Below are 72,089 nucleotides of genomic sequence, written 5' to 3' on the forward strand. Positions count from 1 at the left end.
ACTTACCAATACGTTGACCAGGTTGGTGTGAAGCACAAAACTGCTGAAGTACAATCCAAGACAGCAAATGTTATCTTTGTTGATGCAAACAAGAACCAGGTTAAAGTTTTACCAAGTAATTTTGCAAATTCATACTCATGCTTCATATTTCTTTAAATTTCATTTTTCATTGATTAGGTGAAATCATCATCATTACCACATTTGCCCCAACACAAAGAATTATTTACAGCTTTAAGTCCATATCACTCCCAGCTTGTGGGAGAAAGTTATCTAGGGAAAAGAAGACAGGTTTATGATTGCTCTCAGGTGCAGGTATAGTCTTAATATTATCAGATGTAGATAATTTCTATATATTATCAGAAAATAGAATCTTACATGATTGTTATGGACACAGGTTGAAGCTGCAAAGGGATTTCTCAGAGTAATAAGATCTTACCTAGATTCTCTTTGCTCTAACCTACGTTCTCACACGATCACAAATGTTCAATCGAATGATGATAAGGTTTTTCTTTTCTTTTTTTAATATAAATTTAAGTTTATTAGTATTATTTATCTAACAGACTTTTAACTGATGCCCACTATCTAGGTATCTTTGTTGTTGAAAGAAAGTTTCATTGATTCCTTCCTGAGCCGTGATCGACCTTTTATGAAGGTGTGTTGGTCGATTCTTCTAAATTATTTGATAGATTCCAGTTCTATGAAATTCTTTAAAAACTAAACCTAACATTTTCAACTTACTAACATGTTTTATTCTGTTTGACAGCTTTTTGTAGAGACACAACTCTTCTCTGTACATACAGATCTGGTCTTATCTTATTTCCAGAAGGATTAGCACAACCATGTAAGCTTGGTAATGCAATCAATGTATAACTATTTAAAAATCATATACAAGCTATGTAACTTGTTGTTTAAACATTATAGTATATTATATGCATTTTGTATTCATATTCCTATTAAATGGTTAGAACCCACACCTGAAAAATTAGATGAAGGGTAGTGCTGTACTTGGTTAAATTTGAGATGGCTGATGATGTCAGTTATGTAGAAATGGAAACCAGAAATTGGGCCCTGTTAATGTGATTAAAAACAATGTACCAAAATAGTTTGGGAGGTAATGAACTTTAATGGGAGACCACAAAAATGAGTTGTCAGTGGAGTGATGAAACTGAATTTACTTTTGGCTGTGTGCTCATAGAAATAATTGAGGTGAGCCTTATCTGCTACATAAACTTTAGTAAGCTTTTAAACTATCACCATTTACCAATAAGGCAGTCGGCATTTTTGAATAATGAGTGTTTTTCTGAGGTGTCATCGGACTAGACGTGTCTTTTAACGATGAATATTTTTCTAATGTGCTAGCTGACTATACGTGGTTTTTTTTTTTTAATTTTATTTTTAGGTAATTTATTTCATTTAATGCATCTACTGAGATACCCAGAGCAATAGTTGTTGAGAATCTGAGTCTTCATTCATGGATTAGGTTGATGTATTAGGTATGTGGTCACTTGTGTATCTGGTGAATTTTTGTTTATGTGGGGTACTGTTTCACTGCACAAGTACAAGTTACTATAGAATATTATTTGGTCATTGAGTTTTGTGGTCCGAATAAGAAATGGGAAGAAGACAAAAAAGTTTTACCTAGAGTATTAGGATGAGATTATTATCATGAAGTACAGTTTTCTGAGCATTACTAAAGTAGTATGGTGGGCAAGTTTTGGTATGGTAATGGTTATTCATACACCCTTTTTGGTCATTCATACACCCTCTTAACACACACCCTATTTATATATACACCCTATAAAGGGTGTATGAATAACACATCCCGGTGGTATTGAGAAAAGGTATATTAACCTGTGCAATGTAAAATGTTATTAGCATCGGCTTAGAAAGGTGTAATTAGAATTAAACTAGTCTATGTTGAAAAGAAAATATTATGTAATGTACTAATGTTATGCAACTTTCATATCTCCTAGGAGATGTTATCTTATACTAAACTTTTGTTATAGTTATTGTAATCATTTTATGATGCATTCTTATTGTGTATATATATTGATTTCATATCTTGTATACTAGAAAGTTCATTGTTTTGAGTTGATCAACCATTGACCGTTAATTCTATTCAAGCAATAAAGGCAAATCCTAAAAGGATATGAAACATGTAGAGAACAAACATTTAAGTTTTAACATTAGATATTTAGAGAAAAAATATTTTTATGATTTTTTTCTTCTTTAATTGATAGAAAGAAATAAAGCTGACAAGGAGTGGGGTGTGTAGTGGTGATTTTGACACGGGGTGACAGAAATAGCACTTTAATCAATGATGACAACAGTTTCTTAATCTTTATATCTTCCATTACAATAAAAAAGTAGATGCTCAAGCTTCTCTTTCTGCATCTCTTATGTCTTGTGATTTTGTTTCAAAAGTTTAAACATATGGATCAAAGTTTTAGATATCATAAGTAAGTTATATTCTTAAGTCATGATTTTAAAACCAGAGAGCCTATTGGACTGTGATTACATACTAGTTGGGAGTGTTGGACCAGTCCCAAAAGTTATAAGGTGTCATCATACTTTAAAAAGTTTATATTAAAAGTATATATATAAGAACACTGAAAAGAAAATATAATAAAGAAAAAAAAAGTCACAACTTAAATACAATCGGGACTTGTGGTTAAGTTGAAACTTAAAAGTTTAAACATTAATCATCCGAAGATTAACTTTGAAGTTCTAGAAGAATTATTCAAACATAAACTTTTATTTTTATGGCGCCTTGACTCTATGGTAAGCCATTAAGCCTACCGATCACCAATACCTGAGTTCGAACCATGAGATGAAATTTCAAGTACTCAACCGTCAATTAGTGGTTTGACGTCTCAGAGTTCTGAACACAAGACCACCCCAATAAGAAACCCCTAAGGGAAAACCCCCTAACCACAAGAGACCAGAGATATGATGACATTCAAACATAAATAACCCAAATGATTTACTTAAAATGGAAAAACACAAGGATTTATTTAATTGGTTTATGGTTTAGTTTTGTCCTAGTTTTCACTTGTGATATTAAGATAGGGTTTGCTTGATATCTTTAGAGGCGTAAAATAGATTCTAAACCCATGACTCTTTTTACAAAAGAATATTTCTTAAAACCTTGAGAATATGAAGACACATTTTTTTTGTATACAATTTATAAAAGCCGCAACATAACACAATTTCAACAGAAAATTCGAGAGATTGAGAGCTAGGTATGTTGTGATCAAAGCGGAGGATTTGAATGCGAATCAAACATAGTTAAACCAAAAAAAAAACTACGCTGTTTTTAACAAGCAGTCTAGCTAATTATACAAAAAGTAAAAATATTGGCTTTACAGCTTCCGGTTTTCAAAAACCATGAGGACATTTAAAAATAAGTGTAGTGTCTCATAAACTGAAACAAGAAACAAATGTTGTGACAAAGGTGGAACACAGCCCTTTTGATAAAGAAGATGCAGTGATGTAGTGTAATGTATAAGTCACAAAGCATAAAGAAGAAGAAGAAATGGGACCAATTTGGGTGATTGGAGTAACCCCAGAACAAGAAAGAAAGGTCAAAAATGTAAGTGGATTCGATTATTATTATTATTATTTACTGTCAAAAGTAAAAGAGAGAGATAGCCGTACGATGCTTCTTCTCTTCTCTGGGAACTTCCACTTTTTTTCACTGCCACCTTCTGATGAACAGATTTTTTATTTTTGGCAAATCTTTAGACCATATGCAAACCAACGGTACCTTATATTATTATTATGCCTAGGTTATTATGGATCAGATGCCAAAATCAGAATATTGTGTTACACGCTTTAAACACTAACACACATAATCTCAAAATTTTATAACCTTTTTATTTTTATTTGTATAATATATAACAAAAATAAATATATAAAAGTTTTTTTGTTTTTAATTATATTATACTAGCTTTTATTCCTGTATTACGGAGCTGTTTTATATTATTCGTTTCGAATATTTATATATATTGTTAGAATTTTAATTTTATTTTATTGTAAGGATGTTAATAATATACTTAGGATTAGATGATGAAAGGTTTTACAAATAAATGAGATGTTATAACACAGATTAAAAGCTATATGGGTTTGGTGAGACCCATGATCCGCTTTTATTAATATAAGATTTTAATATCAAATATTTGATGAGATAAAATTTTAATATAATGAGATGTTATAACCCGTTTAAGTGTAATCTGGGTTTGGTGAGACACATACCCATGGATTCGGGTCAAAGCATGAGAAACCTTCATTTACAAATAAATCAATCTGGTAGCTTAAGAGAATTTAGGGAGATTTCGTTTATATATATTTAAGGTTTTATTGTAAGATTTGAAAGGAAATTCTCAAAATGTCTATTTTGAAAAGAGAGATTTTTGTTTTATCCTCTCAAAAATATAGTTCCAGTTTTGTTTCCTCCTAACATGTTGCCAACGATGTGTCATTTAGTCGATACAACGAGTTTTTACGTTCAATAAGAAGATGACACATGTCACGAAAAGTAGGATGGCCCAAATAAAATACCACACGTCTGGACCAGAAATTTGTAAAATCTATGCATCACACGAAATTTGAAAAATCTATGTGTTGCTACCAAAAAGTTAAAAAATCTATGCATCCCTATCAAATATGGAAACAACATTTTATGCGTCCCCGACCAAATATTTGGCAAACACGTCGAGCTGACTTCTTTGATGACAGTTCTAGTTAATATGGAAACAACATTTTATGCGTCCCCGACCAAATATTTGGCAAACACGTCGAGCTGACTTCTTTGATGACAGTTCTAGTTGGACAAACTCGTTGCCCGAGACATTTTTTGGAAGTTTTGGAACTCATGAAAATTTTCTTGAATTTCTCTTTTCAAACGACATTTTAGGAATTTTCCCCAATAAAAACTGGTCAGATGTCCATACTTGATTATACAATTTTTTTTCCTGCTGAAATTAATATTTCATCTTTAATAGTACAATTATTTAAACAATCCACTTCCAATTAATTAAAAAAAGAATTTTTTTTCTTTCAAACTATAAACTTTAACAAACAACCAACACCAACCAAGAACACAACACCCATGAGCTGTCTCCACAACCTGGAGAGCAGCCTCAAAAGAAATAAATTACATGAAAATGAAGTTACACCAATTTGACCATTCTAACGAGCTATGCTTTGACATATGCTTTAACCAAAGAAAGCTATAAATTGACATATGCTTTAACCAAAGAAAACCAAAGGCTTTAATGTCTCAAATTATCTCTTCCACTTTAACCTCCTCACCTTAAAACACCTTTTCATTTCTTACTTTCCAAATTCTCCAACAAACAATAATAATTATCCCATGAAACGCCTCTTTTACAATAACTCCAAGTTTGAAAGTCTTGTGGAGCTCAAGAAGGCCTCTAACCGAAAATCCAAAAATAGAGGGAACTTTACACCAATGACTAATGGGAAACTTTACACCAACGACTAAAAAGGAATACATGATCAGATTGTATAATTGGTAAATTAGCATATTATTATCTTTTGGAGTTATTTATGAAGCAATGATTTTATTAAAGAGGCTTTTAATAGCTTTTTTTATAATGCAAAAGCATGCCGTTTAGATTTTCTTCGGCACAATTGCCTACGCCCCACTCTACAGTCTACACTAAAGCATAAAGCATTATATTTCTGAAAGACAACAAATCAAGAATGCTCTAAAAACATGATAAGGGAGAAACATAATATAATATTTATAAGTTTTAAGAGAAGCTCATATAAATTGTCTTATTTTATTTTATCATAAAATAATTAGGGTTATTGAATTTAAATAAACGTGTTAATATAATCAGTGTATAAACACCGTTCAAACCGGCTGGTTGAACCAGTTAAACCAGATTTCGCACCGTAGATCGGTATTTTAAGCCCGGTATTTTTGGCCGTTTGCTTGAACATCGTACCATCGTTTTTTTTTCTAGAATACCGGTTTTTACCGGTAAACCAGTTTTAAGTACGGGAAATTTTTTATATTTGCGGCCCATATTTTTTCAAAATTACTTTTGACCCAACACTTAACATTTAAACGTGTAAGCTTTATTACTATCTTTTAAAAATTGAGTGCTTTTGTATTATTTTTTTAATATCGATTAACTTTTGGATTATTTTTGTTATGGAATCGTTTACTTTTGGGTTATTTTTGGAGTTGAAGTTGCATTTATAAGAAATTATAAGATAAACTATTCAACCGTTCAACCTCCCGGTATAACCCGGTTCAACCGGTTGTACAATTTTTTAGCCCAATCTGATACAACTGAAGTATCGGTTTTTAAAACATTGAATATAATGCATTGCCAAACATATTAAGAGAATTAGACTATGTGTAGTGGGGCGTGGGGCGCACCCAGGAACATTGTCCCCCGGGGCACTTTTGACGCTTTGGAGGGGGTGCATTTCCCAGAAAGCACCGGAAGAGGTAGAAGAGGTGGAAGATGAGTGGTGGTTTCTTTAATTAAAAATAATAAAAACATAATAATGAATAAAACGCCATCATAAAAGTTTCATTCACTATACATGGTCTTTAAGTTCATGTATGATGATCACACACCAATAGTTCAATACACCATAGCGTCCCCCTCCCTCTCATTCTCTCATTAGCTGGAACAAATTCAACCCACATTTGTGCATTACACACATCATGCCGAGGGGAAAAAAATCCATGGCTCTTTGAATTTCTGGGGACAACTTAAAAAATCCGATCTATACACGGGAAAAAGTACGAAAACAAACCGTAAATAGGGTTTTTTCGATACCCGATAATAAGGTATTCAAATACCCGGTTTTAGAATACTCGGTTCTATACTCGACCCAGACCCGATGCATAGGGTATGGTTTTTACAGACAACACCCAGACCCGAACCCGACCCGGGTAGTGCTAATACCCGATTTTCCAATACCCGGTCATACCCGAACCCGGTTTTATACTCGAAACCGGGTATTTGACAAACCCGATTTGTACACCTTTAAATACGGGCACTATAGTGGCGAGGGTGCCCCCCACTACATCTGGACTACCCCCTCAAAGCCTCAACCGATTGTTCATTGAGTATTTTTTTATATTATTTTTTTGAATGACCAATGAATAAACTCTGATTATCTAGGGCAATCTAATATTCCAATGGTAAAAGACAACCCAAACGCCTGTGGTCGCAGACAACACTGGGTAAGCTCAAGACCACAATCTCCTGTTCCAAGTAAAACCCAACGTCCAAAGACCCACTACATTAAAACTTGGTTAAGATCTGATTTAAACTTGAGACTTTATAGTCTTCGGTTCAAACCTTTCAATACTAGTTGATCTATAAAGCTCATTGACATGTGTTTTATTTTTTTATTTAGCCTTTTGGGCGCATGCTTAGCTTTTGTTTTATTGAAAACCACAAATAAACTTACATAAATTTATTTGAAAATATATATATTTTCCCATGGTAAAGAGATTTCTATTATTGTAATAAACATTTTAACAACTTATACATCAATAGGACGAGAGGGGAAAAAACCCTAAAGTGGAACGAAATTCTGAATCCTAGAATTTGAGTATAAGGATGGATATGAGGGAAGTTACAAATTTTTGGATGATATAGTATTAGGTAGTACGCCTTCGATACCAAAAGCTGCTTACTTGAATCGAAACTAAATGTATTATATAGTGTAATATGATTTTTAAATTTAATAAATGGTATGTTGAATTGCACAATACTTGAAAGTATTTGGAATTATAAAATCATTAGAAACGCAGTTGATTATTTAATATTTTTTTAGTTGATTTTTAAGATAGTTTTAGATCAGTTTTGGGTAATAAACACCCCAAAGCCCTCGAACGTGCATGAGATCATATACTAAGACATGGCTTTATAAATCAACACTCACAGCAAGTATAGATAATTTTCCAAATATTTATGCTATAAACAATATTAACATGCATCTAAGATTCTAACATGCAACTTAGAATACATGACACTATTTTAAATAAACGAATATGAAAAATAACACAATTTACATCATGTTTAAAGCAATAGTCAAGTCTACGAAAATGATAGCATTCAAAAACATTAAATAAACCACTTAAAAATCTCATTTTGACGTATCCCTTGATAACCCCTGCTAACAAATTTAATTTGGTATGGGATCAAACCTAAAGCTTATCACACAAGGTAAGCTTATGTTGTAAACTTTTTCAATCTTGTATCTACGTATAAACTTGACTTAAAACTGTCAATGTAACATCTTAGACAAATTTCACATCAGACATGTACAATAGAGATGTTTTGTTATAAGAAACATCCCGTCTCAAGTATCACAAACAATTTTGAACATAATGGTAGCGGATGAAAAAAGACCTCCGCTGTTAAGCATATGCTCAAATAAGAATAATAATAATAATAATAGGATGAGTGAGTCAATCAAGACCATTAAGAAAAACAAATTTGTATTGATGATAGGAGGTAGCAAATGTTAACTAAACATCAAATATGAATAGAATGTTATAATAATTGAACATAATAGGCCCAATTTTATAATGTACGCTTTTAAAAAGAAAAATTAAACTTAATACATATAGCATAGAGTTAGTTTAATATAGTGAATGTTTGTTTATTTGTGAATAACACATAGATGAAGAAGTATCACTCTCAAAGTTAAATATGGTTGTCTTAACAAAAAGTATTAAGTCTGTTAAAAGTTAAACATTGAATAAATAGAATAGAACTTTTACAACAAGATAAGTCTAGTACTAATCGTCTACAATATTGCAATAGTCATATGTGATCAAAATAGACAATATTATTTTATCTGTACGTAATGCATCATCATGGTCTAATTAAGCAAACGTTTTGAAGGTAATTCAAAGAGTTTAGATCATAAAGACATACGGAATGAAACATTATAGCAGTGGATAAAACCTCTACATCATCCCAAGGACATTATAAAGCGTTCTAAGGGAGTAATTTAAAAAAAACTGCTAATGATGATATGACGAAAATACCACTTAAATGACATCAATCATTACGCTTCATCTAAAGCAAACTTTGAAAAGTTAACTGTTGTGAAATCTAACAAGCATTTTTAAACATAAATATCATTTCTATAAGGATAAATTCCTAAATGTCTATATTACTAACTTAAGTCAAGACTTTGTCTATTTAACCAAAAACTTCTTAAAATGTCCATTGTATATGTGGTTGACTCCTCCCTTAAATCAAGTCAGACGTCGGTTTTCTCTTTTAAAATAATGGCCGACGATATAAAAGTAAGCCCAGCGATATAAAAGTATGGCCGATGGTATAAAAAGGTGGACCAATTTCAATAAAATTAATTGAATTTAATTTTTATTTTTAGTATTATACAATAAAATCTTATTAAATTTTACTTTATAGCTTTTAATACATAAGATTTTAATTCTCGAATTTACTGTTGTGAACCACTTACTTTTAATTATGTGTGGGCGTAAAATTTAATCAAAATCGAGCCGTGTCAAATTTAAATCGAACGCTTAGACATAATATTGATCCGATTCGACTTTGAGTAAAGTTTATGTCGTCCGGTGGTGATGACCGGGTGGTAGCATGCCTCGACGTCTGTTCTTTTATCATCTCTTTTTTTACTATTCTCTTTCATCTGTTATCAACTCCGGCGTCGACGATATTTTATATATATGGTCAGACGATCTCCTTCTTCCTCCTTTTGTTGACAAACGGCACCTCTCTCTGGTAATTGTTTGAAACTCTAGAAAAAAAAGATTATATTGTCTAGGGGAAACATTATTTTTTATATGTCTTCAAGTACATGCTGTTTGAGTGTTTCATCTTTTAATATTAGTTTTTTTTATCTTAATTTCTTATGTGTTATGTTTTAAGTGGTTAAGAAAAAAGTAGTCTGACAACACAAATAAGTTTAGTATCCGAACTTATTTACAATGAACATTTAGAGAATTATAAAAACTTATGGACAAAACTTTGAACTTGAAGATGAAAATAAACATATTGGTAATTTTTCCTTTATAGAAAGAGGTACTGAAATACAAGAAGTAGAAAGATTCGGATAAGCAAATTATAACCATATTCAAAACCGTTTTGTATACGTATGTGACCATATATATTTTTTTATTTTATAGGTTTCTGTATAATGTTTGTCAGGACAAGTGCTGCCATAAAGGCAGCATAGTAAGCAACAGAAGTGTTACAGATCTCTCTCTCTCACTCTGCCATATATACACAGTTACTGCTGCTGCTTCTGCATAAAATATCAATCTGAAACATTAACCATTAGTTTACTTTCATTTCACTTACTATATTATTCATTCATCCATTTCTCCATTTCACATCTAAAAAATGGAAATCATGAGTTCTTCTTCTCGGTTTCCATTCACATCAAGCCAATGGCAAGAGTTGGAACACCAAGCACTTGTCTACAAATACATGATCTCAGGCATGCCCATACCCCCTGATCTCCTCTTCTCCATTCAAAGAAGCTTGGATTCTTCCACTAGACTCATCATGCATCACCACTCTCCCAGTCTCCCAAGTATCTTCTTCTTCTTCTATTATTATTATTATTATTATTCAATCTTAAAAGGGTGTTTTTAACTGTTTATTCTTATGTTAAGGGGGTGTTTGGCCTAGCTTTTTTAGCAAAGCTTATAGTTTTTTTAGTATTTTTTTTAAAATAAGCTTCATTTGGTGTTTGGTTTAGCTTTTTTAGCTTAGGCTTATAAGCTTATATAAGCTAATTTGTAGAAGCTTATTTGAAGATGGTTTTTTAGCTTATTTTATTTGTTTAAAGGAGTAAATTACTAATTTGCCCTCAAATGGTGATGGATTAATAATATTGAAGTATCTTATTACTATAACAAATTAAAAATGATGGATTTAACAACTTATTAAGATGTATAATCAACTTGTAGAATATAAGCTAATCCAAAAGCTTATCAAATGATATAAAATAAGCTAAACACCCCCTAAATCTACACTCACCAAGTCTTTTAAGCTAAAATTCAAATCATTTTAAAGAAAGATGAAAAGGGTGTTTTTTTTTTATAACTTTTAATAGTTACATGAAATTTGCAGTTGGAAGAGAGTATTTCCAGATGGGATTTGGTAGAAAGATTGATCCAGAACCAGGAAGGTGCAGAAGAACAGATGGTAAAAAATGGAGGTGTTCTAAAGGAGTCTACCCTGATTCAAAATACTGTGAAAGGCACATGCACAGAGGCAGAAATCGTTCAAGAAAGCCTGTGGAACCTACAACTTCTTCAACACCATTAACATCAATCTCTGCTAAATCTTCTTCAACTTATCATCCTTCACCCTTTGCTTATCCACAACTATCTAGATCTCCTGGTATTAATAATGTTTTGTCTTCTCAAGATCGGTTTTTGTTGGAATCTAGCCCCTACTCTCATTCAGAAAAAGATCACAGGTTTGTTCGTGTTGATATTAATATATTTTAGCATTAAGCTTTTGTCATGATTGTACACATGCAGATGCAGACACCACATGCTATTGTCCAGTGTCGTATAAATGATTCTTTCTCTGAGCATACATATTGATATCAACTTAGACTGTAGAATATTTAAAAAACCTGTAACATATTGTGTGGTGTTATTAACTATTTATAGTAGGATAGATAAGAATAATTACAAAAAGAAATATTTATAATATAATCAGGGATATCTTTTAACCGTGACAATTATTTGAATAAACCTTAACTAAGTTATGTAGTTTAATACTGACAACTTGTACTTTTTCATGCTAATTACTAGTTACTTAATATTTCAAGATGTAAACATTAACCTTGACTCTTGTCATTATTTATTAGGATGGTTTTGCACCATTTTTCAGTGAGAATATCATGAAAGTAGTATTTATTAGGATGGTTACACAACACCATTTTTCTGTATCTATTCTTAACTCATGTATCATATTTTCACACGAGTTGACCCTCGCAGTGGATATTTAAGACGGGGAGGGTTCAACGCAGAAGACGTTTTGCTGTGAGAGCACCTAAATCATTTTTTTTCAGTTTTGTAAGATTTAAATACAAGAAAATGGTTGAAATGGGATATTTATTGATCTCTTCTAACATTCTAAAAAATATATAAACAAAATTTGTTTATATACAGAACCTGCACATGTGTAAATCATGTGTGGGTACACCAAAATCATGTATAGTTCTAATTTCCAACACATAACCTACACATGTGTATGTAAACATTTGAAAATGAAATAAATATATGAACAAATTAATTTAATGGTTTTTTTAGGTACACATTTGTATGTAAAAAGTAAAAGTTTTATAAAATATGAACCATTGATAGTAAACGTTAAACGATTTAGTTTTGTTTTTTTTGTTCTCGCAATAGTTTAGTCTTGCAAAATTCAAAGAATAATATAAAACTCAGTGCTTCATATTTTAAAGTTGATTTTGCCTAAATTTTGGTAGCTATGTGATGAAAGAGGATGTAGATGAGCATCATCCATATTTGTCAGAAAGTGGCACCATGAGTGATTCTTGGCACTTGGAACCACTGGCTATGAAAAGCTCACCACTGGCCCAGTCACAGTCCAAACAGCTGTCTAATTTCTCAGATTATCAAAATGAAAGTTACTCATATCAGAACACCTCAGCACTAAAACAGGATCATGGAGGCTGTTATGACCAATTAGCTCTCAAAGTTGAAATGAAAGATGAACCCCAAAAGGTAATGCATCATTTCTTTGATGAAGCACCACATGATGGTGGAGATCATAACAAAGATAAAGACTCCTCCACGACGCAACTATCAATCTCCATCCCCGACTGTGCTCATGACTTCTTCCTTGCTCATAACGGTAATTTCACTATTTTGGTTTGGTTTTATATTGAAGAAATAGTTTTTCTTAGTTACTTGTATTTATTCTTGTTGTTGCAGATAAATGAGGTGTTTGGTTTGGCTTTAGGTAGTGACGATTGTGTGACCGTGGGAGGGGTTGGTATGTTTTTACGGACTTAGGTTTATATGTGTTTATTCTGTAACGGTATGTTTTCACGAGGTTTCTCATATCTTTGTCTTGGAACTTATGCTGATTAAATGGCTTCAGATGTTACTTTTCAGTCCGTTTTGTTTTCATAATGCAATCGTATAAATCTTTGAACACAATTAGATCTTAGTGAGGGTAACAACATACATCGTGTTATTGAGCCTTGGACGGGCCACGGTGTAATATTATCATTAGAAAGTAAAGCTAAAATGAGGTACAACTAAAATGCTTGGATGAGCATGGTTCGGTGCGATTATGAGTTGGTACCAACCTATAATTGACGTTTTGGTATTTAGAGTTGTAAATGGTTGGTTAATTTGTTTATTGAAAAACTTGGTTTGGTTTATTCGGTTGACTGTAACTTTGGATGTAGACGGATTTAAGCTCCTTCTAACTAGTAAATCTAGTTATCTCTTGGATCAGATAAAGTGTGAGCAATTCTTTTAATTTATAAACGGGAATAAAGCGACAACTTATATGTTTTCTTAAAAAATTATTACAAGTTTTTAACATATTATTTACATAAAAAGTTAGTTTCAATGTCAGATCGATTCAGATAATTCCGTTATTTATACAAAAAACTAACCACACATAAAGTCTGTTATAAAAAAAATCCTGACTGTACATGTGTTTTAAATAATCTAAGTGAACACTTTACTTCAAAAACACATTGTTTTTATTCAGGGGTGTGCAAATTAACCGTCATTACCGCAAACTGAACCATAAACGACATAATCGAACCGATTTTAACCAATGGGTCGGCGCAATGAATTTTTGAAAACGTCAAATGTGGGTCGGTTTTGGTTAATGTTAATTCCAAACCCGCCATAACCGAACTGCCCAATTTATGTAACTTTTACACTTATTGCCAATAGTCCGTTACAGAAAAAAGTTCTCCACACCTACTAGGATTTAGGCCAATAATAATAAATAATAATAATAATATTGGTGATATTGGTTACCATATTCATTCTTAAGTTCCATAATTGTCGATCTAAATTTCCATTTTAATTATTTAATATGTCAATTAGATATGTATATTTCATAAATTGCAGTAAAAAAGGAAAATATATTTGAATTCCACAATACAATTAGCGGCTATTCGGTGTTCACAATCATATTGAAGGATTGTTTATTTTAATCACGGCTAACTGACCCATAACCGACTCGTTATAACCGTTAAAACTGATTAACCGAAACCGCCATGACGGATCGGTTATGGTTATTGTTATCTATTACTCACTATGTCGGTTATGGTGATGGGTTTGGCCAAAAACCGCCCTAAACCAACCCATGCACACCCCTAGTTCTATATATATTAGCTAAATACATAAAACAGTCATTGGTGGTATTATTTATACACCTCGTGCTTGGGCTCGTATATAACTTGGGTGGGCCTATAAATCAAAAGCCCATTAGAGGCAATTCTTGAGTTGAATAAACAGTCCAAAATCTAAATCTTCTCCTAGCCCAACTCGCCGAATCATCTTTTGAGAATTCGAGGTTCCAGACTTCCATCTACCTTTACTATGATGTTTCGATTTCGAATAAGCCAAGAACACTCCTCTAGAACCTATGTTTGGTTTTGGGTAACTTAAAACAGTCTACGACGCATTGACAGAAGTCAACAATAGATTAGATCACATTCGGTGAGCAAAAACAAATTCACGAGTTTCCGGTGACAAAACTGACAATATTGGTTGGAATGAGTGTCTTATAGTATCTAAATTGGTTGTTTTTAACATGTGTTAGAATTTGAATGTGGATTGAGGTACAAATTGGAAATTACATATAATGAATTTAAAATAGTTTAATATATAGATTAAAGTTCATAAACAATATACCAACCAACTCTCTTGAACACTACATTTTCTGGTCCTCCTTCCACCATAAATAGAAATGTTTTATTCCTACATTTCTATAAAAAATGGAAATCAAAAAGACTAGCTATCTCTTTGAACTTAATAGTCACTTGTAACACCAGCAACAACATTCAACACTTTGTTGAAGCCAACTTCATAAATAATATTTTGTTGCTCACAAGAATTGCTTATGAATCCTCGGTCGGTTTTCTTCCCACCATAGTCTCGCATGCACCTTTCCGAATTTCTCTTTGCTGCAGGCCAATTAAAACATCAGCTAGCCACTACATTATAAACATGTAACGAATACTTTTATTATTGAATTATAATGATTTATGCTAACCTGAATCTAACACGTTTAAGTTCCCTTGACCCGCCCGGAAGTGCTTTGGTAGTAATGTAGACTCCTGGCTCAACTTGTTCCACCCACTCATTCTCCACATCACTTACATAGCTCATTGATAGCTCTCCTGACTGCTCAGCCTCGCGTGATGAGCTAGTCCATCTAGAAGCATCCATGGATGATGTTTCTGTCTTTGCTCCATTAATACTTGACACTTTTGAAGTAACAGTGATACCTGATATGTCTTGGTTGGACCGAACCACTGTCGGGTGGGTTAAGGTTCCAGGTAGCCTTTCTTGACTCAAGGCTGGTGTTATTGGACTGTCCTCAATACATTCAAATTTAGAATTACTCTGTTACACAATTACCTTAATTAACCTCAAATGAATGTAACTAAATAACTAATAATAAGATTTCCGTTAAAACACTTAATAATATTTTCCCACCTCATCTTCGGATCTTGGAGGCGTTGGAACGGGAAATGCATGTCGGTTTAATCTTTGGACATTGTAAAGTTCCGTCAGTTTGTCGTAGTTCTCTTGCCACCATTTTTGAGCTTGCCACTTATTAAACGTCTCTCGGCTAACGAAAAACAAAAATAATAAGTCTAGCTATTTTCTGGGATAACAAAAATAATGGTTTTTAATTTTGAGTAAAATATGGGTAAAAGTGAGTTGTAAAGTTGTGTGTGTGTTGGTACAAAAGGACTAAGTGGTCTGCATGACTACACTACCATAAAGGGTACCTTCAAGAGTAAGGCTAAATTAGGCCACAGGTTATCTTTATGCATAATAGGGTTGTTGTTAAGGCCATATTTTATGTGGAATTGTGGATCATGTATTCCACTTAAATAGAATAATAAGATCCTAACCACTAGTGTTTATCTAGAGGGACATTGCTTCTTTTTCTTTTTGCAGTGCAGAATTGAATATGTATTGATTTGATCTAGGAGATCTGATGTCTTTACTCTTCACACACACACAGGGGAAGGTTTTACACATAAGACAGTTTTTGCGAGAAAAGAAAGAACAAAATAAATTGTTCATTTTTTCAATTTTAAAAATACAAGAAAATGATTAAAATGCAATGTTTATTCATATTTTTCAACATTCTAATAAAGTACAAAAACAAAATTTGTTTATATATAGAACCTACATGTGTAGGTAGATTTTCTAACACATACCTGCTCATGTGTAGGTAAATATTAAAAAATGAACAAAAACAATGAACATATTAGTTCCATAGTTTTTTTTTAATGTATATAACATAGACATTGTATGTAAGAAGTAAATTTAAAAAATAAAAATAAAATGAATCATTGATAAAAAAGAAATATATAAGGATATGATATAGGCTTGTTGTTTTTGTTCTCATATAATAGTTTAAAACAGCAACAAAAAAGAGCAAGATTAGTGAGAAAATGATACCAGTAAAGTAATGCAAATCAATTGAGTGTGTTAAAAAAAGCAAGAAATAATCCATCATCTAATGATGAAAAAGGAAATTGTTGGTCAAAGTTTTACCCATGACCCAAGTGAATTCTAAGACAAAAGCACAAGTGAATATGTAGTTTTTAAACCATCAATCATGCCCATTTAAAAAAGTTCATGTCCACCCTTAACACGGTCACATTGTAAACTCCAGTTTACAGTGTAAAGCTAAACTGTAATTTATCTTTGTATGAATGTATAACAAACTCCTTTAGAAACTGTATTTTACATAATTTGTAAAATACAATTTGATAACTTATTTACAAATTTATTTTCAGAATCGTTATAAGAGAGTCTCATATTATTATGTATATTTATATATTTTAAAGTTACATAACTATTTATATATTTTAAACTAACATAACTTTTTAAAAATATATATCTTAATTCAAAGTTTATATTTAAATTCAGTCTTTAAGTTTTCATTTTTAATAAAAATTATTATTTTGATTATTATAATTCGGTGTACTCTATATAATTAATTTGTTATTAAATGAAATAAATTAATCTTTTATTTTTGTTCGAAATGGTTTAATGAAAGAATAAATGTTAATATTGATAATATCAAATACAAAGTAGTCATTAGAAACTAGTCGTTATACAATTATAATACTTTAATTGTTAAACATAATAATAAATACTAAGTTATGCTAGTTTTAAAACATATGAATATATAAATATGTTAATAAATTGCAGTTACTATATGAGTAAACCACCGCTTACAAAGAAATATTTTGTTAACTGCAATCTGCCATTTTATTGTAAACCGTAGCTTACAGTTTCACATGATGTTAAATGACTAGTTGTGTGTGTATGAACCTAGACCCCTTTAATAATAATCAACCCTGGCCGTGCAAGCTTTGACATCCAAGTTACATAATGTAAAGTGATCTCTTGATAGATTATTTCATATTTGTGTACGTTCCCGGCAAAAGTTATGAAACCATGTGTATGGTTAAGTAGGACCATGTTTGGTTTGATGTTGTGCCCCAGCGCATTGACATTTGACATATGAGAATGGTACTATGTTATTATACGTTAAACTTAAAATTAGATCACTATTTCTGGTTTAAAAGTGGCAAAGCATGTTGTTCATTCTTGTCAACCTGTCCATCACTAAAAAACAAACTAGATACACGTAGGTTGGACAAAGTAATAAAAAAGCTTGAGAACAGACCATTTCTCCGACAAGGTAACCGCATTTTGGAGAAAAAGCATACCTAAAGAAAACACAAAATTTTAACAGGCCTCCTAAAGAACTGCTAATAGGGGGATCCCTCATCATGATGCTTGCAGTAAGATCGGGACAATTTTTAAGGATATTTTCCATACATAAGAGGCACGGCATGTTTGTATGAAGATGCATGCTTCATTAAACAAGAATTCATAATTTAATAAATACTCTAATATATTTTATGTCTTTGATATGGTTTTTAGTTCGAGTGTATCTACAAGAAGCCTCTCTATTTTCTGTGATAGAGATATAGTTTATCTACGTCTTACGATATCTATACTTTACCAATATCATGCTATATTTGGTAGGATTTTATTGTGTGTTATTACTATTGTTGTTAGTAATATTATATAAAATAAAATATTATAATCAATGCATACTGGTAAATTAAATAAAGAATTTTGGTTGGTGTTGATAAAATCTATCACGCTAACGGGTATCAATTCGTAATATATTGTGTAATGCCAACTTGAGCTTAGAAGTTTTCCTTTGTGTAGACGAAAAAAAAAATTAAATGAGTTTCACGATTTAATATAAAATCAACTTTACGTAGAAAACAACAAGACGTGCATAATTCACTTGTACATGTTTTATGTAAGATAATAAGTAGAGACTAATACACAAATGCTTTTGTGTGTTACATTCAAAGCAATATATACATATGTTTTTACACTTCTCATGATTATTGTAGTTTTCTATTTAAAAGTAATACAAGTAACGATTCTGATGACTCTGTCACCTGCCAGAGAAACATTCACTTGTACATGTAGAATAACAACCAAAAGAAAATAAACAAAATAGCAATTGACATGAGAAATTTGGAATTCAAGGCTCTTAAATCACAAGCCTTTTCATAACAGAAAGTAACAAACCATGGTAGTGCCAACGAACGCCATCTCCTTTAAAGACCGATAGCGACAAGCTAAATAGTTTATAGTTGAAGGAGTTAAAAACTATATGCTAGTTTATACATATGAGTGTGTGTATATATAAAACTTATTGTTGTTTAATTTAATACAAATTTTTCAATAAAAGTTTCGTAATATATTTCATCTAACAAATCTTTTCCGGTTAACAAGTTGGTCAATCCATTTAATTTTACTTATATGGCATTGTATATTTATATTTTTTTTCTATGTTTGTTAATAAAGATCCGCCTATGTCTCAAAAGGAAGTAACACTGGAAAACACCGTTGTGACTGAAGGGGAGATTGTTGTATGTAACTGATGATTCTGTTTAACTCTTTAACTCTGGTTTAACATGGATTGTTTTCTGGGATTGTTTTTACGTATTATTACTTACAAATTTTAAGAAGTGAAAAACATGAATGGTTACTAAGGTTGTTCAAAAGCTCAAATGAGAGCACAATATATTTATTTCACTTCCAGCTCTCTTCTCTTCAAAATAAAACTTGAGAACACAAGGTTTGATAATTCAACTATCATTAATATATTGATGTTGAACTTAAGATATAATGTATTCTAATATGGATACTATATATAACCAACTAAATACAAATTTATTTGGGTAGGAACTGAAATAGTCTTGATAGGGAAGACTAAATGAAGCTTACAATATCTACCTTCATATATATTTTAAGAATGTTTAATTTAGCATAAAGCAACATAACAACCTCACAAGCAACATCCATAAAATAAATATATTAGAGGGACCTCATGAAGAAAACTATAATTAATCGATTCATAAAATCATAACTGATTGACACGTAAATTGTTGTTTTAAATCTGAAAACCTCATGAGAAGTAAGCGGTGTGCTTCTTTTTATAGTATGCTTGATATTTGTGGCTTGTGAGTAATCCCTCTCTTTTTTTATCTTCATATATAGCATTTGAAAAAAAAAACTATTATCATATGTCATTCTAATACTAAAATTTTACTATGTTTATTATTATAACATTAGTCATTTAAAAAAATAGTTTATATAATTTGTTAGTTTACTCTAAGGACCTTTTCTTCAGCTCGTATAGGACTTTCAAATCTTCTGCACAGGTAAGATTCTTTTATTTAGCATAAAGCAGCATATCAACCTCACAAGCAAGTGAGCAACCATAAAATAAAAATATTTATATATACAGTTAGTTAAACTAAACCGTCATATAATAATTATATGGGACCCCATGACGAAACCTATAACTAATAACTAAAAAAAAACATATATAAAAAAAATTCAGAGTATGAGTATGAGAATGAGAAATTACCTGAACCGGATTCGTTTAAGATGGTTACCGCCACGTGGCAAAGACACAAAAGTAATAAGCACGCCCGGTTCCACCTGAGCAACCCACTCTTTCGGTTCCTTCTCCTCCTCCACCACCACCGGCCACTGCTGGACACCGACACGTCACCTCTTCCACCACACCGACATTCCTTTCAACCTCGCCTCCATCTCCTTCCCCCACACCCTACCACTACCTGACCTCGATCCTTTACTCCCGTTCCGCCGGTACGACCACCTGCTGCTGCGGAGACACCGATCGTGAACACGGATTGCAATTCACCGCCATGTCCTTGATCTGTAACGGATTTTGTTAGCATCTAACCGATTCGTAACTAATTGATAACTGATTGACACGTCACACGTAAAATGTTGTTAGAATTTAGAAATTTTAAAACCTAGCTCGTTACGTACCTGAGAAGTAAGCGTTTTGACGGAGTGCTTATTATTGCCGGTTGATTCGAACGAGTGATGCATGGAAGCATTTTTGATCGATTGATGAGCGAATTCGGTTATTGATGAAGATGAATGTGAAGATGAAGATGATGATGAAGGAAAATGATAATCATGTGTTTTGTTGATGGACTTTTATTAACGCCTCTTAATTTTAGAGATTCCTTGTCTATTTAAGTTTGATTTGGTGATTAAAGGATATTTAATACAAAATATATTATGCCTATTATTATATATTTGTGTTGTTACTTAATTGGGTTTTGTAATTAACTTCAACCTTCTATGAATACAACTAATATCCAACTCAAGCTAGTTTCTATCTTTTTAAGATAATTAAGAGGGTTAATGACTTATATAGGAATTTGTTTTTATTAACTTCATTAAATACACACCCAGTGTTATATTTACGTTGTATAAATTCAAACGATTTGAGTACTGATAACATTTCGATATTTACATGGTATTATGTATCGCTTTGGACAAAGGTTGTTGACTGTTTGTTTTTCAGTTGTTCATTCCCGTTTCATATTTGGAGTTGGTTGTGCTTGTGATGTGGCTTAACTGGCTTGTTCGCTTCTTCATCAGATATGGTGGATTTTATCAGTAATTCAGTATTCTCAATTGTCAATTACGGACGAAGACATGTAACAAGTTATACGTGACACTAATTTAAAGGGTTTGACAGATTTGGAATTGCTGATGAAATCACGCTTATTTCGTTAATCAGATTCGTTATTGAGATAGATTATGTAACAATTATTGAAATAAAGCAATCGTATATTTTATAGCGTTCTAACTCTACTAACACAAGGACTTACTTCGCTTAAAACACGGGAAACTTATTTTGTATGATTTTATAAATTTCAGCAATTAGATTATCACCTACTAGAGTGTCAGGTATATAATACCCGACCTTTTATACTTGTAACCATCGGAATCAAATTCATACATGACACTCCAGGTATTTGTTTAAGTAAAGACACAGTGGACGTTGGATGTAGGCGGTATCAATCGATACCAACAGCTACACCACTCCACTAATGTCAGAAAATTTCATCTTTAGCAAGTTAGTAAACCTGAGCTCCCGAAGGCAATTTCACACCCATTTGTATTATTACTATTATTTTTATTATTATAATAGTCATTATAGTATTGTTATTGTAAAATAATTTATTATATTGCTATACTATTACTATTATATATTATTATTATTATTATTATTATTATTATTATTATTATTTGATGTTACTTTGTATAGTTTAATTTGATTTTACTTTGATAAAGTTGTGCTTGTCAATTTAAAAAATAATAATACCCCGTTTTGTTTATCTAATATTTTTTTTTGTCAATATTGCGTTATAAATCTTAATGATAACCAAAGCGTATTTAAAATAAAGTATTTTTTTTAAACATAAGCGACTTTTGTTCGAATTTAATTAGTGAAATGTTAGTTTAATTTGCATTTATGTTAATAAAACATCATATTGTTTTTAAAAAGGATTTTAATTTAATTATTATTACTTATTTGAGCTAATTACCCCCACACCCTTTGGTGTAGTGACAAAGGTGGTTGGACTTGAGTTAAAATGTGAAAATGGAGGTGTAAGAGGTTAGAATCTCCTTTGAGGTATGTAATACTTGGCTGTTAAAAATGTATTTGAATCAATTAATTAATTTTTTTTTTTTTTTTGTGAGAGACCAACTAAGATATGTAATATATACCAGGTCGAGAAAACGACCAACAATATTAATTAATTAGAAAACGTTTTAGGGATGAAAAAAGATGCATGCCAGCATTATAAAAAAAAAAGAAAGAAAGATGAGGAAGAAGAAAAAAACTGGTTAGGAATGAAACGTGAAAATTGATGTAGAACTGTCTTAAATGATTGTCTTAATTCGAACACATGATCAACAAATTTCCTGTCTTCATTCATCAAATACTATAATTGATCTTTAAATCTTTTAAATGACTATTAAACATTTAAACTTCAATACATACATAAACCCAACATACCTTATTAATATTGCTATATTTATTAAAGTATCATTAATAATCATATAAAAATTCACTTTAAAACAAAGCCTAAAAATTAGAAGTTCATAACATATTCTTAATCAAATAGTTTTTTACGTATAATAAAAGTTGCAATTTGATGAAATATAACTATTTGTATTCAAATTTATGTGTAGAACCTTAAAACATAATAGACTTTAATATCTTCAAAATAACATTTCTAAAACTCATGGTTTAATATTTATATATTGGGTTTAATATTTAATATTTATATTTCTAAAATATGATTACTTAAATTCCTTTTTCTTCTAAATTAAATTGACATGCCATGACTGGGATGTATACGCCTACCAATTTATCTCGTCCATCACCCATATAGGGACTAGTAGGTTATCTTCACTTTCCTATTTTAAAAATACGACTATGCAACACTTAAAAGTTGTAACTTATCTATATACATGCTTTTTGGCGAACCCAATTTTTTTTGTTGGCACATCATTCATTTACAAAAGAGTACTAATTAAACATAAGAAATACCTCACACATGATGATGTTTTGCATGGGAACTACAATTAAGTGTATCTCCTTATATATGTGGATGGGTGGACTCATGCATGGGAGATGAAATTCAACTCAGGTAAACAAAACTAAATATTTGAGCACATTTGTGCAAAGTGAACAATGTCGATTAATTGGTGTATAACTATATATGAACTGTCTTATGTTATATAAACAAACCCTTGTTAACTTGATACACAATGTTAATTAAACCATTGTCTATATAATTTATAACATATATACACTTAATGTAAATAAATATATAGTGATAATAAGTTGTACTTTTTGGGTCTCATTTCTTGGCAGAAAGCTTGAATTTAATCACGCGCTTATGTTTTATTTTTATTTTAAATAAGTATACATACATCACGTTACTTGTATCCTGTTTTTAGTAACTTGTACCAATAACGTATATTTTTAACGTTTATATAACGGGCTTAAACAATATTTAGGTTTTGTATGATATGGATAAGAATAATACGCCCCAATACAACCTTAATTAACCTTTTGTTAGTAAAATGCCAAAAATGTATATATGTGGCCGTGTGGGGGTTTTTTTTTATTTTAATCCTAATTGTTTTATAGAAATTTGTATATTATGTGTAAATTTATAAGTTTAAAGTAACCGACCAACCAAGACCAGATAGAGAATGGTCGAACATGCACTAGTCCGATTTTTCTTATGAGTTTCTTCGTTTTTAAGTGGAGATAGGAAATTTTCATGGTTTTTGGGGTGACGAATAGAAATTGCATTATTTTTGGTGATCCCGTCATCTGAGATAGCGGAATAGAGGTGTGACTTGGCATACTGATCCTACTTGGCAAAAGTAAAGCTAAATGATGTACCCGGTTCCACCATCTCAAAAGCAATCTCAGCTAAGCTTGCCACGTGTCCATGCAAGTCCGGTTTATGCCCATGCACAGCCCCCACTAGGCTATGGGTTCAAGTCTAAATATTATTAACGAAGTGTACGGATGTAATAAAGTTGGTTATGAAATAAAACTTAACAACAAGAATACACCACGAGCCATACAATTTGAGGATTAAAATTCATGTACAAATTCTTAATATTACAGATTTTGAAATCCCTATTATCTGCATATTTGCATATTATTTTATATAATCTCCCATCGATTTCCTTTTGTTTTGTGCATCTAATCTATCACCAAATACAAAATCAGGCTGCATGCGTTACACATTTGTGAATGTGTTAGGACGGACGAGAACATGTCGATCACGGAAGAGGCAGAAGAAAATTCAGATGACGGACGTCGGTTTTCAAGGGTGAAGCGGAGGCTAAAAGATCGATCTAAGGTTTGGATTCATTTATTTTATAAAAAACATGTTGTATTGATATTGATATAACACGTTCTTTTTGCATAGAAAGTGGCTCAGACGAAAGAAAAAACAAAGGAAATATTGTCCAAACAAGCTGTATTGATCGCTAAACATGCTGAAGAACATGAAAGCTTCCTCACCAAGGTATTTAAAGACACGTTCAATACAAAACCAATTGATACTCATCATCATAAACAACTTAATCATGGTATATATGCTTTACATATAGGTGACTCATTTTTTGGGAGTCTTCGCGTACGGGGCATTTTGTTTTATCTTGGGTGCAAGTGAGTATATAAGTATCATTTCATGTTAAGAATGGTTTTTAAACGTACGGTTCGCTAACGTCTTGCCTTGTTGGTCCCAGGGCCACAAGATGTTCGATACATATATGTTCGATGGACTTATTATCGATATAAGAAGTGGCATTATTACCTTTTTGTATGTTCATCTTGTTTACAATATATAGTCACACGGACACACACATATACATAATTATAATATGTTGTATATTGCATGCAGGATTTCTGCTACTATGCCAACACCATCTTCTTGATCATGCTTTTGTTCTTTCCCAGAAATCAAAAGCTTTTCATGGTTACCTTCTCATTTGCAGAGGCAAGTAACTATACATCATACATCGTCGTCTTCGCATAACGGAAGCAGTAAACATATAATCTACTTTTGCAGGGACCGCTAGCATGTGCGTTAATTGTTTGGCGTTGTAGCTTAGTGTTCAGTTCAGTTGACAAACTTGTAAGTGTCCTTATACATCTGTTACCAGGTCAGTTGCATCCTTACTCTCCATTTCTTATGTTACATGTACATAACTGATAAATAAAGATATGAAAATAATGGTTTCTTTCAGGTGTTGTCTTCTTCACGATTTGCTGGCGGGATCCAGAAGGAGCACCAGGCTTTTCATGGCGCGACATAGAAAACCGATCGTTCCTGTGCACGTGGCTGTTCACGGTTCCTTTGATCGTGTATGTCCTTTGGCAGGTTCTTTATTTTCTCATAGTGAACGTCCTTCGTGGACAAAGACTGTTAAAGGATCCCGAAGTCATGACCTCGTACAGGTTAATACTTATACACACAACACAAATTTTAGCCTCAAATTATGTCTGATACATTAACGGTGGTTATATACAGGGGATTGTCAAAAAAGGCACAAAAGGCTAATAATGTATGGTGGCGATTAAGAGGCTGTCTTGGAGATCAAAACCGGAAGCTGATGTATATTCTGCTACAAGCAGTTTTCACAGTTGCAACGATGGCATTAACAGTCCCGATATTTATGTCCTCTGAGTTGCACCTTGTTTTCCAGATATTGAAAGTGTCTGCTGCTGTGTGGAATGGAGGACAGTTTTTGGTTGAAGTGATGCCGCGTCAAGTGGTTCTCAAGCAAAAGAAGAAACTAGAGCTGCCACCCGCAGTTATTAGTGTAGAAAGTAATCCTTGTCTTCTTAGTTGAGTGTTTTCTCTGTTTGAAGATAGAACACATAATAAAAGTTACATCATCATTCTTTAGCAAATTCTTGAAAATATGCAAGCATCATTTTATATATATATATATATATATATATATATATATATATATGTTCAAATGTATAACCATGTCAAATTACAGGCTGCAAATATGCATGAATGATTTAAATTAATGAAGATATAAGCTTATAGACTCAAATTAATACATTACTGAAGATATGAATCATGATGACATACCTGAATCCATGGTTCTCTTTCCCAGAAGTCGTCTATATATGATGTACAGAAACTCAAGCGCATAGAAAATAAACATACACATGAATAGACACACACACACACATATTCAGTAGATTTATGAATGAACTGATTTTATTGAGAACATAATTCGTATTTACAAGGGGTATTGTCCCCTGATCTTGAATTGCTACAACGATAAATCTTGTTTCCTAAAATATAGTAAGTAGAACAAACTAGCTTATAAGTAGAAAACAAAAAAGATTTTTACAAACTAAGTCACTATATATTAAATATCACCAAAATCCATACCATTGACAACCGTCCACACACGTATCGATCTGTAGGCCAATCACAGGCTGGGATTATTCTTGACACCAGCAGTTATGTTTGATCAGTAAGTGGTATAACAAGCGTGTCTATACAACATAACATGATCAACTTCCAAGTTTAAACCATCATGTTCAAATCTGATAAATCATCCATTGGAATCTCGAGTCCCATAAAGTCATCATCTTGTAATACGTCATCATCAATGTTCAACCATGAACCGATATCCTCACCTTGCACATCAAGAACATCCATTTCAGGTAGTTGCAGGTGGAAAAAGTCAAGCGGTTCCTCGCTGTTCTCCAGTTGCTTGTAGTCAATGCTCTCGTTGACCGTATTGACTGAAGAAAATGTTCTATTTTGATCTTCAATGTTTTCCACCGGGCTATTGAATGAGGCGGACAAATAAGTTGTTTTCTGTTTCGGTTTCGGTTTATTCTTTCTTTCACCTTTAACATTAACGGAAGCGGGTCGCCCCACTTTCAGGCCTCCGTTTCTGGATAAACGGTTTACTTTACCGTCCCGGTCCCGCTCACTTCTCTTTCCTTTTGCACTGTTTATAATTTTTGTTCCAATCCCGGAAGAAGTACCAGCAACAACATCATCAAGATATAATTCTCTCTTTTTGACCCGGCTTGACCATACACTATCGTTTTTGCTAATAGTTTGCTCAGAGAAGTTGAATGAACCAGACGGATATATTTCATGGTTATTCAACAAAGGACTTGGTTGTGTACCTACTTTATTATAAAATACAATCAAAATCATCGTTTGCGTGAATAAAAAATATATATGTTGCAAATATCTGTGAATAATATTTTACCAAATTCAGTATCTGTTGTGGCTTCGAGTTGTGCGTCCGTTAAGTGAGATGAACCAGAACGAAGCATTTCTTTGTATAAAGGCTCATTAAAACAGCTTTTGCCTGTTGCTTCAAATTCATGGCAACGGTCTAGAACTCGTCTCACAAAACCTAAAGCGGCTTGTTTGGCTACTTTGCTACCGACACTTTTTGGTGCATGAGGACCCCAACAACTCTGACGAACATATAAAAAGATAATATATATGCACATTTCTATAGAAATCTCAGTACAAAGATAAATGAACTTACCATGTACTTCTGATAAGCTATTGCAGTGAGCTTGTCGATACAAAGTTGTTCAAATTCTCTACAAACACACAATTGATAAATTTAGAAAAGATCAAAGTCACTTGTTGAGATTAAAAAAAAAATCCTTACTTCTCTTGCAGCTCTCTTGCTTCATTAGTGGACTCCAAAAGATTATCAAGCAGATTTTTCTTCCTGGAAATCTGTTAATCAAGATCATGAGATGCGGCTTTTATATTTTATGTGCAAAACCAGTACGGTTCTAATATTACTAAACTGTGCATTATGTACTTGAAATGTAGCCATTGATAAAGCAATCAAAATAGAAGTTAACAAAATTCCAGATTTTAAGTTGCAGTAGATTGCTACCTGCTCATGGCGTTTTCGTTCAAGTCGTTGGATTTCTCCATCAATGCCATCATTCTCATTACATGGTGAATCAGGCTGGACAAAAAAAAGTGTTTGCATTAAAATTTGCTATACACTTTGTGCTTGAATTAAAAAATATTTTTATAGAGGTGTAAAAAAACACATGAAAGTAACGACATACCACAAGTTCTGGATAGAGTCCAATACTCTGAATCTCTACAAGAAGTCTTTCATTTATTGACATGCTATTATACTGATAATCCGTAAAGGCTGTTAATTCTGACATGGGCACGATATGACGATCTGGCGGGCTCTGGATGGACTCGCTAAAAGATCTTGGTAAATTACCACGCCCGCCAAGTTCATAGTTATGCAAGGACTGAGGATTGACTGCACTTGACTCTACATGTGTTTCAAACTCAAATGAAGATCCATAAACGTTAATACAGTGGTCATTATTCCCACTAAAAAGAAGCTCTTCGTTTCCTTCTTCTGAAATCAGGGCAGCAAGTAGTCTCTGACAAAGGGGAATTCCCTCCAGACTCGCGGTTTCATTGTCTTGTTGACCTGGGTTTAATGTCTTCATAATGGACTGAGTGATACCCTGTATAGAAGTAAAATAAGAAAATTACAAGTTTCACCTTAAAACATCTAATGTTGTGTTTTCAACCCAAGGAAGAATGATCACCTGTTGCTTTATATAGGACATGTCGACATCAGATATAAACCCAAAAAGCGGTTCCATCTGCCTCCAAAACGGATTGGACAAAGCATGAGCTGAAACCACCATTCCAGTAATTAGATTTACCAAAGTATTCATACAATATAATATAAAAGATGGTGATTTAGAATAGTACTTGGATTAAGAACCGCTTTAGCCACAGCCATAAGCTCTTCTTGTCCATCATCAGAACCAACTAACATAATTAAAGAACCAATTTCAGAAATCTTTTTTCTTTTAATAAAAAACAAGTTTCAAAAGTCAATATTTAATATACCGGGAAAATCCACAGCAGCGTTAAATGGGGTTTGTTTTTGACGCGTGTAAGCTTTGCGGTCCGAGAGTTTCCTAGTGGGAGGCCTACCTGGTTTGCTGTCAAATTACCAAACGATACAAATTTCAATAACAAACAGGAAACAGCTACTTAAAAAGAATTATTATTATAATAAAATAGATAATTTGTAACCTTTCAGACTTATCAAAACTAAGTCTAGCAGTTCTAAGTTGTTTAGCGGTCCCCTCACTGCGAATCTTCTCTACAGCGGGTGCAAAACCCCGTGCAGAACCAAAACCACGCCCCGTTCTCCCCGCTCTACAGACTCCATCACCAACAGCTTCCCCATTCACCGCCTTATTCTTTCTTACTGGCGGGAATAAAGTTGACATCTTTTGACCATTCTGTTGACTTTTCTCTTCCACCTCATCAGACTTCTTTCCCTTATCTCTAGATCTGATTTCAGCAGCCCCTGATTCCTCACTTTCAGAAAAAGTAGATGATGGAAAATGATCACCTTTAGACTTAAACCGCTGAGGAGAATTTGCAAACCGCTTGGTCAACCCGGGCCCACTTTCACTACCGGTGACGTCACTGGTGTTATCAAAACCAGGGACTTCATCACTGGTAGATAAAATAGGGACAAGGTTGGTTCTCCTTGCGGTGCGTGAGATCTTCTGGGGCCTACGGTCGGCCCATTGGGCTACCGGTGGAGATGGGGACCTCGTTGATGGTGTACGTTTACGGTTAGTGGACCCGAACGATCCAGGGTTCTTATTTGTACCATGAACCACATCCCAATCACTTGAAGCAGTTGCCCGTTGACCCACTGTAGATAACTTAGCCACCGCATTTGACCCTGATCTTGGACCTCGAACGGGCCCGGTCCCATTCAGTTTTGTGCTGGAAGTTGGACTACCAGATACGAACTCTTCTCGTACATTCGACCTGGTTGCGATAATAAGAATAATACTTAAGTAAATGATAACAGAATTGAGTATTTAAACAAGAATATAAACAATATGATGTTATTACTTGTTAACTGATCTGAGACTTGTCCTTTCCTTTTCAGAACTAGTACTTCTATCTCTCTCCTGCTCGGGCCTCGGGATGGAAGACCGCATGCCCACACCTGACTGCTGAGCTGGACCGTTTAACCGTGACATGGCATCAGGAACATGCCTTGGATGCATTCCTTGCTTGGATTCTCTATATCCATCATTAGCTTTTGTTGACATTAAGCTCGGGCTTGAAGCAGTATCGGGTTTTATAACAGTACGTTTCTTCTTCATTTTCGGTTTTTCCCAACCTTCGGCTACAATCGGTAACGATCGGTCCTCATTTTGAGAAGCATTATTATTTGAAAGCCTTAGCGTTTCTTTCTCCCTATCCATATTCCCAGATGATCTAGCAGGAGTGTTTGGACGGGCTTCAACCATTGAAGTTCTGGTTCGTTTATTAGGAATGACACTTTTACCCCTTTCATCAGCCTTCTGTTGGTCAAAGTCAAAAGCATTTGTAAGGGAGTGACTTTGGGTACTCATCCTACCGACACCTGTCCCCATATGCGCACGATTCACAAGTAAACCACTAGCACGATCACTAGGTACAACATCCAGTCTTGATCTCTTCCTTGAAGGAATACTTGGAAAACACTTGTTGACCACTGATAACGTCTCACTGAAAACCTTCACCCGTTCCCTATATAAATTATAAATATGTTACATCATATTTACATATTTGACATTACAAATCATCATCATCATCATCGTACTCAGTATATCCCACCAATAGCAAAGCTATGGTAGGGTTTGAGGAGGGTAAGACGTAGACAGCCTTATCTCTACCCCATAGGGATAGAGAGGCTGCTTCCGGTGAGACCCCCGGCTCGATAGTAGTTTTGCATCAAGCCTTGGGCATAAAGCACATAGCACTCAATCATCGGGATACCGGCTGATTGGTGCATGTACCCTCGTCTTTCGGCTATCAACGCCACCACATGATGCCTGATTAACCTTCCGCCACTTTTAACGTTATTTTCACGAGATTAGTAAAATAACGTCAAAATTAGTGCAATTTCACTTTTGCCCACCCGAGGGTTTACACATATATACATAATATGCGCGCACCTCAAGCAGGGCGTAATATTTGACATTACAAAGATGTATATAAATAAAATTATACCTGGCTTTAATGGTGGATTCACGCAGACCAGCTTTAAACCGCTTGAGATCATCAGGGGAAAAATTAGAAACCTTTCCTTTAAACGAACCAGACGGTGACTCATCTGGTGAACCAAGAACCGCACTCGCAAGTCGTTTAAAATCCCCATGTCGGTTAAACTTATGTTCAGCCGCCATCGACTTCGGGTCAAACCGCAAGCATTGAAAAAAGTTGGTCACGTCTACTTGTGAAACAGCTGATGTACTTCTTGACATACTTGGAAGAGACGATACGATTGGATTCTCCATGTTGTCATGGAAACTGGACGATCTGTCCAACGAAGCAGCTGCGTAGGACCCACGTGCAGAGCTGTACAACGGCCTATCCGAGCTAACAGACGACAGATCGAATTTACCAGATGATGCCATTGCATCAGTTCATAAACAGCCTCTGTGTTACAAAACTCGTACACACAGTTGTGCATGACAAGATTGTCGTCTCACAGTACATGGAAGAACAAAACCTAACAAATTGATAAATTCGCAAGTGTCAGTCAAAAAATTACATCGACTCACTTTTCAGTTTAAATGACAGAATAATCACTATTAATTATTAAACATAATTAATATCAATCCAAAAAGTTAACTTTATGTAAGGATACATTTCAATATTCGGTTAAAATGACATGATGATAAAAAAGTTGATGATTTTGCCAGTATCTGTCTATCGATTCAATATTCGGTTAAAATGACACGGTGATCACTATTGAACATAATTAATATCAATCCAAAACGTAAACTTTATTTACGGATATTTCCTCATTTCCTGTATCTATCATCTTATTAATGTAAAATGATCAACACATTTCCAGTATATAATTATATAAACTCGGTGATAAAAGAATTAATTGCATAATTGGATACAAACAAAAAGAGGTAGTCAGTACATGTACATCCAATCAGATTACAATACAAAGTTACAAACTTTAACAAATTAACAGTTGGGTAACCCTAATTAGTCGCAATTGAAACCCTAGAAGTGGAATTAAGCAGAATCTGACAACACCCAGAAGCTAAATCGTAAAAACAAACATAATTAAACAAAACCCAGATCGAATTCGAAAAAAATAAATATAAATACCTTGAGCTGTAAGTGCGAATCGCGTGTGATTTTGGGAGTTTATTGTAAGCTGATCGAGTATTGGGGAATTTAAGGTCAGGTTATTTATTTATTTATATGCAAAATTGCGATTTTTGAAAGATTTTATTTATAATAATTATTATTAATAATAATAATGATAATAATAATAATTAGAAGATGTGTTTAACCGAAGCCATGGCAGCGCCTCCTTCACCCAGTGTTATGATGATCGGAGATGCGTTGGCTAATGACTAAATGACCGTTTTGCCCCTGGGTTGTGTCGCACGAGGAGGGTGCAACATGGGTTTACATCATGGGTGTTCTTGGAATTACCAGATTTTCTAGTCGGCTTCAACAGCTCAAGCCTGTCATTTTTTTTTTAAGTTATTTTCTTTTTTATATTTAAGTTATTTTCTTTTTAGATGATCGGGTGAGATAATGGCTTGTTAGTGATCAAATGTTCGTTTAAAAAGAAGATTTAAATGGATTGTCAGAGCATATATATAAGTACACTCAATTGTCACACCCTCAAAATCCACTAACGGAGTTTTACCGTCAGAGGGAGTGAACTAATAGGATCGGAATCATTAGTTATAATCAAACCATAAAAACGTTTAAATAAAAATAAGTGCGGAAGCGTAAAAACCAAAAGACAAAAGTTGCGTCACGCAGGACGACTTAAAATCCAATGACAACAGTTTAAAATCAGTGTGCATAAACAAAAGCGTTTTCAACAATGCATGATCCTATACCGCGCGCCCACCTCGGCTACCTGAGAATAACATACTAAAAGTGTCAACGAGGTTGGTGAGTTCACAAGTTGATATAAAATAAAGCGTTTAGCGTTTTGCGTTCAGCGTTTTGCGTTTAGCGTTTTGCGTTACCAGATAGTGTTAAATCAATTATATATCGATAGGTAGCTAGCCTATACAACAAGTATTACTAAGTGTTCGACACCGAAGCTAACTGTTTATCAAGTGCCTTGCCACCAGGTCATCCAGACCATGGTAATGTGTTAACCAAAATTACACCCACTCGACCTCCAGTCGAGTTTAGCGTTGGGTGGGGTTTGTCAAACCCAGTAGTACTACTCAACAGTGACTCGCTATTATCCAAATATTAACCGGTTCGATGTGTAGGACTTCAATTGTTTCGTTTGCCACTTAGCCTTTACAAGTGATATATAATTTACTAACAAAATCTTAAATGCGTTTTTCGGAGTATGTTATCTCCCCAAGTGAAAAGCATTTAAAACAGTTTAAAGGGGTAAGTGAAACTCACTGTTTGCGAAGAATTCCCAAAAACAAGTCACCAAGTGATGCGTGTCACAGAAAACTCTCACTAGCGTTCTATAACAACAAGGAGATTTTCTAAGTATCGGAACTATTATCGAGTCTCTAGACCCGGCACATAATTCCTAAGCACAAGACACGTTTCGTGTTTCGTTTGTGAATCGTGTGTGAATTAACAAGTATATTTGTGATACGTTACCCGTGTAAACAACTTCCCAAGCATCATGTATAAACATAGCATACTTCTAGTAATGTTCTAACACAAGGGTATTTTGGTCAAACACGTAGCAATTATCGATTATCAACATATTTCATGTACTTTCGCCTAACTCAGCAACTAGCTTTACCGAGACATATTACTACTAGTAAAAATTACTCTAATCCACAGATCACAACTCATCAATTAATTCATCAAAAATCGTCACAAAAGCACACATGTGTTAGGTTTCCAGAACATATTTTATTATATTTTTATTCCACATAGATTTCTCACAATGATCAAAACATTACAGCAAACTCATAACAGTCAAATTCATGCGCAACAGAATGTTATTTGAAATTCCCGTTAAATGAAAAATCCAACAAATGCAAGACCAATTGGGTTAGGTTCTTAACTCAACAAGTTAACTTCCAGAAATGGAACCAACCCATTTGGTCTTGTAGTTCATGAGATATAATATTTACAAATCAACCTAACAGCAGGTCTCACAATTCAGATTTGCATAACGTTTTTGTAAAATCATAAAAGTTAACTTTTACACGTCCAAAAATTGCAAATTTATATTCTTTAGAAACTAAACTCAACCTAGTACACTGTAGTATCAATAATCTCAACCAATTTTCACATTTACACCCCGTTACAGTCGATTGAACATCAGCAACACAATCTGTCCAGAAACTGTTTGCATCCAAACTCAACATATTAACCATCTATAGACCATAATCCGTTCATATGACATTCTAGACACCATAATCATTATCCATGCACATCAATTATACAATACATACATGATTAGGGTTTTATTTGAACTCAAAATCAAAGACACAAACAATTAACATGTAATAATATCAATTCTAGTTATCAAATCACAATCAATACATCATCTAATCAAATAAATCATATGAACACAATATATGAAAATTTTCGGAACCTAGGGTTCACAATTATACCTTCAAAAACACCAACACAAGCAAGAGGAAGGTAGAAGATGGCTAGAAACGGATGTAGGATGCTTCAATTGTGAAAAACAAGATCAAAGATCAAGTATTATGTGTGTGTGTGTGTGAGCCGATCGCAAGGGAGAACAAGGGGGGGGGGGGCTGCCGTCAATTGTGAGGGAGAGGAGAAAAAGAGATTAGGGTTCTAGGTTAATATTATTTAATAACAATATATTACACTCAAGTCCCTCAACTTTCAAATGTTACTTTTCTAGCTTAATTAACTAGTTCTTGTTTCTTGTCTAGCATCACACATAATATAATCAAGTAACACATATGTTAACACATAATTATCACATAATTATTGTTTTGACGTTTTTCGTTTATTCACCAATTGTTTGCGTCAACTCGTTTGCGTTTCGGTGCAATTCCCGAAAGACTACACATGTAGTAATTGTTCAAGCGTTATTTAAACCCTAGTTTAAATGTAATGAGGTGTGCGTTATAGATTCAATGATCTTTAAGTTTGAATTGACGGAGTTGAGTTAACGGGGTTAACCTGAAATTGACGAATGTCACATCAATGGCGTTTGTATTATTATATGAATAAGTTCATGTGTGGTGGTGGAGGGTAAAAACGCCATCCACCTTCTCCATTGGATGTAACATCATTGGCCCCATCTGATTCTACTTCAATTGTTTTGTACAACATGCCCCGAGATATTTTGAAGCCCAAAACGCCTCGGGGGCAGTGTACCCGAGCATTTTGGAGCTTTTTCCCGCACCACAACACCCCGCTACATTTGGTTTAACAAAATTTTAGACTTAAATGTGTTTATGTCGTTTTATAAAAAAAGGATTTCATAAATGCAAAATTCTATACAACAAAAAAACGGGTTAATTGTATTTGTCACTTGATGGATTCTATAGAGAATTAATAATGATACAGTTTACATTTTACAATAACATCTGACACAAGTTTACATTATTTGATGACATTTTACATTTCACGTACAGAAAGTTACAAAATTATTAGAAGTGAGTAGTGTAAGATTCCATTCTTGAACTCATAACTTTTGTTCATGTCATGACTTCTTGCTTGAAATGTTTTTATAATAATAAACCGTCTTTTAAGAGAGGTTTTATAAAGAACTTGTCTAAAATATCAATTTGATAGTATGGACATGTAAATATCTTTTAATACTTAGATCATCTAGTATAAATTTGTAAATACTTTGTGACTTGTGAATATATATTCCTGCGTAAAATTTTATGATCTATGGAAATGACTATGATTGAGTTGATACGTAATTTATAGTGTTTGGTGGGGATTTTAAAACTTATCGTATGATATGAAAAAAATCATTTTTTAGACATTGAATGACCAAAACCATATACTACAAAGAACAACAAATGATGCTCAAACGACTGACGTTCCAGATCAATCTAGTTTATTTTGTTTGTAATTGATAGAACCATTAATCTAGTAGTGGTTGATTTTGAGTCAACGCACATGTAAGTTATGATTTAAATGTATAAAATAAATCATTCAAATCATTAAAGTTATTTAAGCTAACAAGATTAGAGTCAAATATCTATGATTAAAGTAGCCTTTGAATATCAAGCTCGTATATCAGATTAAAAATAAGTGTTAATATCACCTTGAAAAACAAATCAAACTTATTTGAAGAATGCATAGTGGATAATAAAAACCAATATTTATGTAGACAAGATAAAAGCATGGTGTTTTTCTTAATTAAATTTAGAGATTATAATTTTTAAGTTAGTTATGGCTTAGTGGTAGAGCACTCACTTTATAAGTGAGAGGTAGGGGATTAAACCTCACTACCGCACACTTATATGGGAGATATGAGGGATGACCCTGGCTTGCCAGGGTTCGAGTCCTGATCTCACATGATTTTACCGACTCCTCGTTGTCGTGCCGTTTGGCGGGCGTTGGGGTCGGGTTTTATCCGGTGAATCCCTCAACAGGTGGATCGCTAGGGGCTCCGTCCGTCCGGACTAGTGGCCGGCTCAGACTACCTTTAGCCAATGGGGGCGCGTACGGGGTACCCGGCGTTACTTAGTTGGCCGTTAAAAAAAAAAGATGGGTTTTATCATATCCAAGTTTAACACTTCAACTTTGATATGTCCATAATTAATTTGGGTAGTTGAAGGCATGCATCGCAGATAGATATAGATACATTAATGAATTGGCAAAGGTTATGAGAAGATACTTTTGATATACCCGATTCACGTGCACGTGTTGTATGGCCATGGTCTTAAACAAACATTGGCATTAGCAAATCAAGGCATCCCGATGCTTAACAAGAAGTTGTAACCTTTGGGATAGAGATAGTTAGGAGGAAGTGAACAACACGTACACTTAGGGGGTGTTTGTTTTTTCTTCAAACATCTTCAAAGGAGCTAATGTCTGCACGCGCGCAGACATTACCCTTGAAGACTGTTTGTTTTTTTTCTTAAAACAGATCTTAAGTTATCTTCTTTCATCTTAAAAGAAAAGCAAAGAAATCTTGCTTAAAACATCTTCGCAAAAAAATCATACTCTTATCCCTTTGAAGCCACCCTCTCATCCACTCCTCCCACCACCGTCCGCCACCACCACCCACCGTACGCCACCACCACCATCCCCCACTGCCACCGTCCACCACCATCCACCGCCACTACCCACCGTCCGCCGCCACTACCAGCATCCACCACCACTACCCATCGTCCGCCACCACCACCACCACCATCCATCACAGCCACCACCAATCACCACCGTCCACCACCCACCACAACCGTTCATCACCACCACCACCCACTGTCGGACGCCATCACCGTCAACTACCACCGTCCACCACCCACCAAAACCGTCCATTACCACCACCCACTGTCCACCACCACCATCCATCGCCACTACCCACCGTCCGCCGCCACAATTTTATTATTATATTTTCTATGTAACTTGAATAAATGACTTCTATCTTGTGAGATAAGTTTGACAGTTATGCAGACAGTATCAGCTTATAAAAACAAACAGTCTTATATTTTCAGCTTGCAGATCTTCAGACCACATCTTCAGTTGCAGACATGAAAATAGATGAAATCAGCTTGCAGACAGTTTATGTCTGCAAAAACAAACAGCACCTTAGAAATTAGAATTGTGTGTTTAGATATAATGGGATATTATGTAGAATTAGCTTGAACCGAGTGTGTCTCAGATGTTGTGTTTGCACATACAAAATAGCTCTTAAACTTCTTATTTAAGCATACAAGCAGCGGAAATGTCTTATACAAAGTAAAAAAATCAACAAAGTACCATAACATTGCCATAATATTAAAACTAGACAAATAACTATAATGGATGTCAGTAGTTTTCAGGCCGAATAACCCGTCCAATTGTCAGTCATTCTTTATTCTTGTCTCAACCAACCTGTCAACTTGATATGTATACAAAAGTTAGTCTCGCTGGATGAGTTAGAGCTTTACTACTTCACTTATTCTCTAAAGTTATTATAAAATAGAAAAATTGGTTTTTAATGGTCCCAACTATTTTATTTTTGCCGGCGCTGGTCCCAACTATCATTTTACCTAGCAACGGTCCCAACTTTCACATACGTTGAATCCACCAGTCCGCGACTAACGGAGTACCAACTCCGTTAGGTAAAATCTGATATGTCGTCCTAGTTGTCAAAATCAGATGACATGGGCATCCTATATGGACCGGCTGTGTATTATAACCAACGTTTATACTTAAACAGTATACAAACATAAATTCCCAAATTATACAACCCTATATCCCCAAATTCTCTCTAACTCAAGAACCCTAATTCACTTTTAAGAGATGTTTACCCAACAAACATGGGCAGGGAGGTCAGTCTGAAACCGTTCCGACCCAACAAACACGGGCTGGGTGAATTAGGGTTCTTGAGTTAGATAGAATTTGGGGATTTAGGGTTGTATAATTTGGGAATTTATGTTAGTATAATGTTTAAGTATAAAACGTTGGTTATATAACACAAAGCCGGTCCACGTAGGATGCCCATGTCATCTGATTTTGACAACTAGGACGACACATCAGATTTTGCCTAACGGAGTTAGTACTCCGTTAGTCGCAGACTAGTGGATTCAACGTATGTGAAAGTTGGGACCGTTGCCAGCCAAAATGATAGTTGGGACCAGCGCAGGCAAAAATAAAATAGTTGAGACCAATAAAAACCAATTTTCCTATAAAATAATACACATGTGTCTGAAGCACAAAACGTAACGCATCCCTAGGCTCGCCTACACAAAAATACTTCCATTCATGAGTATAAAGTTAAATGCCTAAGTCTACCCTTCTGCTACTATTGATCGTGACACACATATCTGCCAAGTGACCGTCGCCACACAATTTCAGTTGCTAACAATATCACAGTTTAATCATGCTTTTGTCCCATGGGTAGACCTGCATGATGGATAGTTGGCATATTAGACCGTTAACAAAAACGCATAAAACTTTCATTTAATCTTCTTTTATTTTATACACTACACATAACCCTACATATATACAGACCATCCCAAAGCATTTAGATTGGGGTAGGTCTGCTAACACTTTACTAATTTCGGTCGTATATGTCAACAATCAAAACGTATATGGGTCTTACACTGGTTCGGTGTTGAAAACCTCGCTGTTCATGACCTTGTTTGTATTAGAAGTCATCGGATACTTAATTTGAGCATACAGAGTAAGAAAATCAAATTCAATTTAAGTTGTCAATTTAACCCCAAAAAAAAACACATAATAAGCATGTAGGCATGGCTAGGAAATGATCAGTTTAGTGTGGCGTATGTGCCAAGTTCAGTGTCAGCTCTTATGATCATGTTAGTTTGGTTATTGTGTTTGTTAATTGTTGTGTATACCTAGTGTAGGTTATTAGTTAATAAGCATGTTTGTTTACTGCAGTGTGGTTATTGTATTTATATATATATAATATAAAGTTTATTAAATTATACAATATATAATAGCAAACCTAATGCTACGGTAAAAGTTTATAGGTCCAATCATGACAGTCACTAAGTTTTTCTTTTTTTATAATATTCCAAATTTTGTTTTCATAGGGTTTTTTTTTCGGAAAACAGCCATAGTTTTTGTATTTACACATTATAAACTAAATCAACCATAAAAAAATATAAGGTGGTGTAGTGGTAAATGTTAATGATGTTCTATTACAATTTTTTTAGTTTCCATGTTCAAAACTTATTTAAAGATTACTCTTTGTTTTTTTTTTTTAATTGGAATGTTTAGATAAGAAAATAAAACACCAGGTTGACGCGCCGGAACCACTCCTAGTTGAATTGAAACCACATGTATTAAAAGAAATAGTAAGAGTCACCTAATTATATTATGTATTGAAACCACATGCATTGAAACAAGATTGCAGTTCTTTATGCACACGTAGAACTTGATGCTCATATGTACATAATCAATGTCTATATTTTCTAATTTTTTTTCAATTATATGCAGATTATGCCACCCTGAAGACGACATTCGCCAACTCCAGACCCGGAGGAGTTGGATGACCAACTCGGTACACATATTTTTCTCCAGTTTGATCACCAAACATAAGCTCGTGAATGACTTCCTAAGTTTCTCGACATGTCTTTTATTGAGCCGCGCAATATTGATTGGTTTTTCTTGGAGAAAACGGTTCAGAAAGACCGTGTCGAGGATATCATCGGGGTAGACACTCCTTGGAGGCGCATGGTTGATGCCGGTAACAAAGTGGGATATCGATAGATTACTTGAGTTGTTATCCACTTTTAATTTCAATCAAGTGCCGATCGAGTCTATTCAGACCTTTCCTACCGTGTCCTTTCGGTTGTGTGGTAGCGAGTTCAACCTTACTCTACCACGGTTTTCAATTTCACTTGGATTATACACCCACGAGGAGATGTTGACTGATCTTTTCTTAGACACTCACACAAACATGGCCTACATGAGTTGTCAGTGTGGTGGTCGTAGATTGGTATTGGTAGTTATGACACAAAGGCGAGGGCTACTGCTTTGAGAGACCCGGTGCACCGATACCTACACAAGATTATTGGGTATACGAGTGCCGGGAGGGGGGTGGCCAAGAGTGGGTCACACAGACCGATCAATTCTTTATGTATTCCCTACTTGCACCTATTAGGTGCAACCTGGCACATTGTATGGTTGCTTACTTTGCTAACAGATACGAGTTGAAGGAGGGTTCATATATTTCTTGTGGTGCCCACGTTACCACTCTTGCTTTGGGGCTTGATTGTTTTAAGAATCGCATTCGGCAGTCCATAACAGTGATATACAAGCTGAATCTTATCGGCCAAGAGACATGTTTGCTCATGAAGATCGTTAAGAAAGTTGGGAAGCATTGTCATTTCGTTGTGGTGCGCGAGCCAGAGCCACAACATGAGCCAGAGCCAGAGCCACAACAGGATCACCCAGAAGCGCACCACCATGTCATTAGACCAGGCTTGGTCCTGACCACGTGGACGACATGTTACGTGAGCTTGTTGATACCATTCGCCGGATAGAGGCTAGGGTCACGTGGATGATGGATTGGAGGATTCGCAAGGCGACAGATGAATGCATTCCAGTTCCTATTATGCCGGATATACCTGGTTCACCACCGGCACCAGAGCCACATGCACAGGGCCCACCATCACACTAGTTCTTATTTTGTTTTTCATTATGTGCTAATGTGCACTATTACGAACTTTATGTATGTGGACCACATTTAAAACTTGATGTATTTTAGGGTGAACTGTTTACTTTTATGTGTGTGGACCATGTGTTTGGAACATGATGTATTTTGGGGTGCATTTTTATTTTTATGTATGTGGACAAGATGTTTATCGGTATGTTTTGGCCAAATGTTTTCATATTTTCTTAATCATTGATTGATTATTGTGTATGGACTATTATAAAGTGTAACATAATATAATCTTAAACGAATGCTCTTGGGGTTAGGGGTGTTCAAAATACCCGAACCCGATTAACCCGACCCGACCCGAACCCGAATAAGCTAATTCGGGTCGGGTTAAATAGGGTCAAAAAGTATTAATCGGGTTATTTGGGTTAACCCGAATAACCCTAAATATTAATAGGGTCGGGTTCGGGTTTATTTTTGGAAAAAAAGTCGGGTTTCGGGTTAACCCAAATAACCTGATTAGTGGTGATACTTAACTTTAAATACGATAATGAAATGGTGAAATAAGCCCTATAAAGGCAATATTGTAAGCTTTATAGATGAGTTAATTATTTTGCTTGTTCAGGAAACGTTAAGCGAAAAGTTCATTTATGTTGTGTTCATTTAATTAAACGAACGAACATGAACACATGTTTCACTCGTTCATTTATGTTTGTGAACGTTCGTTTATAATCATTCATTTAAGTTTATTCATGTTCGTTTACATATTAATATGAAAATTATTAAATATTATTTGCATTTAGAAATTATATCAACATAATATGTTTTATATTTGTTTAGTTGTGTTTATTTAAATGCGTTCATTTATGTTTGTTTATGTATATTTGTGTTCGTTAATGTATGTGCATATATGCTTCTTCATGTTCATTTATCTTTGTTAATTATGGTTGTGAACTATTCGTTTAGATTTTAAATGAACGAACAAGAACATGTTTAGTTTTTAACTAACGAACATGAACAAAAATATTTGTTCGATTAAGTGTTGTGTTTGTTAAAAGTAAAATGAACGAACACGGACATGCCTTTATTCATGTCGATTCGATTCGTTTACAGGTCTATATATGATTTATAAGACAATCACTTGTAAAATAATTTGAAAATCGAGTGAAATGAGAAATTTCGCAACCTATAAGTTACAAACACAAAAAACAACTTAAAATTAAAGTAACACGGTTAACCCGATTAACCCGACTTACCCAACCCGACTAACCCGAAACCCGAATAGCCCGAACCCGACTAACCCGAACCTTAATAGGGTCGGGCTGCGAGTTAGATATTTTTTAAGGAAAACCCGACTAACCCGACCCGATTAACCCGAAACCCGATCGGGTTGACCCGATTAACACCCCTACTTGGGGTACAACTACGAATTACTTAGCCAAGCGTGTTATGTAAATATTAATAGACAATTTATTTTATTCTAAAATATCATATCATTCAACTTTTCAATATAAAATATAATTCTGTATAATTGAAACAACACATGAAATGGTCGAAAAGGAGAACGACTTAAATTGCTAAAAAAATATGGTGCAAGTCAGAAGATAATATCTCTGGATGATGGCTACATATGATGTTAAAGTCATAAATCACATATATTAAATATATGGCCCGTATATGCCTATACAAGCCACTATAAACAATGACCGACAATATCAAACACAAATTGACACGATTCAGGTGTTATACGACCGTATAGCCCTATACGAGCCATATAGAAAAAAAATGGTGTGTGAGGATCTCAAGTGGTGTGGAGGATCTAAGCCTAAAATTATCCAAACGATTACAGTTCGTTGACAAGTAAACGGACAACAAAGTGCGCAATATTATACTATGAGATTAAGGGTAAAATGGTCAAAGAAGGAAAAAAAAAGTTTGAGAAATAGGGTAAGGTTGAGTTGAATCTGCATCTGGCAAAAATAATAAAAACATTGTTCCTTCCTCAACTCCACGGCGTCTATCCGAGGAGTTTGGGAAAACCCTAATCAATCAATCAATCACTTACTCTCTATTTGCTCACATCTCTTCAGGTATTATTATTATTTTTATTATTTACTCTTGATTCATTCTTTCAAATCTTCAATGTTGCATATATTCTGTTAATTAATAATAATTAATCCATCTTCATGTTTCGTTTTCTTGATTCACATTTTGATTCATAAAGCTTTGTTCTTTTGGCTTTTCATTTAGATCGAATTAGTTAACAACAATGAGTATTCACTGTTCAGTCCTTGTGCTAGGGTTTATAAATTAAAAAAAATAAATTAATTTAGTTGTTAAGAGTATTCAGTGGTAGAAGTAGTGGTTGTTGTCCTTTAACTTTATAAATAATTTTGTAAAAGTTAACGGAGTCAGTGCCAAAGGACGCAACGTGATAGGCTTTTAAGCATAAAGGATGTTTTCTGTCATTTATAAAGATAAATGACAACCACTGAAAATTCGTGTAGACGTAACGGTTTTTGCTATTTCGTCTTCTCTATTATTACGATGAACAAAAATCACCAAAAAAAACTTTTTACAAAGCCCTTTATATATTTAAAAACTACTATTAACCTTGCTAAAGTTAAAACAAACAATCTTTATTTAACTTAAATACTAACTCAACCTATCTTACTATAAGTTTAGAAATTAGGACAAAATAATTTTTACTTCTTCTCCAAGGCACCTTGACTTGACTTGCACTCCAAGTTTGCTTGTTTCCCAAGTTTCAAATTGTTGTACATGCGAAACAATTAGGACTAACACCTATAAATTATGCTTATAGATATGCAAAAGTCATATTGCAATAATTAAGACAGTGAAAAGATAGACGAAAAAGTAAGTATGATAGTATGTTTGTGTCACATACATTATTGCTTAACTTGGAACTGCAGTAGTTACTAGTTTATGCAATTTTATCTAGGGGCATGTGTAATATTTCCTTGGTATGCTTGGGCATTCTTGCCAATTACAATGTTTTTTTTTTTTTTTGCATTTTTTGGAATTATAACGTTTGGTTGATACATTCATCATTCATGTGAAGTACTAGTGACAAGTTCTATCCATTTAATAATAACTTGTAAGTGAATGAATGAAGAAGATAGGTTTGTGAAAAAAATACTAAATTATAAAATCTTGAGAGACTAGTTGTTTGAATCACTACAAGGCTTTTTATTGTGTTCGTTATACATGTATAATTTTAGAAATTTTGTAGCTTTAATATTGAATCTGGAAAACATCTCATGTTGTCATGTTGAATTGCTTAAGATAGTTATTGTCATCTATTTGCAGTCATGGCAGGCGTAGCACCAGAAGGATCCCAATTCGATGCTCGACACTTTGATTCCAAGATGAATGAGTTGTAAGCTACCAACCTTTGTTTTAAAGATTAATCTTAGTGGCTACTCGTTTATGTATAAAGATAATTTATTTTCGCTAACGATGCAGGCTTTCAACCGATGGACAAGATTTCTTCACATCATATGATGAGGTTTATGACAGCTTTGATGCAATGGGCCTACAAGAGAATCTTTTGAGAGGCATATATGCATACGGTAGGACTATTGAACCGATACCAGCGTTGCATAAATTACCCATAAGTATTTATTAATAATAATAAGTTAACTTATAATCTCAAATGCAGGTTTTGAGAAGCCATCAGCAATTCAACAAAGGGGAATTGTCCCATTTACCAAGGGCCTTGATGTAATTCAACAAGCACAATCTGGAACCGGAAAAACCGCCACTTTCTGCTCTGGAATCCTCCAACAACTCGATTACAACACAGTCGAGTGTCAGGCCTTGGTTCTTGCACCGACTCGTGAACTTGCACAACAGATTGAGAAAGTCATGCGAGCCCTCGGTGACTACCTTGGTGTTAAGGTTCACGCGTGTGTAGGTGGGACCAGTGTCCGTGAGGACCAGCGCATTCTCTCAGCCGGGGTCCACGTGGTTGTCGGTACACCCGGGCGTGTTTTCGACATGTTGCGCCGACAGTCTCTTCGGTCTGATTACATCAAAATGTTTGTTCTTGATGTGGCTGATGAAATGCTTTCAAGAGGGTTCAAAGATCAAATCTATGATATCTTTCAGCTGTTGCCATCGAAGGTTCAAGTTGGAGTGTTTTCTGCAACAATGCCACCAGAAGCTTTGGAAATTACTAGAAAGTTCATGAACAAGCCGGTTAGGATTCTCGTGAAGCGTGACGAGCTCACGTTAGAAGGTATCAAACAGTTCTATGTGAATGTTGAGAAAGAAGATTGGAAGTTGGAGACATTATGTGATCTTTATGAGACGTTGGCAATCACACAAAGTGTGATTTTCGTGAACACCCGAGGAAGGTTGACTGGTTGACCGACAAGATGAGGAGCCGTGACCACACAGTGTCAGCCACACACGGTGACATGGACCAGAACACACGTGACATCATCATGCGTGAGTTTCGTTCCGGTTCTTCTCGTGTGCTCATCACCACTGATTTGTTGGCGCGTGGTATTGATGTTCAACAAGTGTCACTTGTGATCAATTATGATCTTCCTACTCAACCTGAGAACTATCTTCACCGTATCGGGCGTAGTGGACGGTTTGGAAGAAAAGGTGTGGCGATTAACTTTGTGACGTTGGATGATGAGAAGACGCTCGGGGATATTCAGAAGTTTTACAATGTTGTGGAGGAGTTGCCGTCCAACGTTGCTGATTTGATCTGATTTTGGAGGTTCTTGAATTTGATTCTTGTTTTGTTTAAGTTATTGAAAGATCGTATGTTTCGGTAGTAGGATTTGGAATCATGTTTGTACCCTTAGATTTAAATTCCTGGACTAGTTTATTTCGTTGAATTCTATCTTTCAGTATGCTTGCAATTTTGATCGAAATCTGGATTTCGCTTTTATAGGTATGTGCATCATGTTAGTATCATATTAATATGTGAGTTTTAAACATTTGCATGGTTTGTTTAGCAATATCATGTGTTACTTGTTATCAAACTGGTCGTGTTATCGGTTCACTCTTCATTGGTTCAATGGGTATCCAGCTCGTTCGAATAGATTTAACCGAGCTGGTTATGTGGTCGATTCATGATTCAACAGTTCGGTCCTGTACTAATTGTTTCAAGATGTGAGTTTTAATAGTTTTGGTTAGACGTGCACAAATTGGGTACAGTTGAAAAACCCGAACTGGTTCGGAAATGGTTTTTTTCACACCGGGTAGGAAATGGCACCGGTTCTAATCAAGAACCGGTTCGGTTCCCGACCCGAACCGATGCCCCGAAATGCCAACTTTTAGGAACCGGGTAGGGTAAGAACCGGGACCGGTTATTACGTAAAAACCGGTTCCACCGGTTCTTTTTTGAAATTCAAATAATCTAGCCGTTAGAAACCGGTTCCAACGGCTATATAGCCGTTTTTGACCGTTGGAACCGGTTTTTTTACTATAATTAAGTTATTTTCATTCTATAAATAGCAAGGTATGGTGTGTACTTGTTAAACCACTTCCAAAACTATAAAACACACTCCAAAACACAATTAAGCTTAAACCGACAACAAATGGCAACTAATGATGACGTTGTTATGGTTATCGAAACAACAAGATGCCCCGATGTTTGGGTTCATTACGATTTGTGTCTCATGACCGACTCACAAGAGATGGCTCGTTGCAAATATTGCTCGAAGTTTCTTAAAGCAGGGTCCAACTCGACATTACGAAAACATACGAATAAGTATTGTCGAGAGAAAAGAAGTTTGGATGCTAAAAAAGCGGAAGTGTGAGAGTCGTCCGGCTCTACAACCCAAGCATCTACCACCGGTGACAACGCTTAATTGTTGTAGAACGCCGGATTAAAACGACGGGCTTTGTTTTTTAGTTTTAGTTGTTTAGTATCGTTTATGTTTTAATAATGTTTGTAATAGTTATTGTTTAAATAAATAAAATGTTCGTCGTTATTAAAAAAGTAACAAAAAATTAATCATGACTAAAAAAAGTAGTTATTATTAAACAAATCAAAACTAAATATTAGTTGAACTTGTTACAAATAATTTTACTAAAACAAATAAAAAACACAAATTACAACTCTTCTTCGTCTTCACCCTCGTCTTCGTTATCGGAAGAAAGCCCGTCCTCCGCCTCCTCATCATGAATAGGACGCTCTATTGGTATTTCGTCTTCAAAGTTCGCCTTGTGTTGTACACGATCCACCGCATCCAAATGATCCTTTAGGCAAATGCAAATCTCTAGAGACTCGGGAGTTAATTTTGTTCTTCGCATAGATAACACCCTCCCACTAAGAGAAAAAACCGATTCGGAAGCAACCGTTGAGGCTTGTACGGCAAGCAAATCACGAGCCATGGCGGATAGAATGAGAAATTCGTTTTGTTTCCTTTCCACCAAGCCAACAAATCAATATTGCGAATTTCGTCGACCGTTGCGCCCTCAACATAGTTTGCTCCACTATATCGACCAAGTTCGTTAGTTGGTGTGTTTCCTCTTTGCCTCTTAGATGCCGATTCATGAACCGCATTCATCAAGTTTATAAGTGGGTCATTGCACGGCCTACTAGTTGTTGTTTTTTTCACAAAAGACAATCTCGTGCTTGGACCATACATTTGAAAATAATGGTCATAAAGGTCTTGAAGGTTTTTGTTGAACTTTTCCTTCGCTTCCCTCGACAACTTCGGGTCGATCTCGTGCATACACAAGTTGTCGAATATTTCCTCGATTGTTGTCTCAACCCCATGAACATTCGAATAGGGGTTTAATGCAGCGGCACAGGTAAAGACCGGCGGTATGTTTTTAAAATATTTTAAGAACTTTTCCTTCATCACCGCAACAATATTCTTGAAGAGTTTGTTCTTCTCCGCAAAGTTTTTAAAAGTGCAAGACATGTAGTACAATTCTTGCAAAACCCAACAACTAGTAGGATAATAGACTCCCGATAACTTTGTTGTTGAGTTTTTGAACACGTCAAGATACCCCAACAAAAAACCAACATTCACCCAAACACTTTCCGGAAGCATATCGGCCTCGCGTTCATCAACAAGATTGTTATGAAAAGATTGTAAAGTTTGGCGTTGGGCAAAAGCACACTTTAGCATATGACAAGTTGAGTTCCAACGGGTTGAAACGTCCCAATTCGGCCACAAATACTTTCTTTCAACCGACTTACAATAGTTTTTATATTCAAGATGTCTTCTTTTACCATTTTTGAAGACATCTTGTAACATAAGTATAAAGAATTTTAAATCGTCACAAATGTTTTCATTGTCGAGACCTTTTTGAACAACCAAGTTGATGATATGTGCAACACATCGAACATGAAAAAAATCCCCGAAACAAGGTGGTGAATATTTAATGATAAATTTTTCGGCCGCCTTAGTATTGTTTGAAGCGTTGTCAAACGAAATCGAAAATATTTTATTTCTCAAGTTGTAAGTCGTTATAACTTCATCAAGTAATTCAAACAATTTTTCGGCGGTATATGGGAATGGGAAGTTTTCAAAAGCGATGGTGCGTTTCATCAATTGCCATGTCACCGGATCAAACCAATGAGCGGTGACACATATGTATGATTCGGGCAACCCGTGTGGTGCCGACCAAACATCGGTAGTTAAACTAACCATCGCTTGTAAAGAATGAAAAAACTCAATTAACTCTTTTTTAGCACACTCCCATAACTTGATACAATGACGTCTTAAGGTAGTACGACTTACATGTGTGTATCGCGGTTGTAGAGTTTCTCGAATCAACGACGTCAAATCCGGGTCATCAAAGTGGTTAAACGGCAAACCTCGTTGAATAACGAACTTTGCCATTCTATCTTGAACTTTAGTCGTGTTGTAACGAAATAGTGTACCATCTTTACCCAAGTCAATTTGATCGGTCGCGCCAATCCCTTTCAACGCCTTGCAATATGGCTTCTCGATGTGCTTTCTCAAAGTCGAGTTGGAATCGTGCTTTAATTGTGTTCCACATAGTTTGCAACGAGCCTTTTGATAACCTTCGGCATTCACAACCAAATCCCAATTCTTCCATATGTCTTGGTTGCGGTTATGGGTGACGACCGCAAGAACATTTGGGTCCTCCATAGGAGGAACGGGTTCAATAAAAACACTCTTCTTAGCCTTCTTGTTAGTTTTTTTGATGGGTGCCATAATAATATTTAGTTGGATGGTCGGGTTTGCTAGAGGAGAAGTATTTTAGTTTGTTTTTGAGTTTGGTGGTGAAACAAGTAATGGAAAACAACTTATATATAGGTTTTGGGCTACAAGAACCGGTTCCAACGGTAATATCAACGGCTCTTTTGTGTCTCAAAAATCGGTTCCAACGGCTATACTACCGTTGGAACCGGTTCCAACGGCTCTTTTGTTTCTCAAAAACCGGTTCCAACGGCTATATTACCGTTGGAACCGGTTCTAATGGCTAGTTTGACCTGTGTTTGACCTTTTAAAAAAAAATCCGCCGGAACCGGTTTTTTCGGGTAGGAACCGGACCGGGTACAATTAGGAACCGGGTAGGAACCGCTTGGGAAATACAAATAGGGGAACCGGGTATGATTTTTGGGTACAAAAATACCCAAACCGGGTATTTGGTCCATCGGGTAGGAACTGGAACCGGTTCCGGGTCGGTTCCACCGGTTCGGTTCCGGAACCGGTTTTTTTGTGCACGTCTAGTTTTGGTTGTAAAACAATTATGTTATCTGTTAATTATGTGCTTTGTAAAGTTGTCATATTATGTCTATATGCTATGCTATTTTTATTGCAGAAAAGTTTGTAGCATGTGGTGGTTAGGATTTCATAGTTATCGTAAGTGTTTAGATCTATCCAGTATTGTAATTTAATTGTGGAATTGCTAGTGTTATTAATCACACTTTTGTATTACTATATATGTCTCTATCTCTTATAGTGATCCACTTTATGTTAATATATTAAGTGTTAAGTATATTTGGATGTTATATGATGTAGTCCCAAATTTGTAGGCGAAGTTGTTTTAGATTTATGTTTGGAATTAATATGTAACCGTTTATATTTGTCCATTGGTATCCGTTGTCCATTAATGTTCACATGTTCGTTTGTCCATTTTTGTTCGTTAACATCCGTTTACAATATTAACGAACGGACATGGACGGACATGAACAAACTCAATTTCTTAATGGACGGACACGGACATGAATTTTCGTTCGGTAAAGTGTTCGTGAACCATCAGTTTGTCCGTCGACAGCTTAACGGACGGACACAGACATGCTCTCGTCCGGTCCGGTTCGGTCTGTGTACACCCCCTAAGTATTATTTCTTGAATGAAACTAAATCTATATGGGTGTGTATATGTATCCAAAATATTTTGGAGATTAATTATTCGTTTTATAAACTCGTATATATACTGGTATTAATATACATTTTAAATATATTTAACAAAAACGAAAATAACCACAAAACATTACTACGAGTATCGATACGAATGTTGGTAGGGTAGATTGGTTCAGTTTGATTTGGTAGAGGGGTGATATTGGTACAGTACTCGTATTTTGTATAGTTTACGATGGCTAAAAGTACTTTATTCTCTAATACGGTACGAACACTATGTATGACAAGTTTTGATTTGTTTTTTCAAGGGGGGAGACAAGAGTTAACAAGGGGGCATGTTTATCCTTACCCTTACATACATATAAATACCTTACATATAAATGAGTATATGCACTTAGCCGATTTATAAGGTAACAAATGTTATTATATTTAATTTTTATCAAAGAACTACAACAACTGTTGTCAAATTAACATTTGTCTGCAAACGCGCAACAAATGCAAAGGGTGCCACGGCAAACGCTTTCTATCATTGAGGATTTGATTGGTGTGATATTTCCACACGTCTCAACACAAAGGCTAGATGTGCATGTGGGTGACAAATCAAAAGAATAAGAACATACGCCATCACCTGCAAGACAACCAAAATACTAATAATTAATATTATGGCAAGTAAATAAATACATTGATTTGTTTGTTTTAGTAATTTATGGATTTATAGGCAAGAAAGAATATGAAATATATGAAAATTATAATTGGGGAAGATGGGATTAAATGAAGTATTACCATATATTTTGCATTCTTCTGCAGGTGTAGCGATTCCATTCTGAAGACTTGAAACTAACATGTAAAAGTAGAGAAAATAGATGATATTTTTCTCCATTACAAAATCAATCTTCTGAAAGTATGAAAAGTATTCGGAGCTATACCGGTACCTTAGAGCTTGACATGGTATTTATAGAGCTTGGTTAACACAATATTATTATATCACATTACAATAATTAATAAAACTTCCTTTTCAAACGTATATTTTTACAATATGTTCAAACTTAGAATAAAATACACAAGAATAAAGGTCAAAGTAATATCTTTTTATTAAATGTTAAGAACATTCTCATCGCATCCATCATCTTCTCCTGCATCTTTAAATTTTTAAAAAAGAATATTCTTAAAACTAACTCCATCTCATCCACTATCTGTTTACCCCAATCCTAAATTATAAAAAAAGTAGCTATACCAACTTTTTATTAATAAAAATATATTGTTCATCATTCTTTAAATTATTGTAAGTGTATAAAACAAAAAATATAATAAAATTACTATTTGTGAGTAAGAAAAGATAAAATTGATGGATGGGTTGTGGAAGATTTTTAAATATGGGTATTAAATTTTGCAAAGTATGAGTTTTAGTTAAATTACAACGTAAAAAATGTTAGATGGAATGAGAATGCTCTTAAACATACCAATAAAAGTCATAAAAATTAGGGTATGTTTGGTTGGAAGTAATGGAATGAGAGAAGGAATGAAATGAACAAGGGAATGAAATGTATCATTACCATCAGTGGCGAAGCTTGGGTTTAGTCACGGGGGTGACCGGAGTCACGAACTAAAAAATTTCCGGGTCAACGATTCGGTTCGTGTCGGTGATTCGGGTCGGGTCGGATCAAAGAATATGGCATCTATATATCTAAGTTTTCTTCATTTATTCAAACGATTGTTCGTACAATAAAAAACAAAATAATTTTTTACCAGCAAAAACCTAAAATATTCATGATAATGCGAGAGGAAGGTGAGAAGGGATAAGCAAATTCGGTATCAGTACCGATACCGAATTGGTACCAAAGTTTTAAGTTTCGGAACCGGTATTTCCCAAATTTGACCTTCAATACCGGTACCGAACCGATATTTTTGTAGCGGTACCGGTATAAAAAATTTGTGATTTTCGGATTTAGGATTTCGGTACCGGTACCGATCTCATCCCTAAGTGAATACTTAGAAGAAGTATTGCAAAGACCTAAATAATTATAAAAACAAATCTTTTACTATTCGACTACTATTTTGTAACTTTTGTTTATAAATATTGCAAGGTTGAATAAAAAAAATCAAACGATGGGGTATTATATTTAAAAAAAATAATCAGTGGTGACCGGTAGAATGTTGGAAAAATTCATTGGGGGTGACCGCGCATGATACCTATAAAAAATTTCGGAGAAAATCGCGAAATTTACCCTACTAACGGAGAAAACGGCAGTGACCGGGGCTACCCCGGGTCCCCATTGAGCTACACCCCTGATTATCATTCCTTTGTATTGTTTGGTTAACCTATAAGAATGAGAATGAAGTAAATAATTACTTTATGTTGTTTGGTATCCAAAAAAATTGTATGAATGAAATGTAAATAATAAAACGTTCCTATCTTAAAATATATTTTTTTTACAAAAAAAATAAATAAATATAATCTGAAATGGCGACGGTGGTGGTAGCTCCGGCGACAAAAATGGTGGCGGTGCGGTCAAGCGGGGTGGTTGTGGTGGTGGGGGTGGTAGCATGGGTAGTGATGGCGATGGTAGGGTGGTGGCGACAGTGGTGGAGGCCAGGCAGCGACAATTGTGGTGGCGGTTATGGTCAGGTGGCGTTGGTAGCGCTGGTGGTAAAGTATTAATTGTATTGTAACTCGTTGTGCTTAAGCACCAGGCGTTTAATATACGTGTGTTTTGAAGCATATTCATCGTGTTCTCGTTGTGTGTGTTTACATAATATTGAATTATCTCGTGTAGTTTCCGCATAATCACGGGATTATGTGATATCACATTGAAAGATCCGTTCACGGGACTTAGGGTTGTAAGTGAACTGGACGTCCGGCGGACGTCTAGTCGTCCGTTCGACAAGAAGTTCATTTATGTACATCCGTGTAATAAGCGAACTGAACATGGACAAAAATAGTTAGTTCGGTAAGCTTAACGGACGAACACGGACAAGGGACAAGTCCGTTCGATAGTGTTCGTGAACGTCCGATTACGTACGGTAACGTCCGTCCAGTATCGTAAGTGTTTAGATATATCCAGTATTGTAATTTAATTGTGGAATTGCTAGTGTTATTAATCACACTTTTGTATGTAACATCCCGAAATTTCAAGAAATATTATTTAATATGTTATTTACGTCGGAAGGATTAATTGAGTTAGTAGAATAATAATAATAATAATAATAATAATAATAAGGTAATAATAAAGATAAAAGATGGTAGGCATTAAAGATGGAATTAATTATGGACTAAAAATGAAAGATGAGTCTAAGGTTTATGGGCTTAAGGGAGTATAAATACCCCTTAAACCCTAATTATTTCCATTTCCATCTATCTCTACACCATAGCTTCCCTACACACTCTAAAACACACACAAACCATCCTAGAAATCGGCCAAGGTTCAATATCAACAACCAAGCTTGGATCTTGATAGATCTTGACTATAAAAGCAAGATACAAGACTATTGTTGCATACCAAAGCTAACCGTAGCCTAAAAGCGTATAAAGGTATGTTCTTTACTTCTTTACACGTAAAGATTATGTTTTTAAGAACGGTTTGTCCTAAGACTTGGTAATAAGGCAAATCGGGCATTGTTATAACATAAAAATGTAAACTTGATGTTAAAAATGGATTTAGTGGACTCGTTAGTAGGTACGGTTCATGTAAAAACCCTAGATCTAGCCTAAACGGATTTGGGATCGATAAAGGTTCAAGCTTTATGAACACCCAGACTAGATCTTAGGCTAAGGAAGATATGATAATGCTTAAGGAGTGATATGGTGCTATAATGAGGGTCTGGATGATATAAATAATGATTAATAAAAGTATGAACATTAACCTATCAGTGGGTGTATTTGAATGGGACAAGTGCCCTATTCGAATACCTGAAAGAGAGAAAGACAGAAGGAAAATACAAGGCCTAATCACATGCCATTAGAATACAAATGTATGCTAACACAAATGTATTCTAATCACATGTCATTCGAATACAAAGGTATTCTAATTCAAGGCTATTAGAATAGACCAGACTTAACCATTTCTAGTACAACCTAAAGGAAGAGTATAGGATTAGGAAATTGATACGTGTAATTGATATATACAGTTAGCCGTGCTCAATTGAATAAATGAATCACTATTAACTCAGAAAGAAACCGGAGACAGGTGAGTTTCTGGCCACATTTTCTTGTCATGTTTTCGGGGCTGTGTGCATACTCAATGTGAACGTTAATACAATTACCTTAAATGGTAAGTATATCCTATGATGAATTATGTGATAGTATGTATGAATGTTATGAATGAATGTTTGTTGGTGCGTGAACGATCTTCGGATATTGCACGTATCGTCAAGGAGTATGGTTGTTAGATGAATGATGTGAAGAACGCCTAGAGTGTTCGTATGATACGATGTAATTATCGTATATGTGAGGTATGTGTAAGCAGGTACATGAATGGTATGGGAGATCTAGGTCCGACATAGTAAGTTAGGATGACAAATCCCTCTAAATAACTATGGGACCTAGACTCGGTATGTGATAGCGTAAATAAAGGTTGTGAACCTTATTAGCGTTCCTTATACGGATATTATATAATTGAGCATGTGTTCCTTCTATGGAGTACCTTCTATGGACAATGTATATGGTTTCTTCTATGGATAAAGCATAGTGGTCATTTTATGGAAAGTATATAGGGCCCCTTCTATGGGTAACGTTTAAGGATCCTTTCTATGGATAATATCTAGGGGTCCTTTTATGGATAGTTTATTTAGATCCTTCTATGGATAACACAAGTTGTTACTTCTATGGTATTAGTAATTGTTCTTCTCATGGACATTATGAAATGGTCCTCTTATGGATAGTTATAAAGTGTCAGGAATGAAGTTGGGTTTATGTATGAATATGTATATTCGGATACGTATACGTGAATATATGGGAATGTATTGTACATTACCTGATTAACTAGAACTCACTCAGCGTAGCTGATTTTTAGTATGCACACATGTATATATGTTTAATGAGCTAGCATGAGGATGACACATGGCATGAATTGAACGGCTGGCATCTGAAGATGGAATAAATGATGTTTTAAATATGATGTATTATGTTTTGTTTAAAGAAAAATTTGAATTCTTTGTAATGAATGATTGAAGTTAACGTTTCCGCGAAAGTTTTAATTAACTCTGATATTTAGAACTGTGTTTATGAGTAAATCCGACGCTAAAAGTGAGGCACCGAACGAGGCCTTACATTGTATTACTATATATGTCGGATATCTCTTATAGTGATCCACTTTATGTTAATATATTAAGTGTTAAGTATATTTGGATGTTATATGGTGTAGTTCCGAATTTGTAGGTGAAGTTGTTTTAGATTTATGTTTGGAATTAATATGTAACCGTTTATATTTGTCCATTGGTATCCGTTGTCCATTAATGTTCACATGTTCGTTTGTCCATTAGTGTTCGTTTGTCCATTTTTGTTCGTTAACATCCGTTTACAATATTAACGAACAGACATGGACGGACATGAACAAACTCAATTTCTTAATGGACGGACACGGACATGAATTTTCGTTCGGTAGAGTGTTCGTGAACCATCAGTTTGTCCGTCGACAGCTTAACGGACGGACACAGACATGCTCTCGTCCGGTCCGGTTCGGTCCGTGTACACCCCCTAATCAAAGGGTTTCTAGCTTAATGATATAATTATAAGTGTGTACTTAAGGCGTCCTAAAAAGGCTACACAAACCAACTCTGAGAGAATGTAACAATTACATAAATATCTTAAAAATCACACTTAATGTACAAGTATAACGATACGATTCTCACGATTCTTTACGGACTTGTATTAAAAGCCAGTTGCCATTTTGAATCATTAAACAAAATGACGGTAAGCTAAAACATCAACAAAATAAAAACTAAAAAAGTGGTCGAAAACAAGAGCCACATCATGTAAACAAAGAAAAATAAAATATTATCAACAAATATTTGCAACAAGAAATAATTGTTTTAGTAGCCAAAACCAGGTAGGTATTCATTTACATATGGTAAAAAGGAACCAAACAAACTCATGTAAATATTTTTACTATAAAAAACATGTCTAAGAGAAAGAGATGCAAGTTGAAAGTCAAAAGCTAAAAATTTACATATTTTGAGTCACCAACTATCACAATTACTATCAAGAACAGTTTGTTTGTTTGTTTTATGGAAAAATATTGCACAATTTACAAGGGATTACCGAACCCTGTCTTCTTCATCAATATTTAAACTTTCTATTCCCTTAAGAGTCGTTTCATACTTGTTTGAAGCCGCAGCTGCATTCCAGCTGGAGGACCCGTCTTGTGGTGTACTTCTCTGTCTTGTCTCGGGCATATGGGACCGACCAGCGGAGTCCACATGCCTCATCGATCCACTTGCTCTCTACATATTTCCATATTAGCATATTAGGTAACAAATACAAAGGGCATATTGCATTATGCGTATAAAGAAAACAAGATATGTGTAAAGTTACCAAATTTATAATATTACTTACCATGGCATCTGTGCTGATTGTCACATCATTAGTAATTGGACTCTTTTCCCGAGATAATAAATTGCTAGAATTTCTTCTACGAGAAGGATCAATTGAAGACACACCTGCCAGCCTCCCGCTTTCCTCACCTGCAATGGACTAACAGTTAACAACCATCATCCCAGAATCTATGAATTTATTAAATTCAAAATGAAAAACCGATGTAGAACTTTTACCATTTGGATTAGCAGCGCTTGGCCCAGCACCCGTACCCTACAGTTAGAGTTATTAGATTTAATTTGTAATTCTAATTTCCAAAACCAAGTGCGTGAGAACTCAGTATCAAACTTACAACACCACGGGATGGAGGAGGAGCAATCTGTGACTGCTGATACTTCAAAATCGTCCAATCAAAAACATAATCAAACTGAAACCCTTCACGGATAAAGAGATCACGAAATATTCTCTTCAAATACGCATAATCAGGTTTATCCTCAAACCGCAACGAACGACAGTAATGAAAGTATGATGCAAACTCTGTTGGATAACCACGACATAATGCCTGAAAAAGTGGGAGATAAATCATTACCCGAGCTTCATCTTACTAAATTAAAAAATATATAATTAATACCTCAATAGATGTAGAAACTTTTTTCTCGCTTATTTTCTCATACTTCTGTTTCTTATTTCCTGCTTTAAGTCCTTGCCAAGGAAGGCTGGTTGTATAACACAAACATCATTTGACTGATGAAATTACGCATGGTTTAAAAATAGATAATTAAGGAAACGGGCATTACCTTCCTCTTAAAAAATACATGAGAACGAATCCAAGTGACTCTAAATCATCTCTCCTGCTTTGTTCTACACGATCACACAAGTCAATATTAACAAGACTGCATAAAATTACTATGCATGCATGTGTAACATCACATAACATACCAATTCCAAGATGAGTATTCATGCTTGCATATCTAGCGGTCCCGGTCAAGTTCTTGTTGTCTCTACAGAACCAAGAAGTGAGCATGTATTATTATTATTAATTGAAAATTATGAAAGCCATAACTGAATCGTTAACACTTGACAATCTTACCTGTATGGAATGTGCTGGTGAGTTGTGGTATCCCTGTATTTCTTAACCAGACCAAAATCAATTATATATACCTGCATAAAAGGAAAATTTACTAACTTAGCATAACCAATTAACCATTGCTCCAAATTCCAAAATAGCAGCAAATAATTACAAGAATATGTTACTTGATTTGCACGTCGTCCCAGGCCCATAAGAAAATTGTCTGGCTTGATATCGCGATGTAGAAATGATTTTGAATGAACAAACTCTATACGATTGATCTGAACGGAACAACATAAACAATCAACATAAATGCCAAAAGCTAAAGCCATGAATTTATAAACAAAAAAGCTTAACCGACTAACCATTTGATCTGCGAGCATGAGAACCGTTTTCAACGAGAGCTTCCTACTGCAGAAATTGAATAAATCCTCAAGACTCGGCCCGAGCAAATCCATCACAAGCACATTATAATCTCCCTCCACACCGAACCATCTCACATTCGGAACACCAGCTACATTAATATATAAGCTAACACTTCTTAAATAAAAAATACATAAATGTATATCATATTATTAATCCTTACTTCCTCCTTGTAAAATTCTGTACAACTTGGACTCATACAGCAACTGAGGATGCTTAGTCTTAACATTTTCCTAATAACAAAAATTACAAATTAACCCTAAACAATAACACCATTCAAAAATTAACAACTTGTAATAAAGTGATAACAATGACAAGAAGAAGACTGACAAGCTTAATTGCAACTTCTTCATTGGTCTGAACATTAGTACCTGATACAAAAAACAATCAAAATTAATAAAACCTCATAATTTTTAGGCATTTAAACAAATTATTAATTGTGAATTGAATTGTATTGACCTAAATAGATCTCTCCGAAGGATCCACTGCCAATCTTACGACCGAGACGGAACTTATTGCCGACGCGAGGCTCCATCAAGATCTAGGGTTTTCAATCAATATTATTATTAGTATTATTACAATTAGGAGTGAATTAGGTTCAACAAGAAATTATATATATATATATGTATGTATGTATGTATATGTATAGAATAATAGAAAGGAAAAGACACGCGTTACCTGTGAACCGAAAGCGGTATCTTTTTATTATTTTGTTTACTTGAACCGGATAGGTTCAGATTAAAAGGCCGGTGATTAGCAATTATTCCTTAAACTTGAAGAGTTGAAGATGACAAAACAAACAAGAACATAAGAGATATACATATATATTTCGTAACTCCTTTTGATTGTCTGTATCACTTATTGTTACAAATATAAGATATATATACACACTTTACATTCACTATTTGGGGGACATAAGCTAATAATTTGATTGAAGACTTTCACCATCCACATTTTTACCCACACTTTAGTTGAAGACTTTCACATGCAAATGTTTCCATCCATTCACATGGATGTTTTACCCACACGTTAGTTGAAGACTTTCACATGCAAATGTTTTCATCCATTCACATGGATGTTTTACCCACACGTTATAACACTCCCCCTTGGATGAAACATTTTCAAACTTCGGGATATTGAATTACTGCCTCATTAAAAACCTTGCTAAAGAAAAACCCAATGGGAAAAAAACTTTAGCTAAGGGAAAAAGAGTGCAGTATATAGCTCCCCCTCAAATTGCAGGTCGTTACATTGTTCGTACATGGCGCATGCCAATATCATGAACATGTTTCCTGAATGTTGCTGTGGGAAGTGCTTTTGTGAAAAGATCAGCTGAGTTGTTGCTGGACTGGACATATCTCATTTCAACCTGATTGTCTTTAATAAGGTCTCGAGTATACTCAAAGTATCTTGGTGGTATATGCTTTGTTCTGTCACTTTTGATATATCCTTCCTTCATTTGCGAGACACAAGCTGCATTATCTTCATATATAGGAGTTGGAATTCGATCTTTCTCTAGTCCACAAGAAATCAATATGTGTCGTGACATAGATCTTAACCATATACATTCTCTTGAAGCTTCATGCAATGCAATGACTTCAGCATGATTTGAAGATGTTGCAATGAGTGTTTGTTTCTGAGAACGCTATGAAATCGCAGTTCCTCCATTCTTAAATACATATCCAGTTTGAGATTTTGCTTTATGGGGATAAGATAAATAACCTGCATCGAAAAATATGTTTAATGCCATTCCAATGTCTTTTAGTAGGGGATGAACTGAATCTTGCCAATAAATTAACTGCAAAAGAAATGTCAGGTCTTGTACAGTTAGTAAGATACATAAGTGCTCCAATTGCACTGAGGTATGGTACTTCGGGACCAAGAATCTCTTCATTATCTTCGCAAGGACGAAATGGATCATTGTCAACATTGAGTGATCTAACAACCATCGGTGTGCTTAAAGGATTTGCTTTGTCCATATTGAAACGTTTTAAGAGTTTCTCAGTATAAGTTGACTGATGCACAAGTATCCCATTATGCATATGCTCAATTTGTAAACCAAGACAATATTTGGTTTTTCCAAGATCTTTCATTTCGAATTCTTTCTTTAAAAGAGCAATTGTTTTTTTAATTTCTTTTTGTGTCCCAATTAAATTTAGATCGTCAACATACACAGCTATGATCACATATCCTGATGTTGTCTTCTTGATGAAGACACATGGACAAATAAGATTATTTGTGTATCCTTTGCTTATCAAATAATCACTCAAACGATTGTACCACATCCTTCCAGATTGTTTCAGTCCATACAAGGATCTTTGTAATTTGATGGAATACATTTCCTTAGGCTTTGAGCTTATTGCATCGGGGAGTTTAAATCCTTCGAGAATTTTCATATAGATGTCACTATCTAGTGATCCATACAAGTAAGCTGTGACAACATCCATAAGGCGCATCTCTAAATTTTTAGATACTGCTAAGCTGATTAAATATCTAAACGTAATAGCATCCATGACAGGAGAATACGTTTCTTCATAGTCAATTCCTGGCCTCTGAGAAAAACCTTGAGCTACAAGTCTTGCTTTATATCTTGTAACTTCATTTTTCTCATTTCGTTTTCTCACAAAAACCCATTTATATCCTACAGGTTTCATTGACTTTGGTGTAATGACAATAGGTCCAAAAACCTTTCGATTGTTTAGTGAGTTTAATTCAGCTTGCATAGCATCTTTCCATTTGTTCCAATCTTGTCGATTTTTACAATCATCTACAGATTTTGGTTCAGGGTCATCGTTTTCTTCCATGATATCGCTTGCCACAGAATAAGAAAATATATCATCAATATTTTCCATTTCATCTCGATCCCACATTATATGTGATTTATCATAGTTTATTGACAATTCTTTATTGGAATCATTTATTTCTTCATGAGGAAATGTTATATCATTTATTCTTTCCTGAGGGAAGGTTTTGTCAATCATTCCTTCCTTAGGGTCAGTATCCTTCTCAGAACCCTTTCTTTTTCGAGGATTTTTATCCTTTGAACCGATTGGCCTTCCACGTTTTAAACGTTTTTGGGATTCATGAGGTGCATTATTATTATTTTGGTATGTCTTGAAGTGCAAGGCGATATAACTTGGTGAGTAAGGTACGAGTTGTATGGAATGTGATTTCTTTCTAAACGTGTTAATTGTTTAGGTTGTAAGGATAAGTTTAAATATATAGTTTATTTCTATTGATTAACTTTCCTAATTAGTGTCAAAAGTGCATGGGTTTTGGGTCTGTATATTTAGTGTACGGTTTATAAGCCATAACAAGGCTATCAAGTTTTTCTTTCTTGTTTTGAAAGACAACTTTTTTTTACTTATCAGGATCGACCTTTGAATGTTTAAAAGACTTTGTCTCTGTCACTGAGTCACAAATCCTAGGACTAGCAAGTTTCTTGGTTATCAACAAATGTTTGGGATTTTGCCAAATCTCAATGTATACCGTTTCTTATCTTGACTTTTGCTTGGTTGTATTTTAACTCTTGTATGTCTAGTTGTATGCTAATTGTTTTCTTCTAATATAAGTAAAATGAAGTTAACACGGTATAAATGAATTAAATTTGCACACCCAAGTTCCACGGGCAAGGAACCCAATCACTCCTCCAATGAAATATCCCGAAATTTCTAAAATAATATTTAATATATTAATTGCGTCGGGTGAAATAATTGAGTTAGTGGATTAAATAATAAATATAAAAGGATAAGTAGGCTAACTAAAGGGAATTAATTATGGACCAAAAAGAAAAGATGAGCTTTGAGTCTATGGGCTTAAGGGAGTATAAATATCCCTTAAACCCTAATCCTTTCCATTTTCCATCCATATTTTCTATCTTATCCTCTCCACACCATAAAACACACACTTAAGCCAAACATTCCCTCCCTAGCCGCCGGCCACCATCCAAACCCTTAAACCGATCATAGTAGCGTTAGATCTTCGATCATACAAGCTAGATAGCAAGCCCAAGATCACGTATCAAGCTAGCTGTAACCTAGAAACGTCTAAAGGTATGTTCTTGATCTTAAAGGTTACATTTTTATGAACGAATAATCATGAAACTCAAACCTAGAGTAGATCAGGTCTAGATACATCATAAAAATGCAAACTTGATGATTAAAATGGATGAAAGGGACTCATGGATATAAACGGTTCTTAAAGGAAACCATATATCTAGCCTAGAATGTTTTAAATCTATAAAGGTCCAAGCTTTATGCCTAAAACGAAGTAGATCTAGATAATGGGTTAGTGACGGGGGTAACCGGTTAGTATGAATAAAAAAAGGTAGTTAAAGTTCTGGTTATAAACCATAAAACAGTAACAGAGATGGGTAAAAATGATTAAGATAGAAAGGTGAGCTAAACACACCTAACCTGGGGGTTCTCGGCCACCTTATGGAGTTCTCGGCCAACCCGAGATCTCGGTTGCAAGGAGTTTTCGGCCAAAATGGGTTCTCGGTCAAAACCCGAGTTCTCGGTCAAACCAAGGTTCTCGGCCAGAACAGGTTCTCGGTCAGAACAGGTTCTCGGTCAGAACAGGTTCTCGGCCAGGAACAGGGTTCTCTGCTGGGGGTTCTCGGCCACCCAATTTGGCTTGGGCCTGAGCTCAGACAGTGGACAGTTGGGCTAAGCCCATAGCTAATATAAAGCAAACTGGCCCATTAACTTAGGCTTAGCAATTAAGCCCATAGCTAATTAACTTAGCCAGGGGCTCTACTCCTTGGACCCGGCTAGGGGCTGCCGCCCCTAGAACCCCGCTGCCCCGGACCCCGTTCGTGTGGGTTATATAAAGATATAAATACAATATGAGTAGTAATAGTTATTTGATACATGTAAATATTATACAGTTAGCCGTGCACACCTCAAGAAGTGAATAACTATTAACGGTGAACGTAACCGCATTCAGGTGAGTTTCTAGCCCCACTTCCTTGTTATGTTTTCGGGGCTGTGTGCATACTCGATGTGACAGTTAATACACTTAACTTAAATGGTAAGTGTATGCCATGTATGATATATGTGTTAGATACGACTGATTGCTTGTCGGTACGTGAACGATCTTCGGATATTGCATGTACCGTTAGGTTATAATAAAGATATGGATATTATATGAAATGCAGGGATGATTACTTGTCGATACGTGAACGATCTTCAGATATTGCATGTATTGCCAAGAATAGCGATGATTATCTCCTGATATGGATATTAAATGATAACATATATATAGAGTTCCCTCTACGGATAATATATAGAGTGTTCCTTTGATGGAAAGCATAGTGTTCCTTTAATGGAAAGCCCCGTGTTCCTTTGATGGAAAGCATAGTGTTCCTTTAATGGAAAGCCCAGTGTTCCTTTAATGGAAAGCATAGTGTTCTTTTAATGGAAAACATAGTGTTCCTTCTATGGAAGTATATAGGATGTTCCTTCCATGGAGAATATATATAGAGAGTGTCCTTCTATGAAGAATATAAATAGTAGGGTAATAGTAATAGTTCTTTTAATATATATTATGTGACGTCCTCTTATGGATATTTATACAGGATAAGATATATATGTATGTAAGTGATATGGGCTAAATTATACATAATATTATAGAAATATTTCTTACATTTTTTAAGTACTTTTGAGCCAGGTTTTATTGAATATTATTTTAATTGGTTCATATATGGGGTTTTAAGGTTCTTTAAGAGATAATAAGCTGAAATAGAGTACTTATACTAAACTTGCGACCAATGTGTAAAACTTTAAACATTTTATATATCTATCAGTTTTCTTTTGAGTTCATACTGTTTAATGAATTAGAATTTTAAATATATGCTTCGTAACATATAAAATAAAAGCATCACTAAATATAATGCTTTAATATAAATGTTGATTTCATGTTTTGAATTTGTGATGCAGGTTACTTAATAATGCAAGATTCCACAATACAAATAAATGCACGTGACATTAAGCTCAATTTGCACCACATAGCATTTAAGAATCCATGTATTAGAATAAAGATATCAACAAATAGAAGATGGGCTCGTTTAACATATTTGAACATGGGCTTTTTGTTTAGTTAAGGTTGCTCACATAAACAACAAAGGATACATTAGATGGGCCATTAAAGAACAAATAAACTATATGGGCCGTAAGAAATGGAAGTCGGCGTACGAGTTAGTGAGATTATAAAAAGAAAAGTCACAAATTGAAAAGGCTCCCAGGTTGATTGGGAACAGAACCCTACGCACACAAAGAAAGAAAAAAAGAAAGAGAGTTCGAAAGGAGTTTTGAGGTTTTTGTAAGAGAAGAAGGCATTGGTTCGAGCCGAGAGCGTTTGAGTTCAACATCTACTCTACCAAGTATCATCATAGTTCGGTTTGAATTTATTATTTTAATTATAACCTTGGTTGTTAAACTTAATTATTTTTGTTTCTTTTATTTTAAGATGTTAGGCTAAACTTATTAGACTGCCTAGGCTTGTGATGAACCATTGTTTGAAGTTTTATTTTATTTGGAACTTGCTTTTCGTTATGGTTTTATGATTTAGTAAATTGTTTGGTTTATTTGATTGATGCGTATGTGTACTTGGTTTTGGTTGTTCTAGTTTTATTATTCCACAAAATTCTTGGTGATTGTTTCATATAATAGGATTTTGTTAGGTCATCTACTGTGTGTTTTTGACTAGTTTATGATTGAATTTGAATAAGATCATAGGAATAATATTATTAGTCAAACGAATAAAAGTGTGCTGCTAACCTAGAAAGCTGTAAGGTGATAGGTTATTGCTAGATCTTTGTTGATTGAGATTGCTAGATTTAGTTCTTCGTAAGGAGTCCGTCTAGGTTTGATTAATTAATATTGTCTAGCGAGTCAATTAAGTTTGTCAAATTACCTTTGATTTCCGCGTTGTAAGGTATGATTTCACTATAAAGGTACTATATCATAATTATTTAGATAACCGTAAGGAAGTCTAATATTAAAATTGGCGTTTTTAAGAACTTAAAAGAAATCCATAGGTGTCTTCTTGAGAAGGGTCGGGGGTCCTGTTCGGGTTTTCTTTTAAGTGACTATTTTATGATCCCGGTTCCATAACAAGCATTTTCCAATTAATTGATAAGTGAAACTTTGGGGATTCTAGCCTGGGTGGTATTTCATCGTCATCTTATTTAAATCAATTAAAAATATTCTTTTCGTTTTACTTGCTTTTTTTATTAATTAGATTTTAATAGTAGTTTAATTAATAGTATTATAATAAACCCCCTTAATACATAAAATAAATAGCCACATCAGTTAGTAGAGTCTAATTTAGCTAGTTACGTAATTTAAAGAGTCTCGTGGGTTCGATATCCGGACTTACTTAGCTGTACTAGAGTCGACCGGTTCACTTGTCGGCTAGTAGTTTTAGTTAAGTTTAAAAGTCTAGAATTTATTACTTAGTATCTAGATTAGCTTATTTTTAGTTAATAAATATTAGACTACTTTTAGCACATCAAGTTTTTGGCGCCGTTGCCGGGGACTCTTGGCGATTGCGTTATTTGCGTTACTTGGACTTATTTGCTACATACGTGCTATTTGTTTTATTTTCGTTTGAGTCGTAGTAGTCTAAGTAGTTTTTCTTTTTCTTTTTGTTTTTTTATATAGTTTGTTTTGAGTCGTAGGAGTTAGGTAAATATACTTTAGTTTAATTTCTTTTAATTAGTTTAGTTTTCTTTAATATATTTTTTTTACTACTATTTGGTGCTCGTGATTCTTTTCTGTTTAAGTTTATCTTTGCAGTGATCTTCATGGATTGTTACTACGGGGCCAGAGTTGAAGAAAATCCTCGTAAAGATCAAAGAGGTTTAAGCATATGGGAGTCAGAAATACAGGCAATTATGGACCACCTAGATAAAAACAGTTATCAGCCTAAATTCTGCGTGGTGTATGATAGGATGGGGAATATAATCGGTTGTAAAGACTCATCTGGTGCAATGATGGATAACATACTACATCCAGAAGAGATATTATACGATATTTTACGTGTCACCCATAGCATTAATCCAAAAGCACCACTTTCAGATATAATGGATGATTTTCGGCGAGGCTTAAAGTATCAAATACAATTTTATGAGCCGACGATCTAGTTTGAGGATGTTGGGTTGCAGGATAAGACAGAGGAGCGTATTCCCTCTTGGGAAGACGAGTTTAGGGATGAATTCGGTAAAGATTTGGTGGGTTCATCCTATGTGGATGAGAGTGATTTTAACCCTGAAAGAGATCTTGAGGAGCTTGAAGTTTTGTTATTCGGGGAGCCAGTTAAGAAACAAAATGTCAAAGAGGTATCACAAGAGATATCTGAAGAATTGAAGAGTAAAGAATTGCATCTCGTTGTGAAAGAACATCCACGTATGCACGGTAAAGCGGATATGTTTTTAGAAATAGTTGTTCGTGGATCGCCACGTAAATCAAGAGCCCCAAGAAGGATGATATTTGGGCTCAGGAATCAAAGTGTGTGGAATTGGTCGTATTTTCATAATTTTAATAATGGGCGGATCGAGCCGAATGCGTATCTTTGGGCCTACATGAGTTTGGAAATTAGTTTCTTCCCAACTGATTTTAAGAGGAGAGTGTTGAGGAGCACCGATGGGAAGAGGATCAAGGAGAAGCCTCCTGATTGAGGTTTCGGGACTAAGTCTGGCTGACGACCTTTTGTAAACTTAGCGCTTCCTAGGAGGCAACCCGGTACTATCTTTTTCTTCTATGTTTATTTTTATTTTGTTTTTACTTCTTTGCTCTGCCGGGTTTTCTTCTCTTATTTGCAGGTTGTTCCAGGGTTGCTTATGAGATAGTTGATGAGCTATGGTTTTAAACAAGTGTGGGGATGCCACTTTCTTCAGGTGTGTTGCTTTTGTTTGTTAGTAATGACGTTATTTGAAGATAATTTGTTGATCGCGTTGGAATTGGAGGGCGCAGAACACGACTCACTATGCATATCATCAATTTACCAGGGGAGTCTGTTCCAATTCATTAGTCTATTTTTATTTTTGCATAATTTTATTTGTAATTTCCTTTTTCTCACATTGCGGACAATGTGAAATTTAAGTGTGGGGATGGGAAGTTGATATTTTCGGCAAATATATTAAAAAAATGAAAAATAAAATAAAATTTGAAATGTCCCAAGAGTTTAATGAAAATTTTTGCAATAAAATGGAAGATGATAAAAAAATAAAAAATTGGTTTTTCAAACTACTAATAATGTGAGATAAATAAAAGAAAGCGCACTTAACTTGGGATGTGTCGGTAGGCTCAGCCTTGAAAATGAAAGGGCAAATTTGATAAAATGGGTCGGAAATCTCTTGTGGGTAAAGCGTTTTTGTAAGTCCCGAATCTGGATCATTACAATATGATATCAACTAAACGAGTATTGGTGCGGAATACCAACACTCGGTGATTCAAGAACACGAATAATAACAGTAAAGGTAACACGGGATTACTTCAAAACACACGTATATTATTGAATTCGTCAGGTGCTTAAGCACTTACAATACTTGAGAAAATAAGAATGAACAACCTTACCCTATACAAAACGTAAACTATATATAGGATAATCATACATCTAGGCCGGCCCAAACACCAACAAGCCCACCGAGAACACAAACGTGTTCTCGGTTTACATGTGCACCCAAAACCCAAACCCAACTAAGTATAAACAAACTCAAACCACAAAACTAGGCCCAACAATCTCCCCCTTGGTTTGTAGCTTTGTCTTTACTCTTCCTCCATGTAATCAATATCCGCATCCTGCTCGAGTTCAAAAACTCGTCGTTGCAGAGCCTGAATGTCCACAAGAGCATTCTCAAGAACCACTCCTTTTCCCTTGTTCTGAAGAAAGGCTTCCTGCATGGCAAGAATTTGAGCAACCTTATCTGAAACACCTGAACTTGACTGACCATGAACAAATTGACTAGATGACCCAGAGGGGATATCTGCAGCGTCAGTGTGCGGAATTTCTGCTTCAAAATCAAAGTCAACACCGAAATCACTTGACAACAGTTCCATAAATGTTGGCTCAGTAGTAAATGTAACTGGTTCAGTTTGTGGTTCTGGGACATGTGATTCTGGTTGATCGGTGACTTGTTGAGGACTGGAGGTTGATTCTGGTGCTGGTGTGATTGTTGGTGTTGGTGTATGATGTGCTTGCGCATGCGGCTTGTAAAATATAAAAGGACGGTAGATTGGATATTTAGCTTTTGCACAAGATCGTGTTTTAAATTTATAAAAGTGATTTCTACAAAGACTAAACACACACAAAATAGGCAAGTGTACCTATCGTATATGTAGAATAGTATTGGTAAGAACCAAGTATCGATCCGTGGACACAAAGGTTTCTAATAATAAATCGTTGTTTTACTTTAATCGGAGGTTTTAATCATTTTGGGGTTAATTTTTGAACTTTTTATAAAATGTAAATACTTATATATATAATATATAGGTGACCAAGACAAGAGATTCTAAACGAGTTATTCAATTATGCGAAGGTTACCATCTAATATCTAGAATCCACTCCATTGTTCCTTGATGATTAATAGTTAAACATGTGATAGACTTGTCCTAATAATATATGATAGAATTATGATCCTCATTTTGGAGTGAACATATTCTATGACATAATAAATAATAGCATGCATATTTTCAAGTCCATCCTATGCTTAATAGCATGCTACCCCGAGAATGTCAATTTAAGTAGACAAGCAGTTGGTAAAGTAGAATGATTAGAATTGACTTCGATTTCTCAAATACCAATTCTAACAACTTCGGGTGGTTGTATTTAACTCACACAACCTCCCCTTGGTTGATTTATGTAGGTTATAATTACACATTCCATTAACATATGACTTCTTTAACTAATTTGATATCCTAAGCAAAGCCATTTTCGGATTACCAAGATTTAGAGAAATACATCATAACTTATATCTCATCATTTCTAAGTACAATATAAGGATCCATGTTTCGATAATGTATCAAAGTGTTTCTATCTTTCAAGAACATGAATCGATCATGAATGATTGCCAATATAATTGACAATCACCAACGTTGAATTAGTATTTTAAGATGATGAAACATTTCTCATCAAAAGATAATTGTAAGATAACCATGTACTTTACCAAAATAAACCACATGTTTTATATAATTATCAAGTAAAACAAAGTTTCTTCATAGATTTTAGATGGTAAATGGAGTTTAGCTCATAATGAGCATGATGATAAACATTAAGATGGATGATAATAACAAATACATGATTAAACTTGGAACAATCTAACCAAATGTAGATGAAGCTTCCTTCTTAATGATGATAATGATAGATGATGATGATGGTTGATGGTGATGACCTCCAAGCCTTCAAACTCTTCACTAAACCTTCTATGTGAGTGTTAGTGTGTGTTTTTATAAGAGAGAATCGGATAGAACTCTTTTCAAGGCACACTCTTCAAATGGCACAAGAGCCTCTATTTATAGGCAATCTGGAGTGAGAAGCACGGCCCCGTGCTTAGTGGGCATGCCCCGTGCATTTTTATGACATGTGCTAGATTTATTTTGTCGTTTCTGGAAGGTAGGCACGGCCCCGTGCTTCCTGAGGCACGCCCCCGTGCTTTTTAGTGACATGTGCTAATTCTTTTTGTCGTTTCTGGAAGGTAGGCACGGCCCCGTGCTTCCTGAGGCACGCCCCCGTGCTTTTTAATGACATGTGCTAATTCTTTTTGTCGTTTCTGAGAGGGAAGCACGATCCCGTGCTTCCAAAAGCACGGCCCCGTGTCCAGCTGTTCACTATTTTGTCTTTTCTTGTAGATTTTTTTGTCTTTTATGAAAAGTGACCAGAAGCACGGCCCCGTGCTTCTAAAAGCACAGCCCCGTGTTTCCCAAAAGCACAGCCCATGTTTTCTGAAAGTACAGCCCCATGTTTCCTGAAGCACAGCCCCATGTTTTGCTGTTTTCTTTGGTTTTTCTTTGTTTTTTTCATTCGTTTCTTCGTTTGAGGCTTGGATTCACCTGAAAATACATTTTAACATGATAAGTAGTTATTTTAACTATATTATACGATAGAAGTTGCAGTTTTTAGAGATTATTTGATGCTAAAAAGATGTATATTTTTATATACATCAGGTTAGCTTTGGTTGTTTCAACTTCACTGGCCAACTCGCTAGATCTCGAATCATCCCGTTTTCGTTTACGATGGATGAGATCAGCAGTTGGTTCTTCAACATAATCTTCCTCAAAGTTTTCAGTAACTGTCAGAGGAGGCTTCCGAGCAGTTGACTGAAGTAGAGCTTTAGCAGCTTCGAGGGCCTTTAATTTTTCATCATCTGTAAGAGTACTTGGCTGACGAGGCTCTTCTTCATTATCTTCATCATCGGAGATCTCATACGTAGCAGCACGTGGTTTAGCGGGTACCACGTGTTCATCAGCAACCTGAGCTATGACAGGCTCAGCTTCGGTCTCAGCAAAATGATCGAATTTTTCCAGGGGTCTCAATTCCGTGTAAACTATTTTGGCCCCTTTTCTTGACTGCTTCATTAACCCAAAGGAGTTGGGTCCCATTGTCTTCATATCCAAGGTCTCAACAGTTTTAACCAAATCAGTGTAATGAGAGTCAAAGATCATCTGCAAAAACCTTGGGTACATCAAAAACATCTCCTTCTTCTTTGCCCTGAGATTGCTCATCATTTCATTGAAGATGAATTTGGAATAGTTGTAATTCCAACCCATGATCAGAGCAGCAACGGCAGACATTTGAGTGTGACTGATCTCGTCTGAACCCCCCTTTCTTCCCGAGATACATGTGAAGAACGTGTGCAATAGATATATCCAGTAGGGGTGAAACAGCTTCTTGATTGCCGGTGGATAAGTGCCTTCATACCCCATCCTAGTTGCTTCAGTAACCTTGGCTGTAGAATACTCTGTTGGGTAGTCGGGTTCATCCCCAAACAGAAGTACCTCTCTGATAATTGCTTCAGTAACGGTAACAGGCTTCATCTGTATCTTGGAGTCGATTGAAGTAACTCCATCTGCTCCTTGAGAATTGATCTTTGCATTCTTCCAGAAATTAGTAATCATCTTCTTGCAAATGACAGGATTCTCATGAAGAGCATGAGAAATCCTGCAAGTATTT

The 72,089-nt window shown here is 34.9% G+C and overlaps 5 protein-coding genes and 2 pseudogenes across 9 annotated transcripts in view; 4 read left to right on the top strand and 3 right to left on the bottom strand.

Annotated features, from left to right (window-relative positions):
* Positions 1-945, top strand: part of LOC143579334 (uncharacterized) — a 3,468-nt gene extending 2,523 nt beyond the window's left edge. The window contains exons 9-13 of the mRNA XM_077062672.1: positions 22-99; positions 178-312; positions 395-502; positions 587-652; positions 764-945. Coding sequence (XP_076918787.1) covers positions 22-99; positions 178-312; positions 395-502; positions 587-652; positions 764-832 — 456 coding nt within the window. The 3' untranslated portion in view covers positions 833-945. The remainder of the gene's footprint in view (positions 1-21; positions 100-177; positions 313-394; positions 503-586; positions 653-763) is intronic.
* Positions 946-10,231: 9,286 nt separating this feature from the next.
* On the top strand, positions 10,232-13,196 carry LOC143579345 (growth-regulating factor 3-like). Of its 2 annotated transcripts, XM_077062683.1 has the most exons (4): positions 10,232-10,593; positions 11,136-11,487; positions 12,511-12,899; positions 12,980-13,196. In XM_077062683.1, the coding sequence occupies exons 1-4, from the start codon at positions 10,401-10,403 to the stop codon at positions 12,985-12,987; spliced, it is 942 nt and encodes a 313-aa protein (XP_076918798.1). In that variant the 5' UTR covers positions 10,232-10,400; the 3' UTR covers positions 12,988-13,196. The 2 variants fall into 2 exon arrangements, with proteins under 2 accessions (XP_076918798.1, XP_076918797.1); XM_077062682.1 differs by having other exon boundaries at positions 12,511-13,196.
* Positions 13,197-15,113: 1,917 nt separating this feature from the next.
* On the bottom strand, positions 15,114-20,543 carry LOC143579333 (protein Brevis radix-like 4; annotated as a pseudogene). The gene is made up of 4 exons (XR_013143440.1): positions 20,238-20,543; positions 15,740-15,875; positions 15,294-15,646; positions 15,114-15,204 (listed from the first exon to the last, which is right to left on the bottom strand). The product of XR_013143440.1 is annotated as a protein Brevis radix-like 4 (transcript).
* Positions 20,544-24,507: 3,964 nt separating this feature from the next.
* Positions 24,508-26,165, top strand: LOC143579336 (glycerophosphocholine acyltransferase 1-like). The gene is made up of 8 exons (XM_077062675.1): positions 24,508-24,594; positions 24,664-24,762; positions 24,848-24,905; positions 24,986-25,059; positions 25,141-25,236; positions 25,309-25,402; positions 25,487-25,697; positions 25,771-26,165. The coding sequence occupies exons 1-8, from the start codon at positions 24,508-24,510 to the stop codon at positions 26,090-26,092; spliced, it is 1,041 nt and encodes a 346-aa protein (XP_076918790.1). The 3' UTR covers positions 26,093-26,165.
* Positions 26,166-26,453: 288 nt separating this feature from the next.
* LOC143579335 (uncharacterized) lies at positions 26,454-32,819 on the bottom strand. 2 transcript variants are annotated; one of them, XM_077062674.1, is made up of 13 exons: positions 32,446-32,819; positions 31,327-31,828; positions 30,178-30,843; positions 29,335-30,090; positions 29,146-29,240; positions 29,005-29,064; positions 28,836-28,924; positions 28,329-28,751; positions 28,148-28,222; positions 27,911-27,981; positions 27,782-27,839; positions 27,494-27,707; positions 26,454-27,407 (listed from the first exon to the last, which is right to left on the bottom strand). In XM_077062674.1, the coding sequence occupies exons 2-13, from the start codon at positions 31,731-31,733 to the stop codon at positions 26,791-26,793; spliced, it is 3,531 nt and encodes a 1,176-aa protein (XP_076918789.1). In that variant the 5' UTR covers positions 31,734-31,828; positions 32,446-32,819; the 3' UTR covers positions 26,454-26,790. The 2 variants fall into 2 exon arrangements, with proteins under 2 accessions (XP_076918789.1, XP_076918788.1); XM_077062673.1 differs by having other exon boundaries at positions 26,454-27,410.
* A 12,067-nt stretch (positions 32,820-44,886) lies between these two features.
* Positions 44,887-46,489, top strand: LOC143579337 (eukaryotic initiation factor 4A-15-like; annotated as a pseudogene). The gene is made up of 3 exons (XR_013143441.1): positions 44,887-44,969; positions 45,056-45,162; positions 45,252-46,489. The product of XR_013143441.1 is annotated as a eukaryotic initiation factor 4A-15-like (transcript).
* Positions 46,490-57,027: 10,538 nt separating this feature from the next.
* On the bottom strand, positions 57,028-59,532 carry LOC143579346 (casein kinase 1-like protein 1). The gene is made up of 13 exons (XM_077062684.1): positions 59,379-59,532; positions 59,250-59,290; positions 59,083-59,152; positions 58,862-59,010; positions 58,682-58,777; positions 58,518-58,588; positions 58,367-58,428; positions 58,225-58,288; positions 58,059-58,143; positions 57,780-57,989; positions 57,664-57,700; positions 57,449-57,576; positions 57,028-57,336 (listed from the first exon to the last, which is right to left on the bottom strand). Exons 1-13 carry the CDS (start codon positions 59,452-59,454, stop codon positions 57,151-57,153), a joined length of 1,275 nt encoding a protein of 424 aa, XP_076918799.1. The 5' UTR covers positions 59,455-59,532; the 3' UTR covers positions 57,028-57,150.
* Between the last annotated feature and the right edge of the window lie 12,557 nt (positions 59,533-72,089).

Source organism: Bidens hawaiensis, unplaced genomic scaffold, assembly GCF_021521415.1.
Source record: "Bidens hawaiensis isolate Kalapana, Puna unplaced genomic scaffold, B.hawaiensis_p1.1 tig00029667_1, whole genome shotgun sequence".
Lineage (NCBI taxonomy): Eukaryota > Viridiplantae > Streptophyta > Magnoliopsida > Asterales > Asteraceae > Bidens > Bidens hawaiensis.

Coding starts and splice junctions, on each gene's coding strand:
- LOC143579345 (XM_077062682.1), top strand. CDS start 10,401: ATGGAAATCATGAGTTCTTCTTCTCGGTTTCCATTCACATCAAGCCAA. Junction 10,594..11,135: donor CCACTCTCCCAGTCTCCCAA/GTATCTTCTTCT, acceptor TGAAATTTGCAG/TTGGAAGAGAGTATTTCCAG. Junction 11,488..12,510: donor CATTCAGAAAAAGATCACAG/GTTTGTTCGTGT, acceptor AAATTTTGGTAG/CTATGTGATGAAAGAGGATG.
- LOC143579335 (XM_077062673.1), bottom strand. CDS start 31,733: ATGGCATCATCTGGTAAATTCGATCTGTCGTCTGTTAGCTCGGATAGG. Junction 29,065..29,145: donor CGCTGCTGTGGATTTTCCCG/GTATATTAAATA, acceptor TAATTATGTTAG/TTGGTTCTGATGATGGACAA. Junction 28,925..29,004: donor TAAAGCGGTTCTTAATCCAA/GTACTATTCTAA, acceptor TGGTGGTTTCAG/CTCATGCTTTGTCCAATCCG.
- LOC143579336 (XM_077062675.1), top strand. CDS start 24,508: ATGTCGATCACGGAAGAGGCAGAAGAAAATTCAGATGACGGACGTCGG. Junction 24,595..24,663: donor GGCTAAAAGATCGATCTAAG/GTTTGGATTCAT, acceptor CTTTTTGCATAG/AAAGTGGCTCAGACGAAAGA. Junction 25,403..25,486: donor CCTTATACATCTGTTACCAG/GTCAGTTGCATC, acceptor GGTTTCTTTCAG/GTGTTGTCTTCTTCACGATT.
- LOC143579346 (XM_077062684.1), bottom strand. CDS start 59,454: ATGGAGCCTCGCGTCGGCAATAAGTTCCGTCTCGGTCGTAAGATTGGC. Junction 59,011..59,082: donor CAGAATTTTACAAGGAGGAA/GTAAGGATTAAT, acceptor ATATTAATGTAG/CTGGTGTTCCGAATGTGAGA. Junction 57,577..57,663: donor AAGCGCTGCTAATCCAAATG/GTAAAAGTTCTA, acceptor AGTCCATTGCAG/GTGAGGAAAGCGGGAGGCTG.